At 52.6% G+C, this 70,388-nt stretch overlaps 1 protein-coding gene across 1 annotated transcript; it reads left to right on the top strand.

Moving 5' to 3' along the window:
* Nucleotides 1-45,091: 45,091 nt before the first annotated feature.
* On the top strand, nucleotides 45,092-70,086 carry SUSD4 (sushi domain containing 4). Its single transcript, XM_045537096.1, has 7 exons — nucleotides 45,092-45,308; nucleotides 47,080-47,253; nucleotides 51,126-51,314; nucleotides 64,896-65,087; nucleotides 66,245-66,389; nucleotides 68,466-68,848; nucleotides 69,841-70,086. Exons 1-7 carry the CDS (start codon nucleotides 45,245-45,247, stop codon nucleotides 69,867-69,869), a joined length of 1,176 nt encoding a protein of 391 aa, XP_045393052.1. The 5' UTR covers nucleotides 45,092-45,244; the 3' UTR covers nucleotides 69,870-70,086.
* The last annotated feature ends 302 nt before the right edge of the window (nucleotides 70,087-70,388 follow it).

Below are 70,388 nucleotides of genomic sequence, written 5' to 3'. Positions count from 1 at the left end.
AATAAATAACTTTATCACAAGGGTTTGTATTTCTGTGTCGCCGTTAAGGGACCCAGTAGCCCAGGGACTGCAGCTCGGTCCTGTCACCTCCCCGTAGAAATGAACTCACTTCCTACCCTGAACATCCCCCTGCGTGGAACGGGGCTCCTTGTTCAGTTCCCGGCCGCCCGGAGGTCACCAGCCACACGTGGCTGTACAACACATGAGATGTGGGTAGCGTGACTCAGGAAAAGGATTTTTGATTTTATTTACTTTCAACTAGTTAAAATTAAAATAGACACATGTGGATAGTTCCCTCCATATTGGACAGCAGAGCTCTGAAGTCACGTGACTTCAGTTAAAATAAATGACAGTTTCACCATCTCCTAACCATAAAATATAAGGACCTTGGGCGAGGTCCTTAAGTTCTTTAAGTGCTCAATGTTTTCATTTAAAATTGTGGCAGTAGGACTCAAGTGCAGGGTCGCTATTAATGAGATGACTCGTGGTGTTACACTTAGAAGCTGGTGCACGCTCGTATGTGCACACTCAGTATGTGTTTGCTGTTGTCCCCGTCATCATCATCGTCTTTGCTGTTCTTCAGTCCCATTCATATTGCTTTTTCAAACTTCAGGTCAAGACGCTTTAATGAGCAACAGAATCAGTTAAGTGGACTTTTGCATTTTTAAAAAATAAATACATGAGAATAAAACAAGGAACATGAGTGCCTTTCACATAGTAGAGGTAGATAGTAAGTCATGAAACGCTTGTTCTTTACATGGGTGAATGTGCGCCAAGTGTTGAGGTAAAATATATTTCTTACCGCGGATTGCATTAAAAAAAAGATTGTATTTCTCTAAAAATGTTCCTTTACAGTTTAGAAGGTCAAAACTAACATCCCAGAGGCCAAATCCAATGACTTCTCAATCTCATCTTGATTTCTTGGTCCTAGGTCACTGAAGTTCACGTTCTGTTTGACTGAATTTCTTTCCTGCCTTGACTTGCCCTGTTTATCTTCTCCTTCCCACCCAGTGATGCTCCAAAGACCCCGTGTGTCAAAATCACTCCAGGAGCATGTGGACACACGGTAGCCTCCAAGGTGGCCCCATGATTTTGTCTCCGGTCACCCCGTGTGAACAGGGCTCTTTGCTTTGTTCAGTTCTGTATTTCCAGTACCCAGAGCAGTGCCTTGAACATAGTAGGACTCGATGTGTATTTGTGGAATGAACAGGTGACAATAAAAAATTTGCACCTAAAAGCAATGTAGGCTTGGGTTTATGACGGTGAGCTTCTTGAAGGCTGAGGTGCTGTCTCTTTGCATTTTTATGGGTTTGCATTATGTTCGGCGTATCTTAGGCACTCAGTAAATGCTGGATGGATATCGAGGACGTGATTCCATAGCTGAGGCTTGTTTTCTTCTCACCCTTTCCCCTGGTGTCATTAATGCCATTAAGCATTAACCTTCCGGAAGAAAATGTTCATGCCAAGCTGACGGTGGTTTTAAAGGTAAGAGTCCTTAATAAATCAAGAAGAAAAGGCAAGGTGCTAGAAGACGAGGCCTAAGAAAAAGGTCATGAAAATAATATTTTTTTATGTAATTAACTACTGGAAGTGTTTCTGAAAGCACCAGTTTGTCTTTACTGGTGGTTAACTGAAATGGGAAATTTGACTACAGGTGGTGGCTATGTTAATTCATCTCAATAGAAACACTTGTTTGATTTAATCTAACAACCAAATTGTACCATATAGAGGCCAAGCCTTAAAGTTACTGAAAATATGTATATGACTCAGAATTAAATATAAACGCTAAAGGCCCAGAGAATATTTCTGCTGCTGTTCGTTTTCTCCCCAGTGATGTAAATTTAACAGGCTGAAATTACGTTCTAAGTGTCAGATATTTCTGCCAGAGTCTGAAGTGGCAGCTCTCTTTGCATATTGAAATTACTGGAGGCTCGTTTGAGTGAGAGCCTCATGCATTAAGAACCCCCCCAGGATGCAGAATTAATTGCTGGGGAAAGCATCAGAAGCACGAGAACATCATGGTCTTTGCCCTAAAGGAGGTTATTGTGTAAGCAGGTGAAACAAATATGAAGAAAGCAGGAAAAAAAAACAAAAAAAAAAAAAAACAAAGAAACACATGAGTGCAGATTAATTTACAGCCTTTTGGTGGAGTCTGCTAGTTGCCCATTGAAAGCTGAGCTTCCCTCTACCCTGGGAACAGCTGTCCTTGGGACTACATTTCCCAGCTGCCTTTGCGTGCATGTGAGACCATGTGACTAGTTGGCCATGTGACCTCATTATGGGCAATGGAATGTGGGCAGAATGGATGTGGGCCAATTTGGGGCCTGGTCCCTACATAGCGTATCCTCCCTCCCCTATGGGCTGATGGGAAAATATATGTATATTATTGTGCTGTGTTGACCCCATTTTGAGGCCCTGGCTTACAGCCGGCTAGTTCCCCTTCTTGAGCAGCCAGTTACATCCGTACCCCCAACCCCTTCCCAGTTGGGGCTCTCACATGGGGCCACTGCCCTCGTCATCCCAGGGTCACATATCGGATAACTAGTGTTAACCCCTATGCTCTACAGCCCTCTGAAATTATTCAAGGAGTCCATGAAACCTGCCACCCCCACCCACTTGCTGCACACAAGCTGCCCAAGCAGCTCTGCCTTGCTCTTACCCTGTCCCCAAGTACCACCCTTATGTGGCCCTGCCTGGCAGCCTTCTCTCACTAGCAGCTACACCAAGAATTCTGCCTTTCCTCTATCCAGATGTTACTGTGTGTGCCCCACTATCTTTAAATCTTATAAAACAGCTGACATGGCAGAGACAAGAGACTCTGGGGACCCATGTGTTGAAGACATGGCTGCCTTCAGTCTGGGCTCCTGAGTGGCTGCTGTCCCCCTACTCCACATGCCCTCAATTCCCTGATCTATGCCCACCACCAGCACCCTGTCCTGTCCTGCATGCGAGAAAGAAACTTATGTTGGCACCATTACATGTTTTGGCTGATCTGTTATGGCAATTTAACTGAACTTTATCATTACAGGAAAACAGCCAACCCACGGCTAGGGATATAGCATAGGACGAAGCAGCTTCTGGGGAGGGACAGGGCAAGCTTCTATCCCAACCTCTATGAGGAGGGAAGCTCAGGAGGGACGTCCAAGTTGACCTTTAACAAAATGACAAACTAGTCTAGCAGTTGACCATATTGGGCATCCCTCCCCCCCCCCACCCCCCCGCCTCACTCAAGGGAAAGCCTTCGGTCAAAAGACTGCTTAGGAGACAGATCTCTCTTATCTCTATTTTCAGAAATATACCATTGGTACATGGTATTCTCAAAGTTAACACCATGTCATTAAGCTCCAGGTTTATTCCCACCTTCTCCCCTTCTATATTTCATTTTTTTCCTCTCCTACCTCTTCTCATGCATTTCACATCAATTTTTAATGACCTAATAAGTATTGCATAACAATCTCCTCACCCCCGCCAAAAAATAATAAGATAAAATAAAAGTCATGGAAATGAAACGGAAGTATTTTTGACCACTCCCTCCTACATAATTCCATCTGTTCTCACTAACCTGGGTGCAACCCCACCGCTGCGAGTCATTTCACACCTTTTTCTTTTGTGTTGCTGTAAATCTATAGAAAAATCTATGGTATCGTCTTTCCATAAATCCTGCCTTGCTGTACATTTTGTTCCACAATTTGCTTCTTTCACTCGGCAACAATGTTTCATAGCGCTCTCCATGTTGCTACATGGAACTGTAATTTATTCCTAATGGCTACGTAGTGTTCCTTAGTATGACTAGACCACAATTTATTTACTCATTTCGTTGTTCAGGCTGTTTCCAGTTTTCCACTGTTACAAAAATATCTGCAGTGAGTGTCTTTGGACCTGCTTTCCTGAGCGCTTACTATGTGCTAGGTGCGTTTCAGATGCCTTCAGGGCACAATCCCACTGAATCCCCTGAACGCTTGGCTGAAGTGAGCACTGGCATCGTCTTTGTTTAGTGGACGAAGTGCTTGAGGAGAATGTGCTGGGTTTCTTTAGGGTTAGCTACCAAGCAGGGCAATGGCAGGGCCAATGTACCCTTCTCTGTAGGAGCAGCGTGTTTTAAGAGCACCTGGGATTTGCTTTAATGAGGCACCATAAGACACACGGACATAGAAACGCCCGCCATGACGGAAGGAGTTTCCCATACGCAGAGATCCCTAGATGGGGGGGCGTGGCACACCACGCGGGGCCACCAGAGGACCCCCTGGGGTGGGCCGAAAGGCAGAGCGAGTGAGGTGGGCTGGGGAATGGAGCAAGAGCCCTCCTTGTGGTTTCCATGGGAGGCAGCGGGGGAGGACTCCTGGCGTTCACAGAAATAGGTGTGGAATGGTGGAGAAGCTATTAGGGTGAAGCTGAATTCAAGTCTGAGGCCCTTATTGGCCGGGTGGTCCTGAGTGAAGGCACAGACCTCCTTTGTCGTCCCCAGCCTCCCCGAGGAGCCTAAGCCCAGCTCCGTTTCTGTTATGGGCTGGATTGCGTCCCCCACCCCAATTCCTACGTTGAGTACCTTAGAACATGACTATATTTGGACCCAGAGCCTTTGAGGGGGCAATTAATTTAAATGGGGCTTTAGGGGGGTCCCTAATGCAATATGACTGGTATTTTTAATGAAAAGAGGAGATTAGAGCACAGACACACAGAGGAAAGGCTGTGTGATCACACAGGGAGAAGGTGGCCCTCTGCAAACAAGGACAGAGGGCTCAGAAGGAACCACCCTGCCAACACCTTTACCTCGGACCTCCAGCCCCCAGGACTGTGAGAAAACAGATCTCTGTTGTTTGAGCCACCCAGGCTGTGGGATTCTGTTAGGCGGCCCTGCAAAAATAATACATGGGACAGTGCAGAAAACTTACAAAATGGAATGCTGTAGCTGCCCCCCAAATGCTTGTCTCCCTCACTTGCATTAATCAAAGCAAATTATTTAAAATACAGACGTGGCCAGTACTGCCCCGCACTGGTCAGAACCCACAGAATGAGGCCAGAGCCCCTTTCTGGAGACACACTTTGATTGCTGGGGGTGGGGGTCATCGAGATACCAGGACACGTTCTGAGAAAGACCACAGGCAGGTGAGGAGTCTGAGAAATGCCCCGCTGCAGGAAGTGGCTGTGTTTAACCCAGAAAAGAGAAGACTCAAGGGAACATGAAGCCACCTACAAACGGGTGAAACGCTCTCTTAAGAGAGAGGAATTCGACTTGGCTGTGTGGGCCTGGAGTGGAGACCAGAATCATCAGGGAGGTAGATTTCAGCTCAGTCTAAGGAAGGCTTTGCTGAGAGAGATGTTGGAAAACACAGCAGGCTTCCCCAAGAAGTAGGCGAGGAAGCTGGACGACCACTTGTGAGAAATGTCGGAGAGCGGGACTCAAGCACAGATCCCGTGCTTGGCCCACATAAACTTGGATGTCCCCTTGGGTCCTGCCATCCCTGTGTAAATGGCTTGTCCTCCAGCCGAAGGACAGATTTCAACAGCACTGGGACACATCTCCTATGATGGTAAAAACATGTGCATGGTCAACAAACATTTTTGATCTTTGTTGATTCGATGGGGATCAGAAAAGATTTAGAAAATTTACTGAGAAAAAAAACGGAATAAATATTAGAACTGTAGGACGGTCATAGGACCTTAGAAGCAGGGAAGATGTCCAACTGAGATTTTTGGAGCCCCAGAGTACAAGCTTTAGCAGGAACCGACTTGTGCTAGTCGAAATCTTAAACTTACTCTGTGCAAGGCTGCTGTCTCCATTTTACAAATCGGAAAAAAAAAAATACTGAGCTTGATTTATCTACTAAAAGCTGATCTATCCTGAAAGAATTTGTTAAAATCACTCCTAGTAAGAGTCTACTGTAAAAGCTGTAATTTCCTAACTACCGTCAGCGTGGGAGATGTGGGGAAAGTCGATAGAGGGAAGGGACGATTTGGTGGCTGTATTAGGAACATGGTTTTCACGTTCGCCAATTCCTACAGAATCATGGAGTGTCACTGGCTCTCAAGTGCTGCCTGCGGCCACCACCTCATAAGCTGACACCTCCTAATCCCCGTGGCTGGAACGTGGGTCCTCCGACTCCAGCCGGCCGCGGGAGGCCGAGCCGGTGCGGGCTGAGCCTGGACAGCAGAGACCGCGCAAGGACCGCACGGATCCGGGGAACTGTCTCCACTGGGGCTGGGGGGACAAACACCGCGACCCCCTGGGTTCCGATCCGCGGCCCCAGCTGCCTCCCCTCCCCCAGGTGCCCACCCTGCTGCGTGGCTCAGACCCCCTCCCTCCGCGACCCCCTCCTCGCCCAGGGGAGCATCTGCCCGGCCGAGGCTCGAAGGGGCTGTCCCCCCCAAGACTGGCCGAGAGCCCGCACTGAACGCCCGCGGCCGGCAATAGGGCAAGTACCGCGGGTGCAGGGGACGGGGACGGTGTCTCCCAACCGCCTCAGGTTGTCCTTCGGGCCCCCAGGGGACCCGCAGAGCCTTGGCGGGGGTTGGCGAGGGGCGTAGCGCGGGAAATTGAGAGACTTCGGCAGGTGGCGGCCCCCTGCTCAAGTTGGCCCTGTTGGTGGCGAGGGTCCTGGGGGGGGGTGACCGGCCGCCGCGCTCTCGGCCTCTCGGTTTGCAGCCACCGCGGCAGCCGCAGGCCGGGTCCCCCGCGCGCCCCGCGCCGCCCCGCGCGCCGGGAGCCCCGAAGGCCGCGCGGAGACCGCGGCGGGGCGGGGGCCGCCGTCCAGCGCCCGGGACCGGGCGACGCGGCTGTGCCGGGCGCCGGGCGTCGCGACAGGTGCAGGCGCGCGGGCTTCCCATTGGTCGCGGCGGCGGCCGCGTCCCCGTCCCCGTCCCCGCCCTCGCCGGTCCCCCGCTCGGTTGGCGGAGGCGCGTCCCCGCGCGCGCTCCCGGCCGCGCGCCCCTCGCCCCGTCCCCGCCCCCTCCCTCCGCCCGCGCGGCCGCGCGCTCGCCGGCCCAGGTAGCGGGCGCGCGCGGCTCCTCCTCGGGGGCGCGCGGCCGGGCCGGGCCTCCCCCCGCAGCCGCCGCCGGGGCTTCCGTCTCGCTCGCTCGCGCGGCGGCGGGGGTCGCGCACAGATGCGGGCTAGGCCGGCGGGGGGCGGAGGCGGAGGCGGGAGGCGAGCGGCACGCATGAGCCGCGCAGGTAAGCGGCCCGGGGGGCGCTCTCCCCCGCGGGGGGCGCGCAGGCCGGGGGGCACCTGGCGCGCGCCGCCGCTCCCCGAGGGAGGGATCGTTTGGCAGCGCGGAGACATCAATCTGGGGCCGGGGCGACGGGATCCATCCGGACCCCGGGAAAGCCGGGGAAGTAGCCGCCACGTTGCGCGACTCCCGAGGGCGAACGCGCCGGGCCCGGGGAGGAGTGCCCCTCGGCCCGCACACGCCGCGGGGCTGCCGGCTTTCCTGCCGCGGGCGCCGGCGCCGGAGCCCGGGGACCCGCGCGGAGCCCGCGTCGCCACCCCCGGCCCGCGCTCCCTCCTCCGCGCTCCCGCGGCCGCGGTCCCTCCGTGCGCCCCGCGCGGGGTCCGGGCGGCCTCGCCGCGGGAAAGGGGGCGGAGGCCGCGCGGGGAGGCCCGCGATGGAGCCTGCGAAGCCGCGCGCCGGGTCCCCGGGCGGAGGAGGGGCGGCGTGGCCCCCCGGCCCGACAGCCTGGGCTACGGTCGCGCTCCGCTCCGGGTTGCAGACTCCGGCGAGCTGGCTGCCCTCTGCGGATGAAAGATGCATCATGGAATGAACCCGAGCCGTGGAGATGGATTCCTAGAGCTGCAGCAGCCTCACTGTCCCCAGAGACTCCTGGCCGTGATCCTGTGGTTTCAGCTGTCGCTGTGCTTCGGCCCCGCGCAGCTCGCCGGCGGTGAGTGGCCCCGAGACGGGGGTTGGCCCGGGAGAGCGACCCGGGGCCGGGACAGCCCCGCGCCCCTCCCCCATGCACGCAGACTCCAGGGCTTCCTGAGACCCCGAGCGTCCCCGTGTCCCTGCCCAACGTCCTCCTGCTTCAACCCCCCTCCCTGGAGTTCCCAGAACATTCCTCTGTGGGGCCCGCACAGATTCACGCACCCACGTTCTGTCTGGAGCTTCCCACCGGGCGCCCAGCCCGGCTTCTCTGATGGAAACACAGTACAGCCTGGCGCGTTCTTCTCACTCGGGCCAAGAAAATGAGAGAAGGAAAAAAAACAAGTGGGGTATCTGTGGACATCTGACCCTTGTCCATGCCTTTGGGGGACAGAGGCCAGGTGTCAGCTTCCGGATTTAGGCAGGAATTTCGGGAACCACCTTGGAGAACGTGAAGGATCCGAGAACGTGGCCAGACTGGCTGAAGGGCAGGTTTTATCTAAAAGTTAACTTTCTCTTTCCTTGAGAGGCAGGAGAGGTGGTGTGTACCGGCGTGGCTGTGCGTGCCGGGGGCAGGAAGGGGCTGCAGGGGTTTTCCTTCAGGTGTGTTTCTGGAAGATTGCTTTAGCTACCGAGTCAGCTGCTGTTCTATGAAGCGGAAGTTAGCAGAAATACAATTGATGGGCCCGGTCTCTGTAGGTGGCTAATCTCTGACATATTTGGTTTTGGGGTGGGGAGTGCTATCTTTTGGCTGTGGTGCAGGAAGGCAGGTGGAGTTCCTGTCTGCATCTCCCAGCCTAGGTCTCTCTGCCCCCAGGGCGCCTTGCTGTCTGTCCATCATCCCTGTTCATTGCAAACTTCCTTTCGAGCTTGCTGATGTTAAAAGGAGCTGAAATGCTGTTAATATATAGATTATAATTGGTTAAAAAATAAGTATCAATTGGTATAAATAAACTATTTTAGTGTTTTTAAATATTGCTGTTTCAGAGAAATCGAAGGTGAAGATAGAAAAAAAACAGTGAAAGATTAGCAAAAGCGGAGGAGGGGGCACACCATGTTGGGCTGTAACACGGAGTAATCAATAACTCAGGCGTTCTGCGTGGGCATCTGGAAGATGCCCAGAGTGAGAAGGTGTTTATGGTGACGTACATCTGTCAGGATTAGTGAGAAGACCCTTGCCTGGGGTGGGGACTTGGATTTTGTTTTTAACAAGGGATGACTTTTTGGACGCTCGAATGTTTTATAGAGACATGTCTCTGAGGTAGGTTTCCTCTTCATAGAGGACAAGGTCAAATGTGAAGCCAAGCCAGCACCTGTGTGGCCGGCCAGGGGTGTAGTCATTACCTCTGTCCGTCCCTGGGCACCAGCTCTGCTTCTCGGGCAAGTGGAAATCAGTGGGCAGAGCAGCTTTGAGCACATCTGGGTCATTCCTCTCTTCCTCTTCTCTTGCCTCTTGGTTCTAGCTTTCATTCCCTCCAACCAGCTCCACGTGGCTTTTCTATCCTCTTGGTCCATATCTCCCATGTGGAGGACAGATTAGTTAATCAAGCTTCGTTTACATTCGTTTTGACTGTTACTGGACCAGTGAGGTCTGAGCACAGCTGGGATTTGAAGGCTGTGCTCTGGTTCTGCCCACTGGTGTTTAGGGAGGATCCTCCTCGAGCATCCAGACCCCCTCGGTCTCACGTCAGCCACCTGTGAGGCTCCCACGGCATTTGTTCCCTCTTTTCCCAGAGGGGAACCCACCAAGCAAAAACACCCAGGACCTTGGAGAAGAGGGTGGGAGCAAGGGTTGTCTGTTACCTCTCAGTTTCAGAGCTCTTTCTTTTTAGCTACCAGCCATGGACTTTGTTTCACCTTGAACTCCTCCGGGCTGAGAGTGTGATTTCTGGAAGAATATTTTTCATTTCGCGATTCACCTATGACTAAACAGTTTGGGTGCGGCAGGGTGGTGGGGGGCATCCTATGCAGTTACTACGCAGAGATTTTCGTTCTTAGGTTAGAAACTCACATGGCAGCTCCAATATGGCAATAAAAGCAAATTGACCTTAGCTCTAGACTCACCTGTGCTTCTGAAACTTTAATGTGCATACAGATCACCTGGGATCTTATTAAAAGGCAGATTCTGATTCAGCCGGTCTGGGGTGGGGCCTGATATTCTGCATTTCTAATAAGCTCCCAGGTGAAGCAGCTGCGGCTGATCCAAGGAACACACTTTGGTTAGTAATGCTTTAGACCGAGGCATTCCTTAAAATAAGTTGCTTCTGCCTCCGGACTTTCTGCCATTACTCTCAATTACCAAATGCAAATGGCCTGTGAGGAGCGGAAGTCTCACCCAATGTCTAATCTTTAGGTGATATACAGAGCTGAAAATCAGTCTTTTCTTCCATCAGCAAGAAAGGTGCATATTTAATAGACGCTGTTCTGAAATGTGGATTTTCATTTTTGATTGCTTTCAATGGAAAAGGAACGCCTCAATAGCAAGATATAATAGTCTCAGCTAGGAGGAAAAAAAAAAAAAAGCCTGTGCCCAATACAAGTATTAAAGAAAACGCCTGCGCTAGAAAGAGAGAAATTGAGAAAATGATGAGACAAAGAAAGGGGGAAAAAGAACTCCGTTAAAAATGAAATGCTTTGTTGTAGAAAGCCAGACATCCAGTTCAATTCTTTGAGCCCTAGGAGAGCTTTCGTGAGCCTGACTTGGCCTGAAGTGACGTTTAGGTGGCTTTCTCCAGGTTGTCTTTCGTAAATTAAGAAAAAGGGCCATCATCTGGGGCCACTAAAACCAAATACCTCGAGAAGACTGATACCAGGTTTACAGGGAGATCCGGGACCCCGCTGTTCAGAATCTGCGTGGAGTACAGCTCAGCAGCTTCTCTATTTCACCCCAGTACACCTTACCAGAGGGGGCTTTGAGGGGTGCCCAGAGTGGTGCCCCCAGGCTCAGAGGAAGAGAGCCACAAGTTTGTTCCACACATCGCTCCTTGGAGGTGAATTCATTAGCACATCCCTGGATTATAAACAACTCAGTCTGGGCCCTGCCACTTGACAGCTTGGGGTCCTTAGTTTCCTCATCTATAAAATGAGGATGATGATGCTTAACTTACAGGGCTGGTGGGAGGGATGGAAACTGTGTAGGCACTCAGTAAATGTAGGTAGTAGTGGGGGGGGCTAAGACAATGACCTAATTTTGGGGGGGCCCTTTGCTTTATTTTATTCAATAAAAATTGAGTGTCCTCCAACCTGAGGCAAGCATTGTCGCATATAATGTTCTTTTTACCTAGAAGAACCCTCCCCTACTCTCCATTTTTTGCCCAATGAACAAATTTCTCTTCAAGACCCTCCTTAAATACTATCTTCTCCTTCACATCTCCCTGGGCGGTAAGTTCTTCCCTTGCCTGGGCTTCCGTTGCCCGAGGTGTAAACCTCTATCTTAGATTAGTCACATTTACTAGAATATCAGCCTACAGAGGACAAGAACCTTGACTTTATTCATTTTTGGGTCCCAGGCACCCAACATGACACCCGACACACGGTAGGTCCTCGGCTACTGTGGGTGAGAGCAAGAAAAAAGATTCCCAAATTCCTGCCACACCAGTTAGAAAATAATTACCATGGGTGAGTTACAAAAAGTGCAAGAGTTTCATGGCCGTTGAGGCCACGTCGGATTAGAGGGAGTCCAGGAGGTTGGAGGAAAAACCAGGGAAGGTTCTAGAGAAGAGGGTGCACTTCGGGTGGGATGGGAGGCTGGTGCCTGTCACGGGGAGAGACACATTGTACAAAGGTGCGGAGCTGGGTACATGATTGGACTGTTCGGGGAGCAGAGAACAGCCTGGTTGATCTAGAACATTGTATACCCGCAAGGAACCAGTAGGGTAGAAGGACAAATAGGTTGGAACCTCATTCTAAGAGTCCTGGGAGCCCCAATGAGGATCCCAAATGTCATGCAGCAGGCAGTGGGGACCCACTGAAGGCTTTAGAGTAGAGCATAATGTCATCTGAGCTGGGCTCCTGTTCCTTGCTCTGTCTCTGTCTCTCAACCTCCCCATGGGCTGACCTTTCTGCACACCCGAGTTATGGTCCCAGCGCAGGTGAACTGAACTCCTTGGGGTCTCACTTGAGTCCTGTGGCCATAGCATTGGGCCGTGGGTCAGCAGGCAGGAACAGACGCTTTCTGACCGACTTACTGGTTTGCAGCTGTGAGTCTCTTGGTTGTATTGAGATTTTTTTTTCTTACATGGCAGAGTGGAAGCTTTTCCTGCGATGCTACATCTAAAATCCCCGATTTCAAACCGCCCTGAATCTGTTCGCAGAGCTTCAACTCCTCAGACTCTAAATGTTTCCTCGACAGTCGGTTACCTTAATATAAACAACAGAGAAACTCTTTTGAGTTATCACTGGGTGGAACCCGAAAGCTCTGGAGGCAGAAGGATTTCACAGAACAAGTAGCAAATCTCTCATCTTGGAGGCTGGAAGAGGCCAGCGGGAGAGGCCGTGGCTCTGAATCCCTGAGCGTCACACAGAGTGTAGGTGAAGGTCTCTCTCCAGTAAATGCTGATGACGTAGGTGGAGAAAAGCGCCTAAATTATTCTGTTCCAAATTTCCAAAGCTTGCACAGGGCCAAGGAGATGGGAAGCGCTGGTTAAAATATGGGCTGAGCATTGTTTATAGGATGGACAGAGCTGTACTTCAGCCTCTGCCCTTAAATAGCTACATGGCTTTGGGCAAATTTCGTAACTTCTCCTTGACTCAGTTTCTTTCATATCAGTAACACTCTTTGATTTTGTGATTAGAGGAATTTGATGGGTTCTAAAATCTGGGTAAAGTGAGCTGTTTTTTTCTATCCATTTCTCTCTCTCTCTCTTTCTCTCTCTCTCTTCTTTCTTTCTTAGATGGGGTCTCTGTTGCCCAGGCTTGGGGTGCAGTGGCATCATCCTAGCTCACTGCAACCTCAAACTCCTGGGCTCAAGCGATCCTCCCGCCTCAGCCTCAACATTACTTATATTAGCTCATTTAATTCCTCACAACAACTGTGTGAGGGAGATACTGTTATGTATTGCTACCTTATAGAAGTAGAAACTCAGGCATGGAAAAATTAAGCATCTTGTCCAGGGTCACCTGGTTAGTAAGTGTGGCATCGTGCCCAGATTATCCTTTTAATTGCAGTCTTTCCTTAGCATGCTAAGGCATGGAAATCCCAGTCCTTAAATACATTTGTTTTCCTTTTATTGTATTTGACTCCAACATTTTTCTTGGAGCTACGGTTACCAAATATTTTAGAACTTGGTGCCCCCTGCCCTGACATAAGGGAGCTCTCTTGTGTTGTGACCAAAAGGCAGAAAACGTATAAATAAATCAACAACAGTAAAATTCTGCAACCCAAGACACAGTGAAGGCCAGCGTGGCTGAACCTTGCGCTCTGAATGGAGAAAGGTAAGGGGCCAGAAGCCCGTGTCCCTGTCCCTTTGGGGCTGTTTGGGGAAGGTCATCAGAACGGGTCGTGCCTGACTCTTGCCTGCTCTGAGGGGTGAGGGGAGAGGAGACAAGCGGGGCTCCAGGTCCCTCTGCTAGTGGCTGTCACTGCCACCTCCATTCCTGCCAGTGACTCTCTGAGCTGCCCATTGCTCCCAGCGTGACATCCTGCCTCAGAGCGACTCTTTTCTGTGTCGTTTGGACAAGCACTAGTGATACCTTTATGGCTTAGAGTGTTACAGTTTGCAAGGTGTTTTTACGTATATCACCACCTTTAATTTTCTTAGCAATCCAGGAAAATAAGGAAGGGATTTTGATTATTTTGTTCTTCTTTTTTTTCCCCCCAAGTTTCAAGAGACATCCTCAGTGAGGCTGCTCTTCCCTGGTGCCGCAAATGGTCAGACAAAGCCAGATGAGGAGATGTAGGAGCCAGGCCTATTGGTCTCTGTCATTTTGGGCCCAGCTTTTAAACCTGTTTTCTCAGTTGTATGACGGGGAGGATAATCTAGTTAGTATATAGCAAAAGGTTAAAAGAAATGTGAGGATTGTTAACCTGAGTTAAAAGTCCTCCGGAAGGTTAAATTTGAAGTAAGAATAAGATCTGTTAGTTCGTGAGATGTGAGAGTTACTTTCTCAGAAAGGTATGTTTGATCATGTGAGCTTAAGCTGCTGCTATGTTTTAGGGAAGAATTTGGCCCAATGTTTCTTCTTCTCTAAGCAAAAGATTGCTGTACCACTCTAAGAGAGAAGAAATTATCCACTCAAGAAGAAAAACAAATAGAAATAATTAAGTGAGTTGCTCACGAGCTGGAATTAAAAGTACATTTTAAAATAGCTGCTTAATTGAGAGTATCGTAATTGCTTTATTAATCTCAAACAAGGTAAACCGGGAACATCAAAGAAGTCAAACAAAATAATTCTTGACATTATTCTGAAAGGGCGATAAACTCGGGATCGCCGTGGAGGGGGAGAGCTCCGTACCCCGCTGGGGTGCAGAGGCGGGTGCAGCCCCCGTGGGTCAGGGCCCACAGGGGGACAGGGCCGTGACCCCATCTGGGCACCCGGAGTGTGCACCCAGGTGCCAGCAACGGGTTTTGGTTCTTTGGAGAGAGGAATTACAGAGCCCAGCACACCTGATTGGTGATCATTTCATCTTTATCCCAACACACTGAGCTTTTCCAGAGAGATGATGAGTAAGGGTGAGGGTCTTTGGAAATGAAAGTTCGACCTGGTTATCTCATGAGTCTGTTTGAAACGGGCAGCTTTTATCTCCCGGAATTACCCGCGTGGAAGTAGAGATGAGCAAGGAGGGTCACTCCTGCGCTATACGCCTTTTATCCCAGAGTAACAAAATACAGAAAAACCTTATTTCGCAGGTCTGATTGCATTTATAAAAGATGTATGTGGTTGAATTGGGTGAGCCAGAAAGAGGGAGCTTCTTTTTAAGAAAGAAATAAAATGGCTTCTTACCGTGGATTCTTTAAGGTCCATGTGCCGGCAACATTGTTACTGTTCTAGCTAGTTTTCAAATTCAAATTCTCAGTATGTAGGAGAATCCTTTGGACTTCCCTGGACATTTAAACCCAGAAGATTCTGATTTTCTCCAGGCGAGAAACAACAGGATCTTCTTCTTTTGTAAAAATTTAATGGATTTAGAGAGTTAATCTTGTGAAAGGCTCTCAACTGTCCTTTGAAATGCTTCTATTAACTAACTCTGAGTCTCAATGTGATACTCTAATCCAAGGATGCATTTTAAATTAACAGTTTTTTGGGGGTGCTCACCTGCAAATTGAGGTTATAGTATGGCGGCATGTGCTCACTGGCTGGGGGAGGGCTGCCTCTATGTTTCAATTACACTTAAACAAAATGTAGAAATAATTCTTTAGAGACTGGCAGTTCATCTGATTTGGAACAATACAGCTCTGAATTGCCACGGGACCTTCTTCGAAAGGCTTGCATTGTAAATGGTGGGCCAGGCTTTTTCCTGTGGTCCTGCGATTTGCACCATTGTGTTGTAGGTGGGAGTGCTCGTTTGCTTTTCATGATGACCTGGTGGATATGTTTTCATTTCCTGATGCAAAGATCTGGAGAGGTGTAGGGTCTTGTGGAAGGTACACAGGGCCAGTTTCCTTGCCTTGTCCTGAAGGGATATAGCATAATGAATAGATAATGATGCCAATGGCACAGGCCGGGGTTGACATGAAGGACAGGCATTCACAAGGTAGCCACTGATCCCTGGCGCCAGGAGTCCCTTAGAAGTAGCTGCCGTGACGTGGTATAGTGGGTCCCAGAGTGGAGATTTATCCTGGAGACTCTGGGGATGGGAGAGGAGTGGAGGAAGGCTTACCAAAGAATAGGACATTTGAGCTAAGCCTTGAACAATAAAATGATTCTCCAGGCAGAGAAGGTGTTAGAGGTGATTTTTTTTCTCCCCGGGAGAGAGGATAGGGAAAGGAGAGACTTAGAATGAGAACGAGTATGTGCTGGAGACAGGGGCTAGCTCAGGGCAGCCTTAGCAAAGGGCAAATGGATCGAGGATTGACAAGAGATAAGAGGCTGGAAAGACAGGTTGGACTCCCACCCCCACCAACTGCAATGCTGAGGAATTTGATTGTTACCTTGTAGCAACTGGGAGCCTACAAAGTACGTCTTCAGGGGCATGGAGCGATCTGATGTTTGTTTTAGAAGAGAGCTTTCTAGCAATGTGGGGGATGGACGAGTGGTAGCCAGACCTTTGCTCACTGAGTATTGTGTGCACCTGTCAGTGACCAGGTGGAGGATACCTCAGGTAACAAGGCAAAGCCCACTAGATTCTAATGGAGGCTAATTAGGAAACTGTTGCATTGACCCAGCAGGGACGTGACGGGGGCTTCCACTAGAGAGCAAGAAATGGGGATCAAAGTTGCAGAGAGGGAGAATTAACTGAGGCCAGACGGCTGGCTGGACCTGGCGTGGAGGAAGAGGAAGAGCCGGCTTCGGGCAGGAGAGCTGGCGAGTTCAGTGGGGGTGAGGAGGCTGGCGTTGCCTGCAGGGCGTCCATGTGGGCGCCGTCTGCCCACCAGGCAGCCGAGAGCTCAGTCTGGTGCTCAGGAGAGAGGCTGGCGTGGGGAAGACGATCTGCTTGTCCTCCGCAGTGAGAGGGTGGCTTGTGCCCTGGGAGGGGCTGCGTTTTCCCAGGAAGCGAGCATAGAAAGAGCCAAGAAGAGGGTTGGAGGATGGAGCCCAGGGAACACGCATGTTTACATGTCAAGAGAAGCCAGCGAGGAGGCTGAGGTTTGTGCTGATCATCGGTATTAGTGGTCATAATAATTTTCTAGAAAAACTAGCTACACGATTCTGGCTATGATTGCCCCTCTGACGCGGGGTCAGGAGACTTATTTTTACGTTATTATTAGGATCATGTTTAAGTAATCTGAATTCTGGATGCCCGAACCCATTAGACAGAAAGTGGACAGGGCCAGGAGGGAGCAAGCCTGGGGTTAGGAGTGGAGATTCCACGTAGACACGTCCGAGGTTCGGCTGCAGAAGGGGACAGAGTGTCTTCTGGCTTCGCTGGGAGGACAAAGCTCAGAGGAGACCTGGAGTTCAGCAGGGTCAGCAGGTGGCCATGGGTGGCATTGGGCGTTTCCCCTCCTGGGGACGTTGAGCAGAGTGGACTGTTGCCGAGTGCAGTGACCGGGGCCGGGGACTTCATCCTTGCTGCCAACCCTTCCTCTGTCCTGGGTGCTGGCATTTTTTTTTAATATGTTCCAGAGACAGGTCCATCTTTTGGCAGAGCCGTCCCCGAGTTTGTTTCAGCGATTCGGTCTCCTCCACTGTCAGTTAATCTTCAAAGTGTGTGATTGTCCGAGAGCGATCTGTCCGTCACCCCACCCCCTGTGACCAGCTCTGTCACCTCGGAAGCGAGTCGCTTAACCTGCCACGGTCTGGTTTCTTCATCTATCTGTAACTCAGGGGCCGTGAGGCTTGTTCCTCTGCACCTCGCAGGGTCGCGGGTGTGCGGGTGCAGGACGCGGTGTCAGGGGCGTTTGATAAACACAAACAGAGTCATTACCGCCTGTCTGGAGGGACACATGTCTCCGCTGCGACCAGGGCCATTTCTGTCTTCTGCCTCCCTGAGTGGGAAGGGAGGGGCGGGAGGCTCCACGCCGTGTAAACGCCTCCCCATGTGCGGGTCCCGACCCGTGGGAGCCATCCTGTGTGGACGCGACGTCGGGCAGCTGGCGGTGGGAGCTTTCTGCAGCGAAGTGGGACGTGCCGATCTGTGCTCAGTCCCTGCTGCCCGCGTGTTCCCTGAATAGTCGCGCCTGAAGATGGAGAAGGTCCTTGTGCTGTCGAGAGGGACTTCTCAATGGCTGTTGGCCCAGGCCCAGCCGGCCCCTTTTGTGCGCTCACAGAAGCCTCGGGGGAAAGAGAAATGCAACGTGAGCCAGGCAGGTGATTCGGTACAGGCGCTGCACCCGCCACCCCCTCGGCCTCCCCGCATCCGCAGGCGGCTTCTGTGCTGGAGTCTGGGGGGCGCCGAGCCGGCCCCCGCGGGCTGGGGTAGGACCCATAGGCTCGGGTAGGACAGGGAGATGGGTTGGGAGTTGCAGCTGGATCCAGAGAAGCCCTGAGGGCTCGTCCTTGCCCACTGCCTCCTCGCACCTCCCGCTGCCCGTCTCTGACTCCCAGGCCCCTCTGCACAGCCCTGCAGATAGGATGCTGCTTCGGGTGTCTGTGGGCTGGAGATCTTGGGCCTCCCAGGCCTCTGCGGGAATGTCCGGAAATCCCCCGCGTTCCAGCCTCCGAGCCCTGCAGGAAGGCAGCCCGGTGGCCTGCCGAGGGTACCCTGCTGCAGCCTGCCCTCGGCCCCTGTCCTAGACTCTGCCGTGCGTGGGCCCTGCCGTGCCGGGCTCGGATGCGGGGAAGCGTTCCCGAAAGCGCGGTCTGTTCGGTGGGCTTTGAACTGAGGCAGGAGGGTCTTGTGGTTTAAGGAGGTAACAGGGCGTATTTATCCATCCCCTTGAGAGTCTGCCGAAAATCTGTGCTGCAGTTTTCATTTACACGGAGAGGAGCGCACAGAGCTCTCGCCCCTTGTCATCTGCAGGCGAAGGAAGACCCTGTTCGTTGGGAGCTCCCCAGACGCACGGAGTATCTGAAACCGAATCTGCCCTGTCTCTATAGCAGTCGCCTTCATGTTTTGCGTGGAAAACTGCACCCACACTCCAGGGTGGATTCCTGTCCGTCTGCTGCTGCTGCTGCTGTTGAAATTGCTCTTTCTCAGTTTCCTTCGTGCACTGTGGTTACGAGGGGCTTCATCAAGAGCAAAGCCGGCTACTGGTTTCTGCCTTCACTTTGCTGCTTAGTCTGTGTGCCTCCCGCCTCCTGCATGCCTTGGTCTTCTAGATACCCGGCACTTTCTTTAGCACCTGCTGTGTTGATGTCGTCACTAAACTGGGTCATGTTCTCGGTGATGTGGCCCAAGTTAACCTCCGTGGAAATGCGAAAGATTGTACCGAGCCCATTTCTTCTCGGGTCTTCAGTTTACTTTGAAACTGTCCTTTCAGGACTGTTACTGGATTAAAATGCACACGCTCTCGTAAGGTTGAAGAGCAAGATGGCTGCATATTCCCCAGAGTTCCAGGAGAAAGATCACACATTAGGGTGATCCCTTCACCTGGAAAAACAAAGGTGGAGCAAATTCGCATCAGCCGTGGGGACCCCACTCATTAGCTCTGCCCTAAGCCTCGGTGAAAAAGCGAAGGGGTCTTTCCAGCTTCTTAGCTTCATCCATTCTTACATTTGCTTGACGAGAATTTATTGAGCACTTACTATGTGCAAGGGCTGCGTTAAGTACTAAGACTAGGAAGATGAATAAGATACAGCCCCGGCCCGCAAGTTGCTCAGTCTATGTGGGATACTGCCTCAGCCAGCTAGGGCTGCCTTAATGAAATGCCATAGATATTGCTGCGGCTTAAACCACAGAAATTTATTTTCTCACAATTCTGGAGGCTGAATGTCCACGATCAAGGTGCCAGCAGGGTTGGGCTCCCTTCCTGGCTTGCAGACGGCCACCTTCTTGCAGTGTCCTCACGTGGGCTTTCCTTGGCATGTGCACAGGGGTGGGGGTGGGATAGTGCTTTCTGTGTCTCTCCTAATAAGGACACTAATGCTATCAGATTAGGGCCCCACCCTCATGGCTTGATTTAACCATAATTACCTTTTAAAGGCCTTGTCTCCAAATATCGTCACATTGGAGTTTAAAGCTTCAACATATGAATTTGGGTGGGGGACACAATTCGGTCCTCAGCAGATACCAAAGGAAGACACGTGTTAATTCTGAGAAAGTGTTACGAGGACTCGGAGCTCTTATTCCAGCCAGGGGAAATCTGGGAAGGCTTCCAGGAGGAGATGATGTCAGAGCTCGATTCTGCAAAAAGAGTGGCAGTCAGGTGAAGAAGGAGTCGTTGGCAGGGGGAGAGGGAGAAGCAACATGAGCAAGAGTGTAGCCACGTGAAACCGCCAGTGTGTGGATGTGGGGGGTGGGGGTGGGGGTGGGAGCTACCAGCCATTCACTTACCTATTCATGCATTTCGTTAAGTCACCACCAAACACTCCCTAAGGTTTTCCTTGCAGAGGTTACACACAGACCCCGACGGTGGGGCCCAGACATGGTCTGGAAGCTCAGATTTGCAGAGTTTCCCGAATTACAGGCCCTAACGTTTGCCGTAACCTAATCAGCCTCCTGTTAGACACGCACCTCACTCGATTACCACCGCTGGCCACCAAAAATCAATAGCAAGTGGCCCCCCAGGCGGCCACCCCTGGTTCAGGTCAGGCGGATATCGAACTATGGCGGGACGTGAGCCTGCAGGGAAGTGGCAGGTTGACATCTGCAGTAACAGGAGGGTGTCCCCAGTTGTATTTTTAAGTCATTTCGAATTTATCTTTTATGGGGCATTTTCTTCTCTCCTCCTCAGAACATTCCCTTTGTTCTTTTTTCCCTCTTCTGATATTTAGAGTTAAAGCAAATGGAGCGTTCAAGTGACTCCCGTGTGCGAGTTTGGTGACAGTGCCGTCCTAAGGGGCCCGTGTTCTGAACCCCGCAATCCTTGTTATTAAAGAAGGGGCATCCCGCGGACCGGCAGAGCATGGTGTCTGAGTCCGTGGGGCCCAGCTCCCCTGCCCAACCCCTCTCTGCTCAGTGCATCTCAGAGTTTCTCAGCCTCGAGCCCAGGGACCTGCTCCCTGAGGTTCCCGAGCCACCCCCGGCCCCACCTCTGAGGATGCGTGAAGACCCATGTGTGCGCATCTCTGGAGAGGAGCTGGGGCTCTCCACAGTCTCAGATGGGTCCATCAATCTGAAACAGGTTTAAAAACATCACAAGCTTAGAACAAACTGCTTGGAGTGAGTCTGTCGCTAAACTGCTGGCAGAGATCGTGCGGAGAAGGGAAGAGTTTTCAAGAGACTGGGAGATTATGTTTCCTGTTTCTGGTGGCCTTGGGGCCAGGGTCCCCGAAGGTGTAAGGAGGAAAGGCAGGTGCTACTGGCCGGCAAACCCGCCTGCGCCGGCAGCCTTTACTTTAACCCTTCCTCCACCCTGGAGCTGCAAACATCCTGTGGTTTAGAAACCCGCTCTGCTATTAAGCGGTTTCCGTGTACACGTAAAAGGCTAAATAGACGTAGAACAGGTGGAGCGACCGGCAGACGTCCGCGGGGCCCCGGCCGTGCACCAGGCTTCGTGCTGGGCAGGCGGGAGAACCAGACGTGCACGATACACGAGGCCCGAATGCCTGGGTTATTGTAGGAAATTATGAGTGGGAAATATTCATCTTTATTTTTTTCCCCCCAAAATGTGGGCAGCATGAGAAATATTCCAATAACCGGGCAAAAGCGATGCTTTTGTCTCAGTTATCTCTGTCATTCGGCATGCTGTGGTGACACATTGAAGCATTATAGACTTTATAACTGTGATTACGCTCCCGTTTCTAGGGTTATAAACAGATGGTTTAGGTTCACATGAAAAAAAGTTTATTTTCTCCACAGTGAATATTAGGAATGTAATGAATGTGCTTGTCGTCAGATCTGTGGTCCACCCTGTCCGGGCTCGGGGTTTGTAGCGCTGGAGCTGGAGGAGGCCGAGAGGTTGTCTTAGCTGCTCGTGAGGAGATGCAGCCCCACTGGTTAGCGGCAGAGCCGGGACGAGGACCCCAACATCTCCTCTTACGTGGGGCTTCTCCGTCACTCACCTTCCCTGGGACAGTGGGAGACCATGACAACAGGACCCAGCTCTCGAGGGTCGTGTGGATCAAACGAGATAATACAAGGAAACGTCCCCTGGCTCGGAGCACAAGCGCGTGGACGCCGGCCGTCATTGCTGTATCGTTCCCGGCTGCCTGTGCACTTTCTTCTCCATAAATCCATCGAAACCCTCCTCGAATAGGCACCTCCCCCAGCCCCCCTGGGGTCACCTCCCGGGTCACGTGTTTCCTGTGTGTGTGAGCTGCCGAGTACTCCTTTTAATTCCCCTCGAATGCTTGTGCCCCGCCTTCTGATTCAGAATGGTCCCCTAGTTGCAGAGGGCACTCGGGTACGCCTGGCACTGTTTTGTGGCATTTCAATACGCTGTTGTCCTTTGGACTTCAATTCCCTGGGAAGCTCACTCCCTGTTTGTCCCTGTGTCTTGTCCCCTCATTTTTCCCGTGTGACTTCGTCTCTCTGGGCTCCCTCTGTCCCCCTGGGGCTTGGCCGGGGGGCGCTGGCGGGCAGCTGCCCAGGCGTGCGGGCAGATCCCAGGCTGGTGCGACAGGTTCTTCTCTGACGTTGTCTAGAACATTGTTCACAGCGCGTTTCTGCCGCGCCCTGGGTGATGTTATTTCCAGGGGACAGAGCCCCAAACTCTCAGGCCCTTTTCCGGGGTGCATTGATGGCCAAGAGTCCCCCGTCTCACCAACACTGCGTAGTGTGGACTCTGTGTCCTGAGCTAGACTCGCTCACGCTGGAACACGGGTGCAGGCGGAGTGAGGAGGCCCCATGCCCGGAACCTCACGTTCCTGAGCGTAAATTGTGAGGTTTATGGTTCCTTGCTATGGTGACACCATCAAAGCCAGCCCAGAAGCAAGAGTAGGATGAAGCAGTTAATCATGTACGTGAGAATATTAATTCAACATTTAACATGCTGCAGGGAAAGTGGAGAAGTGGTGTTTGTCGTGTTTAAGACCTTGTCGCTAAGAAGTGTGAAAGTTTGAAAACTTTTCTCTTGCGTCTGCCGTGTTAGCAACAATAGCCATCGTCCTGCGGAGACTGAGTATTCTTGTGCCTTAAAAGTGCTTGTCTTGGCCGGGCGCGGTGGCTCACGCCTGTAATCCTAGCCCTCTGGGAGGCCGAGGCGGGTGGATCGCTCGAGGTCAGGAGTTCGAGACCATCCTGAGCGAGACCCCCGTCTCTACTAAAAATAGAAATAAATTATCTGGTCAACTAAAATATATATAGAAAAGATTAGCAGGGCATGGTGGCGCATGCCTGTAGTCCCAGCTACTCGGGAGGCTGAGGCAGGAGGATCACTTGAGCCCAGGAGTTTGAGGTTGCTGTGAGCTAGGCTGACGCCACGGCACTCACTCTAGCCTGGGCAACACAGCGAGACTCTGTCTCAAAAAAAAAAAAAAAAAACAGTGCTTGTCTCAGTAGGAAATCGCGGTGTTGTAGAACGGTGCCTTAATATTTCACGTATGCATTCAGGTGAGAATTACAAAGTGCCTACCATGTGAGGCGCAGCATGCAGGTTCTGTGGGGGTATAGCGGCCCCTAAGCTAGGACTTCTGCCCACGGGGGCTGAGATGTATTCAGCTGGGAAGTGATTCTGTCACCTACAGGAGTGACCGCAGATGTCAGGTGCAGGATCAGGGTGCTGTGGGCTTCTGACCCGTTTGGAGGGAGGAGGATCTGTGACAGACCCCGGCACGCGGTTTCACCGGGAGGAAGCGGAGGGTGTTAGCAGGGAGGGCAGGAACACAGGCCTGGCTGGAGCGAACGTATCGTGTGTGCGTGGCCGGGGAAGGACCGACGTCGGCCTGGACGGAGGGTGTGTTTGGGAGACGTTCACCTGGAGATGCAGTAATAGTATCGATAATATTGATGACGATGGCTGTGTCTATCAATGACCGGCTTCCTGGCAGGCACTTCTCCCGAGCTTACACGTACTAACTCATTTAGCCTCACGGCAACCCTATGAGTTAGGTGCTGTTCTTGTTTCCATTTTCAAATGAAGAAATGGGGCAGAGAGAAGCTAGCGGACAGGAACCAGAACTAGAAGGTGGTGGGGCTGGGGTCCTACTCCCCACCGTGTGGCCCTGAGCCTGCTTGGTGTCCGCCATTCCTCTCCTGGTGGCCTCCAGGGTGGTGGCCCTTGGCCGTGGGAGCCTCGGCGTCAGACCCAGGGGGTTTTGCCCGCCGCCCTGTCTGCTCTTCCTCTTTCTCCAGTTCACCTTGATCCTTCCTCGCTCAGAGGTGGTGAAGCCCAAAACCTCAAGGGAAAGCAAAGCATAAATGGGAAATGTAATCTCCTAATCACTTGGAAACTGTTTCCTTCTTACAAACTCATCGGGAGACCACTGGGGAGCCGTTGAGAGCTTCTGGAAGGAGGAGCGTGTCTGAGCCATGTTGTAGGGCTGTGGTTCTCAAATGGGGCGATTTTGCCACCCCCCCCCAAGGGAACACTTGGCAATGTCTGGAGACATTTTCGGTTGTCACCGTTGAGGTGAGGAGGGTGGGGTGCAGGGTGAGTGCTAGTGTTATCTAGAAAGTAGAGCCCAGGGCTGCTGCCAAACATAACGCACAGGACAGCTCCCTGCAGCAAAGAACTGCCCAGCCCCTGCTGTCCGTAGGGCCGGGGTTGAGTCACCTGCCCTGGGGTGATTGCTCTGCCCGCTGTGGAAGCAGGGGAGGGGACCGGGAGGAGGTGTTCCAGGCTCAGAGGAGGTTCTGGCTGCAGAGGATGCTGGGGTGCACATTTCAAAGGCCGAATTGTAGAGGATGGAGGGGAAGACCAGGGAAGGTGTTGCAGCCAGAGGTGTCTGGTGTAGGTATCAGAGGGACGAGTGGAATCATTAGCTGTGATGGAGATGTCAGGGAGAAAAGCTTATTTTAGAAAGATGATGAGTCTGGTCTTAAGATATTTAAATTCTAGCATGCAGGTGGAATTGCCCGGCAGGCATTGGAGAATGAGGGATCGAAAGCAAGGAGTTGGGTTATAAACGCGATTTAGGAGTCACCTCGTGGGAAGTGGTAATCACAGTCGGTGTTCGTGGTCCGGAGAGAAGACGGAGGGCCGGGGGCCGGGGGGAATCCCCCTAAAGGCTGTAGGACAGTGAGGGACAGGGGGCTGGTCTGAATCCTGGCTCCGTCTCTGAAGATGCCCATGATCTCGGACACGTCCGTGAACCTCTCTGTGCCTCAGTTTCCTCACAAGAGACCAAGGCAGTGTTCAGAGAGGTTGGTGGGGCACAAGGACATGGTGTTCCTAACACCAGGGACAGGAGGGTTTCCGGAAGAGGTGTTCAGCAGTGGGGAACTTGGCAGGGCTGCAGGGGATGCTGAGAACCACACGGCCTCATGTCCCCAGCTTATGGGTGACCGTGGGGACAGCATTTTCACTATTGGTTTGCGAGTACCACTTCCGCGTAAGTTGGGCTCGCTGGGATGAACGCGACATCCAATTGTTTATTTTATTTTTTTTTTACAGGGGGTGACAGAGTTGTGTGTGTGTAGACTCACTGACACATCACTCATATGAACTTTAGTTTTCCCTTAAGAGAAATCAACTATAGAGGAGGAGCGAGAAAGAGAAGAGTAGACAAGTTTTTAACAGAAGGGAGACAGCGGAGAGAAGACTGCGATTATTTTGCAGAATCTGTTTTTCTTTTCACTTTCAAACTCTGATCCCTGAACATAAGGAGGAGGGCTCAATGTTCTGAACTCAGGGAACCCCAGACAGAAGCGACAGAGCAACCTGCCTCCCCTCCACGAGCACACGCTGTCCTCTGGGACAGCAAGACAGGCCCGCTCTGTGTTGGGGACAGCACACCCAGCCCCCCGTGGGACATGTCCATCCCGACTAAACGAGGGCCGTGGGGCCTGGAGAACGTGGGTTGTGGTTGTGAGTTTTTCTGGGGTTGACGTTTGAGTCTCACTCTGGGCAGACTCAGCGCTGCTACCTGCCCACGCAGGTGAGGAAGGCGAACACGTCCTTGGCAGCTCCTCAAGGCTCGGGGACGGGCAGTCCTTGAGCAATTCCTTCAGTAATTCCTTCAGTGCATTAAATGCAAACCGGCTCTTCCCTCGGCTACAGATAAGCAAGCTGATTTTATTCTCAGGAGAGGAGAGTGCAATGTCAGCGCAGCCTCACGGTGCTGCCCAGGCTGGGCAGGTGTGGGTAACCGAACACCCACGGAATTTATTTTTGTACGAGACCCTCACCAGGGGAGCCGGGTCCCCTTTCCACCCACCTCTGGCAGGTGACACTTTTACCTCCCTGGGTCTTGCTTGTCTCACATGCCACACGTATGCCGAACACATGGAACACGCTGTCTCTCTGAAATATGGCAAGCGTGGTCTTCGCTGCACAGTATGAAAGCCCGCAACGCCCCTCCTCCCTTGTCTTGGGTGGCCAGCCTCTCCACGGAGATTTGTGGAGGAGACAGACTTCTACAAAACTGTGACTCACATTCCATTTGAACTGTTTTGGGAGTCTAGCTATGGAGTGGAAATCTCGGGCTTTCTTAAAGAGCAGTGTGTTCGTACGTTTAGTTTTTATTTTCTGAAGATGGGTGACTTGGGGCTGGGAGGTGGCTCAGCGGAGGTTGACATGTTGGCTTGGAGCTGGGCCGTGTTCTCTCTCTCTCTCTCTTTTTTTTTTTTTTTGCTGGAAATAAAGCTGGAAGGTAGAGACGAAGGATCGGGAGAATATGAGGAGAGGGAACTACTGTGGTCCCTTTAGCTCAATGACTCCACGGGCCAGTAGAGGAAAACCATGGCTTTCCCTCTTCTGCAGTTGTTAAAAACGCTGTATCTGTGCATGTGTCTATATATATTCATTGTTGGATTTCTTAGAAAACATGGATGAGAAAAGTCAACACAATAAATGCCACACTAACCCTCTTTTAAAAATGTGATGTATGTCTCTTTTTCATATATACGTTTTCCCCCCCCAAATAGTACATATATATTATCTTATAACCTGCTTTTGTGACTTAACAATGTGTCATGTTGTCTTTTATAATATTTTAAACATTAATCTTTTACCACATCACTCTAACTCACCGTGGGGTATTCCGTTTGGGGCGTGTGCCGTATGTATCTCACTGTCGCCCTGCACGAGCCCCGGTCACCAAAAACAGGCAGTTTGTCCAGTGGGGGAGACGGGCAGTTGGATAATCACAAACATAAATGTGTTATAAGGTGTAAAAAGTGCCACGGAAGAAAAGCTCCTGGTGTTGAAAGTGCTCAGAAGGGAGGAGAGGTTGGGATCGCGTTTGGTCCAGACCGGGGAAGTGTTCAAGGAAGGTTTTCCTGGAAAGTTGCCTCTGAGTGGAGGGATGATGGAGTCAAACCTGGTGAAGATCCGGGAACAGTGTGTGCCCGGCGCAGAGATCCTGTGTCAGGAAACAGCACAGAACGTTCAAGAACCTGAAAAATGGCCAGTGTGGCCAGAGCATAGAGAGTCTCTGCATTTTTATTGGCCATTTGTATTTCTTGTTTTGAATTGTCGGCTCATGTTCTCTGCCCGTTTTTCTATTGATGTTTTTAATCTTTCTTATTCCTTTGTAAAACCTTTTTTTTTTTACAAGTATTTACCTTTTCACATCTATTCTAATAATTGTTCTTGAAAATTTTCCTTTGCCTGTAATTGCATTTCAGATAACGCCATCAACCTTTTCCTCTGTAGTTTCTGCTGTTTGCTGTCATGCGTGGAAAGTTTTTTAGCCAACCCGAGGTTATTTGAATATCCTCCTATATTTTCTGTGTTCTATTTGTTTTATTTAAATATTTAGTCAATCTGGAAATTCATTTGTATATTGGGAGAAGTGAGGAGATTGTTAATTTTTACCCAAATGGTTAGCCAGTTGTAGCAACAGTGTTTATTGAATAGTCCATCCTTTCTCCACTGTTTTGAAATACCGCCTTCATCATATACTAACATTCTGCAGATATTTGGGTCTTTTCGGGGCCTTCTATTATGTTCCATTGATTTGGTGTCTCTTCCGGCGCAAGCACCACGCCGTTTTACTCCCTGTACCTTTCAAAATCTGATAGAGCAAATCCCCACTCATTCCTCTTCGTTTTCAAAACGTTCTCGGCTAGTCCCATGAAATCATTCTTCCAGATAAATTTTAGAATGATTTTGTTAATTTTGTAGATTAATCTGGGGACAAGTGGCATCTATTCAATACCAGGATCCTCAGGAAAAAAATGGCAAACTTCTCCATTATTTTTAAACCTCCCTTTGGGTTATTGGGGAGAAAGAACATTTTTAAAGACAACGTCAGCCCTGAGAACACTGGAGTTTCATCTAGAAAATATCACTGACCTGGAGAACATGACGGAAATGAAAACGAGACAAACACCAGGACACTGAGGGCCCTTTGAGGTTTTCTGTCCCGGGTGCCCAGCCCCCAGCTGTCCTCCCAGCCTCGGTCTCACCGTGGCTGCTGTCCCCCGGCTCGGACCTCAGCCGTGTCTATGCAAGAGCTATGGGAGGCGAGGGCGTTTCTTTATTGAGGCTCCTCTAGGCTGGGCACCGTCCTTAGTCTTTGCGTGTCACCCCCTGTACTCTCCACGTGACCAGCACGCGAGTGTCATCGGCTCTGTTTCACCCCAAACTCTGAGGCCCTGAGAAGTTGCTCACGGTGGCCGAGAAGGGGTGGGGATGGGAGAGCAGGGGGCACGGTGGTGTCTGCTGGCGACTGTTGAGATGGGTTTGTCCCCGGGCCTCTCCGAACACAAACTCTCCCCTCCTCCCACCCCCTCCTTCAGGTGGAGCAACGGGGAAGGGGGAGCTGGGAGAGCCCCCTGCCTGGACATGGGGGGAGCTAAGCTGGTTGTACCCCCATTCGCATATTTAAAACAAGGCCTGGACCTGTGAGCGCTTGGGTGCCCGTCAGGGGACCGGGGACACCGGCAGTTCCGCGTGGGGGGTTCTGCATGGGCGAGCTGGTTGGCAGCAGCCCCTCCTGCCCCCCACCGGCCTTCACAGCTGGAAGGCGGCTTCCATCGGGGAGGGCAGAGGCTGGGTGGGCGCTGGGACCCCCTCCAGGCTCCGCTGGCGGTGGCTGCCCGGCCTTGCCCGGAGCCCGGCTGGCGAGAGGCAGCCCGGCTATTTTTAAGCCGCCCGCTGCCCTGCGGGGAGGCTGCCGCGTCGGTGCCGAATCACGATCCAGCTCGCTAATTGCAGCAGCCCAGGGCCTGCCAAGCGCCCAGACGGGCATCTGCATCTGCAGTTTGGGCTCCCTGGTGACAGTGGGGGACAGACGGGGTGGGGGGCACTCCCCGAGATGGGGGTACCAGGCAGGCCCAGGACCTTTGGGTTCTATAAAAACCTTACATCAGCAGCAACGAAATGAAAAATGAAAACACTTCCCCGGAGAACAGCTGACATAACGGTATCGCTTCAAGAGGAGGCAGCCTGGCTTCTTCAGGGCTTTGCACATCAACCGTGCATATTTTAGCAACCCGAGTTGCTTTTATTTCCCCTCTTAGAGCAGCCGGCACCCACATGCAAACCGCACTGAGAGAGTATGTCACATGCAGGGGATTCACGGGTAGGTGGAATGACACCTGGAGAAGCCGTCATGAGATTCCGATGGGTGGCTGCTGGCTGGGCTTGGTGACCCTGTCCGGTGGCTCCCTCAATCTCCCACCGGATCTGGGAGGGACCCGGCTGTGGGAGGGGCTAGACCTGGGGCCTGTGGGGCCGTGGCTGGGAGTGTGGGTCCCTTTGTTCCGCCCACCCCTGCGGCCCCAGCCTCTCCCCTCGGGGCCCCTTTTCTTATTTCCAGCCCACTGGCCTTCTGTTTTCAGAGACCGGCTGCCTCGATGAAGCAATAGTTAATATATTTCTCCATTTTTGGTGAAAGATCTATGCACACGTAAATACCACCGGGTTCGACATGCGTTGAGTCTTTTCTCTGCACTGTCTTTCCAATCCGATCAAAGAAACCTGAACTTTTACCTTAGCCTGTGCAGCTCTGTCCTGGATAAATGTACTATTTCCGTTCGTCCTTTTAAAGAAATGAAAAGTAGTTCAAGCGTTCCCCAGGAGTGCAGGGACCTCGAGTGGAACAGAGCGCGTCCTGCCTGAGGGCGAGGCTGAGCCCAGGGGTGGCAGACTCTGGGGGCTCCTGGTGTCTTAAGGGATTTGCTGTGCTCTGGCCTCATTTTCTTACTCCGAGCCTCCCTTGTTTTTGCCCCTGTGTGTGCTAAAGCAACAGCCCTTCCTCTCGAGGACAGAAGCCACCCAGCGGGATGACTGTGTACACTGACCGTGGAGCAGGTGACAATGGCTGACGCAGACGGGTCGGGGGAGAGCGGGTCCCAATGGCTTCGTACGCAGCTCGCTGAGCCTCGCACGGGGCTCTGGCCTTCTGGGCTGCGCTGTCCTCGTTGCTGTCCCCGAGCAGATGGCTCTGTCCCCTGGCGCTGAGGTCACAGCGGAGCTTCTGCAGTGACACTCGGTTGCAGCAAGAGCATCGTCACCTCCCCACCCTACTGACCGTCGTTCATCACTCGGATCCTTAGGTTTTTCCCTCAAACCTCAGGCTAAATTTAGGCATTTGAGGTTTCATGCGCCCAACACGGCCTGTGGGTGGGCTCTGTAAAGTGTCATTCGTTCATGAATTCTAATATTTGAGCTGTATAAAGTGACATTTATTCATTGGTGCATTCTCCTAATATTTGAGCACTCGTATCTTTCATTTCAGGAACTTTTCTTATAATCTGTGATTATTTCCTCCTCTTCATTTTCTCTCTTCCTTTTGGATTTTTCTCTAAGTAGGGAACTGGAACTCCTAGCTTGATCCTTAAACGTTCTTATCTTTTCTCTCCGGTTTTCTAATCTCTTTGCCTTTTTGTTCTCTTTTCTGAGAAATACCCGTAACTTTTCTTCCAGATGTTTTTTTATTGACTTTTTTTTAGCTGCCGTACTTCAATTACAAAGAACTCTTTCTCTGTTTATTTTTCAAATAGCATTCTGTTCTTGTTTCGTAGATGCAATATATTCTCTTCTGTCTCTGAGCATATTAATTATAATATGTTCTTTCTGTGTCGTTTCATATTTATTCACGTTTTGCCTTTCACATCGGGGGCGTCCTTGGCCGTGCTCGGTTGAGACTGAGACAAGAAGGGGACTCAGCTCTTCCCAGGCACCGCTCAGGGCTGATTCTGCCATTTTACTGCAGGGGGAGGAGTGTGGGAGGTGTCCCCTCCTGTCCCCTCCTGTAGGGCTCTTCTCTGAGGCTGTTCACTGTCCCCAAGTCTGGGACTCTGTCCCCGACCGCTGCCGTGGGGGAGGGGTGGTACCTGGAGGCCCGGCCAGGAGAGGGGACCTGGGGTCCGAGTGCCCCTTTCCACGTCTCAGCCCCATGCCCGGCACGGGCCCCTGCCGACCCCTTCTTGGTTCTGCTCACCCGTGTTTCCACTTCTCATTTCCTAAAAAAGCAGAGAGACATGTCTTGCACTGACGCCTCCCCTGTCTTCTGTGTTGCTGGAGGTTTGTGCCGTTTCTAAGTTCTTCTCCTGTCAGTGGAGTTGGGGGAAGGAGAGAAATGATGGCGCGTTTGATCCCCCGCGTTCGACGGGAAGCCCTCATTTCGTGTGGACTCATCTCAGAGTAGTTTTCTTGATCAAGTGCCAAACGGGGCCGGGCGCCATTCCGAGGGGCTCGCGTGTGTCATCTCAGGGACTCCTCACGCTCGCTCTCCCAGGGGGCACCGGTAACCCCGGTTTCCCGGTGTGGAAGCTTAGAGAGAGGTTTGGTGACTCCCCCGTGGCGCGTGGTGGCGTCGAGGCTTCACGCCTGCTCCACGCGGCTCTCAGGCGGGAGGGCGTGTGCTGTGGGCGAGTGAGCCCCAGGGCACGTTTGCTGTGACAGGGAGGCCCCGTCAGCACCCGGGATGGACGGGCTCCTGTTGTGGGGACCAGGGAGAAAGGCCGTGCCGGGCTGTGGAGGGGGGAGGCCGGAGGAGCAGTCCTGCCCTGGCCCTGTCCCCGGGACGGCAGGGTGGGTGTGATGAGCAGCTGAGGCAGCGTCCTCTCGGGGTGTCAGGAGCACGTGGCCCTGGGGGGGGCACATGGTGCAGATGGCCGTTTTGAGGTGCTCCTAGGATGGCCCCCACCCTCCCCAACACCCCCGTAGCTGGAGGGAGGGATCCAGCTTCAGACCACCAAGCCCGGGAGGAAGTTTAACCCCTGGTTCTCTTTTCCTGTGACACACGTCCTGAACACGGGGGCCGGGGGGGCTTGTCCGTGGAGACCCCCGTCTTCCCCGACGACCCCCAGTCACCGAGGGTTGCAGCATTACTCTCTCCAGCGCGGTCAGGCCATGTTTCAGTGCCCGGGATGCGTATTTTAATGTCTCGAATCCAAATTACGGCACTAAAAATAACTAACGACTTCTAGTTTAAACGGACAGATCCTAAGAAACTTTATGTATCTCCGTGCAACGAACTAGGAAAGCCGGTGTTAGGTAATGCTGGCGCCTGAAAATGGTGGTGGATACCAGCAGCCGTAAATATCCAATGTTTGGGAGAGACCTCCCCGAAGCCGTTTAATCCCTTGGATGCTTGTTGGAATTCAGGAGCCGTGTCTGAATATAGATACGTCATTTATACACACGCTGTAATATTTTCCGTAGATGTGTGTGTACATGAGCATGTATAAAACAAGTTGCTTTGAGGTAGCCCAGCCATGCTTCCTAATAGCACCCTCCAAATATTTTATGAACCTCATCTTATGTATTTTATGGCCACATGCAGGGTTCCTTACACACCACCCGCTGCTGTTTCACTTAGCAATTGGCATTTGCCCAAGAGGACTAGAATTCTGCACCTGGAGCATGGGGGGGCTTGTGACCAGTGCCACACTGTCCCCCATCACTCAGCCCTCTCTGGACACGTTCAGGGAAAGGCACAAGACGTCCTGTGAGTTGAGGCCGTCGAAAAACGTGTGAGTTTGTCAGGCAAGTTGCTGTTGAAAAGACGCCCCAAGAACCTCATTTTCTTCCTGCTGCAGACAGCATCGAAGGCCTCCGAGACCAACCGAGGGCTTTTAAGCGGGCAGAGGGGCACGTCTGTGGCTGCCAGGCCGGGCTTGCCCGCGCGCCTTTTGGAGGCCCCTTTTGTCCTCCTCAACCCCAGCCACACGGGGACACAGATTCAGCTGTGCTCTTGCTGGAAGTGACAGAGCTCGGTTGGCACGCGAGGTTTCACAGCTGGCTTGGAACAGAAAGAAGAAAGGAGGAAGGAACAGCCTGGCTTTGTGACCTCAGGTGGCACAGGGTGAGGGTTCTGTGCTAAGGAGCTGGTCTGCCTGTGACGCTGGGATGTGAAAGCGCCACCGTGTCCATTCTCAGTCACCGTCATCGTCGTTGCTCTTTTGATCACTGGCGGTCATCGCCACTCTGAGCAGTTATAACGGCCAGTGGCGTCTGAGAAAACAGCAGGAGTCTAAGCAGACAGGTTTAGTAGGTGACCTCTGAGTGGTGCATCGAAGGGCTTGGATGGGCCGTTCCTGGAGAGACACCCTCACCTGCGGCCCACCGGCGCGACCGCTGGCGTACCTGCGGCAGCGATTGCACGGTGGGGGCTGGGGTGGGCGGGGCGCAGCAAGGGTGGCAGGTGGGTACCAGGCATCTCTGTCAGGACCGAGGTCCCAAGTCACCATCTGGCAGGACTCCTCGTTCCATCCCTTTCTCCCTGCCATCCTCCCCTCCTTTATGTCTGATGTGTAAATACTTCCGTGACATGGTGGCCCTCGCTGGCTGCATGGGGCTGTCCCCCCATAGGACTCCCCTGTGTTTACATGAAACCCACCAGCTATGGCAACTAAATGCTGTGATCCGTAGTGTCTACAATCTGTTTACTTGAACGCGTCTCTGCTGTGCTTGACTCCACGGCTCCTGCTGCCCGGGCTGCTAACTGTGCCTTAGGTGTGTGAGGCCGCAGACCTGCCGTTTTATTTCTATTAACGCCAGGAGAGGGAGAAAGTTAAAAGCAGTAACTAAGACAAATGGTGGTGTTATGGGCAGATATTCCTTTTGCTGTCGACCAGCCTATTTTATTTTTCTTGGTGTGGACTTTATGTTCTCGTTTGTAGTTTTTTTGAACCTCCTTGTTTAAGACTTAAAACTGGATAAAAATAGGCAATGAGGGTTTTGGGAAAGAATGAAGATCTTCCGGCGGAACTTGGAAGGCATATTAAGCAGGTGAGAGAAGGAAGGCCTGGGGAATTTTCCAAACAGAAAACTTTGGTTTCTTAAATATGAGTGAGAACAGTGATGTGTGGATTGTGGTTTAGGTGGAAATGCAGCCCTTCGAGTTCTGGGCCTTTTATGGCTTCCCTGGCTACTGTGTGCCAGCGTGCTTTTCATTTAGCGGCGGCAGTAGAGGAATTGCAAAACCTCCCAGCTGAGAACGTGCTTGGGAATCAAATGAGTGTGATAATGAGGATGGATGTGAGCGGCTTTTCCACAGAAATGCAAGAAGAGAGAAGGTGGTAGTAGCGTGCACGAAGGGAGAGAGTGCCTCTCCTTTCTCCCTCCTCCCATCTATCCATCCATCTGTATTGCCATTCATCCATGCATCTGTCTATCCGCCCATCTGTCCATCCTTCCATCATCTGTCCATCCTTCCATCTGTCCATCCCTCCATCCATCTTTCCATCCATTATCCATCTGTCTGTATTGCCATTCATTCATCCACTCATCCATCCATCCATCCACCCATCCATCCATCCTTCCATCTGTCCATCCATCCATCTGTCCGTCCGTCTGTCCATCCATCCATCCATCTGTCCGTCCATCCATCCATCCATCCATCCTTCCATCTGTCCATCCACCCATCCATCTGTCCGTCTGTCTGTCCATCCATCCATCCATCTGTCCGTCCATCCATCCATCCATCCATCCTTCCATCTGTCCATCCATCCATCCATCTGTCCGTCCGTCTGTCCATCCATCCATCCATCTGTCCGTCCATCCATCCATCCATCCATCCATCTGTCCATCCACCCATCCATTCACTAAATCATCTTTCACTGAATTCCACCCCGTGAAAGGCCCAGCAATAAGAACCTTCGGGATGCAAAGCTAAATTAGGAGTGTGTATCTTCCAGGAGCTTAGAGTAAGGGTTGAGCACAGAACACAAAAAAGTGTAAAACAGAGAGAAAAAAGGACTGTGGACGTAGAGTGCCAGGGGAAGTTAGAAGGGAAAGTTACAACCTTGGGGAAGGTGCCCTGGGCTTGCACCCAGACTGTGCCCGTGTGGGGGGAGGTAGGGCAGTTTCAGGCAAAGGTGTTCCCGGTGGTTTGGGATGAGATTGTAAATTATTAAGTCAGAACAGACAACCCACAGTCATATCTTTGTTCATTATTGATCAAGAACAGGATAACCTGGGTACAAATGAAGGCCATGGATAACCCCTAAATTTTATCTGCATGTGAGTTTCATCCTTCTCTCTGATTTCAGATACAAAACTAGACCTCAAACCCCCCTTTCTCTCACTCTTTTTAATGCTCATTGATAAAGCTGCTGAATTCAAGTAGAAACCGCCCTGGAGGGTACTGTGAGCTGGAGGGGCAGGGGAGAGGGCTCACCAAGCCCTCGGACAGGGTCATCAGCTTGGGGCAACAGAGAGCCGGTGGCCGGGGCTGAACACAGTGGCTGGATTTTGTTCCTCAGGACTAAGCTGTCCAGTGACAGATTCAGAAGCCTGTGGACGGAACACGGTGCTAATGGCCGACAAGATCCAGGCCAGAAGAAAAGTCTGGAGTCAGAACAGGGCAGATACCTCCATAGCCAGGGCTGGCCTCCACCAGGGACCCGAGTCTGACCCCGAGTGGCAGGGTCCCCGATGGATTCGGAGGGGGCAGCTGGTCTGCCAGCCACAGAGCCACCCTGGAAGTGCAGCTGCTGACTCGTGGGCCTGGCACACACTCCTGCAGCCGGGACTTGGGGGACAAGGAGGGGCTGGGGACAGGGTTGACGGATGGCAGAGGAGGTGGCACTTGTCTCTCTTCACCCAGAGGGTATCCTGAGTCCCTGGATGGTGTGGACAAGTCTCACCGGAGGAATTGGGATCTTTTCAAGAACAGAATAGGTGGAATCTGTCTTCAGAGCAATTCAGACAAGCCCGCCCTGAGTACTGGACGGTCAGAGCAGGACGGGGCTGATGGGGCTTCGTCCTGGCTCTGCCACCTTCCGTGAGACCTTAAGCAAGTCACTCAACGTCTCAGAGCCCAGCTCCCTTCTCCCGAAAACAGAGGGTACAGGGACCCGAGAGGAAGGATTCAGTGGGACACCGTACCTGACAGCCCTTTACAGAACATGACTAAGACATTGTTATGAAAAGTCACACCTGGGCCTTTTGACATCGGGATTATCACGTCCAGTAGCAGAGGTGAAAAATGCCAATTTTCTTTTTAAAAACATATTTTATGTGACAGAACACTAATTACTAATGACAGATGACATTACCTCTGTAGTGTTCTGTCCCCCTCATTCTGGAGTGTGGAGGAGAAGGTGCCTTTGTGGGTGAAGAGCTTGGAGCCGGCTGCTGGTAACTCTCTTCCCTCTGCTACTCCCTTCTGCGGACCAGAGCCCAGCACGAAATTCGTCCCCAAAAGATACGGTCTCAGCAGACGAGCGCTTCCCGAATGATTAGAGGGTTTGCCCTGGGAAACTCTGTGTGTCAATGCAAGCTCTTGTTGAATCTCTGAGGCTGGGGACAGGTCCCTGGATGGGGTCCTGCAGAGGGCACTCGGCCCAAGGTGCCAGCCAAGGGGAGGTTCTGCCCACCGTGCCCACGGTGTGGCCGGGACCTGTCTGCCATTTTCTAAATGCATCAAGGCTCCCTGTGGCCTCGTGCCCCTTGCTGGGTTATGGGAACCGGGGAGTAAACAGGGTCTGGGCCATTCTCCGGGAGCTCCTGCAGCCCGGTGGCCCCAGGCATGCGTGCCTGGTCACACGGTTTTCAACCAGATAGCAGGAAAGGCATTTGCTCTTCTTCTCCGTGGTGAGCGGGTGAAACGCAGGATGAGTTAAACCCGGTTTACAGGAAGTTTTGCACATGGCTACACAAGCTTGGGTGTGAATCATGCATCATCTTTCCTTAGAACTCGGTAGAACCATCCTAACTCCCCAAAGGAATCTCCGTCACTCTCAATAGATGTCTGTTAGAGTCGTATCTGAGTTTTTTTTCTCATGGCTCAATTTGAACCAATGATGGTGTTATTTGGAGATTTTTATTTTTTAATTTGCTTGGGTTTTTTGTTTGTTTGTGTGTTTAAATAAAGACCTCAGCACATAGAAGAGTTTTTCATGCTTTCTGGGGAGGACAGGAGGGAAGGGTACCGATGCCAAGGCACATGGCGAGAGCTGGCTGTCATTCGAGTGCTGGTTGGGCACGACCTCACCACGTCAAAGCAATTTCCAACAGCTTTCACCCCCCTCCCCTGTTGGCAGAGTGGAGGCAGAGGCCCCTCTCGCCTGTACTATGGGTGGGCGTCCCAGGGACGCATGAGAAAAGCCCCCCCCTCCCCACACTGGGGGCATTGGTCTCTCGGTGGGGCTGGGGACGGAGCATGTGTTACGGAGAAGGGTCTGTGGGTGGGAGCGGCAGAAGCTGTCACACGGGCCACGCCTGCCGGCCCTACCGTGAGCGCCGTGGCCGCCCGACTCATTCACGCAGAGACCTCGCCCAGTCTCTGCTCTCCCGAGCATGGGTAGGGGTGGGGTCCCGTGGACCCAAAGGAAGCCTGCAGGCCACTCTACAGAAGTTTCGCTGCCCGACTGGAGCTGGGTATCCTGAAAGGGTCACATGGAGATGGGTCCTGGACAGGGACACAGCCGCATTGCTGGACGGACGTTGAGAGAGGAGAGGCAAAGTGCATTTTTGTTTTATTGATCCAGCATCTTCGGAGGAGTGGTAGGTTCATTGGAAATTAATTTTTTATTAGCTAAGTTTTAACCCTTCAAGATACATTTTAAAAATAACCATTTTGGATGAGAATCTAAAATATGTATTTTCCTACCTTCTTTATTGTTTTAAATTTTGATTTATTTACTTATTTGTTTTTAGAGATGGGGTCTTGCTCAGCTGGCCAGGCTGGAGTGCAGTGGAGCAATCATAGCTCACTGTAACCTCAAGCTCCTGGGCTCAAGCGATCCTCCCACCTCGGCCTCCAAAGTGTCGGCGTGAGCCACCTGGCCCAGCCTCTACCTTCTTAAATTGAGACATTTTGATGTCTGGGGTCTTTATCACGATCAGTCACTATTATGTAATTCTATAAGCCAAAGACAGCCTCTGTGGCCCCCCAAAGCTCTGCCTTTTTTTATAGCCCTCATGTCTTCGATTCTGTGCTTTGTTTTCTTTCTCTTAGTGGCCATCTGTTATCTGTCCCTTGTCACGGCCCCCTGTGTACCTGAGCTCGTCACTCTCGTAAGTGTTTACCGTGTGCCCGCTGTGTGCCAGGTGCTGCCCTGGACGCTGCGGTTACGCACGGGACTCGTGTGAACGGGGGAAGCCGGTGCTTACACATGGCACTTGGATGTGCCAAGAAATAAAAATAAAAATAGTCATGTCCTCAGGGTGGGGAGCCTGGGGTCTTGGGGCCACGTGTGACCATCTGGATCCTTGGGTGTGGCCTTTAGATTGAATCCAAATTTTACGGAACAAATCCCTTTAATAAGGATTTGGGGACCTGGAGGGTCACATGTGGCCTGCAGGTTCCCCACCCCCACGAGGGGCCTTTAATGTGGCAGTGAAGCTTTCCATGCGCAGACGGTGAAAGACCCCTTAAATATGTGCCCCTTAGGCTACGTCAGCTACTTCAGGTAAGCTCTGTCTCTTTCTCTTAAGTATTTGGGCAAATGAAGTCCAGGTTGAGGCTTCCTGTCTGGGTTCCTTCCACCTTCTCGGATGCCCCCCCTGCGTGGCGTGTGGGGTGGAGGAGCCCAGGCGTCCCCAGGCAGTGGGGAGGGACAGCCACCCTGGAGAGCGCCTCTCCAGGCCCCCTGCCCCCTGGGCTCCGGCTTCCTGCTGCACCCAGGGCTGGAGTCCACGGCCGGGGGGACTCTTGGTCTTGAGGTCTCTTGGCACAGCCACCTGCCGACTGGTCTCCATCCCCGAGTGTCACTGCACCCTCCATCCCGTCCCTGGCCTGAGCGAGCCACCCCGCAGCTTAGCTACGAAGCCCCCTTTCCTCTCCACGGCAGCCGTGGCAGGCCGGGCTCTCCCCTTACGTGTCTCCCGTTGGGTCCCTTCATGCCACGGGGAAGTCACGGGACCCCTGTGGGTGCTGCCTGGGGCCCCGCTGGTCAGGACTCCGTGCACCATTTCCTCGTGTGTGGACATGTCACGCTGGTGCTGGGGCATTTGCCAGGCGGTTTCCTGCACCCAGAGTCTCACAGGGAGACAGAAACCAGCTCTCAGCTTCTTCCCTTAGCTTCTCCTCTTCCTTCCTTTTTTCCTTTCCTCTCTCCTTCCCTCCCTTCTGTCCTTCCGCCTTCCTTTCCCTCCTCCTTCCTTTACTGCACGCTGCGTCCCTCCCTCCCCGCACCCTCCCTTTCTCTCTGCGTCCAGCCCCTCCTGCAGGGAAGGACAAGGCTTGTCTGCTTCCTCCGCCTGTTGGGGCCGGTGACAGCCTTGCTCCATCATTCCTTCCGTGGCCTTCCTTGGTGCCGGGCTCCTCTTCCTGGGGAGGGCTTGGCTGTAACTGTGTGAAGGCTGCAGGAACATGATATAAGGGGATGAAAAATATATTAGTTTAATATTTTCAAAGCACCATGCCTGTGGCCCAAACATAAATAAAACCTGGTTTCTGTCCATGAAAATCTTCTCCTAGTCAAGGAGATAGATTCATGACCAGTAATTTCAAAATAATTTGGTAAATGCACAGTTCTCATTGCAGTCCTCTGCTCCCGGCCTCACATGCACACATGCATGTGTGCACACACGTGCATACACACCCACACGTGCACCTACATGCACACACGCACGCACATGCACCCCCACACTACCTACCTCTCTGATCCCTACATTACGGCACTTGCCACCTCTTTTCTTGTGTCACAGTTATTTGTGTGCGTATTTTAGCTTCTAGAGGGCAGGAGTCTGATCTGTTTTACAGCACTTGGCACGATGTCCTAACTTCATTAATTAAAGAAACAATGTGTTAAATCTTTCCCGTGTAACAAGCTCTATGCTTGACACTGAGGTTAGATAAATAGAACAAGAGCTCTTAGAAATTCACAGGTTCTAAACAGAATTCAAGAGGTCTGTGAGCTTAGATGGGAAAAAAATTACCTCTTTATTTTCCCTAATCTCTAGCTAATGTTTAGTGTTTCCTTTACTTCCGGAGGTGGGAGTTGACTAGAGTAATCCTAGAAGCACCTGTGGCTGGAGTCGCCAATATTTGCATGTCACTCACAGTTGCAAATACCTCACCATCTCATTGATGTTCCTCAGTTACGGTTGTTGCAGGTTGAGCATCCACAATGCAAAAATCCAAAATCCAAAATGCTCTAAAATCCAAAACTTTCTGAGTGCCGACATGACTCTCAAAGGAACTCACACTGGAGCATGTGGGATTCGAATTTTCGGATTGGAGATGCTCAACCAGTAAGTATAAATGCAAATGTTCCAAAACCCCCCAAAATCCAAAGTCCAAAACATTTCTGATCCCAGACATTTCGGATAAGAGATGCTCCATCTGTATTAGACCCAGCGGTAAACCTTGTTATTTGATGTGTTTGTAAAGAAGCACATTTATTACCGTATCACAGATCTGTTTGGAAAAGATATTTTTATGACTGTATTTCAGTGTGATCAGTTTCCTGCCTTTATCCCCTGCTACGGGTGAACACCGGCCTGTCTCGTGCTGCGTGTATCTGTGTGTTCCGAGTGGACACAGGAATGTGACCCAGCAGTGGAGGGTGGGGTCTCGCGGGGGTTACAGGTGCTGGGCGGAGCCTGCGGGTCATTCGTCTCTCGAGGCAAAGGCTGAGTACGGAGCAGCTCCTGGGAAGGAGCCCTGGTCGGGCGCGGTGGCTCACGCCTGTAATCCCAGCACGCTGGGAGGCCGAGGCGGGAGGATCGCTCCAGGTCAGAAGTTCCAGACCAGCCTGAGCAAGAGCGAGACCCGGATTCGGGATCTTGCTCCTCTGCCAGCTCCTGTCCTCAGAGCTGTGGGAACGGCACAGCCATTTAGACTTTCCGGCCTCAAATTTTTCAGCTATAAAATAAGGGACATTATTTAGATGAGTTCTAAGATTCTTTCCAGCAGCGACATTCTGTATTCCTGAAAAGCTTCAGGTTATGCTTACCTATTATTTCGTAGTTTTCAGAATAGCTTTATAAAGACCCCGTTTGTCTTAAATAGTCTTGTACAGGAGATAGGCGATCAAACTTTGTATTTAAAATAAATTACTAATTCCCATGGTTACTAATTCTCCTATAATTTAATTAAATTATCCCACCACATTCCAATAAAGGATCTGCTGGCACAAAATCCCAATAGTTGATCAATGAGCCGTTGCTGTTGCTTTGACCAAAGACAGCTGATTGATAGGTGGATGGAAGAGGATTGGTGGTTACGGGAAGATCTAGACAAGTTTTTACGGTAGATTTATAAAGGGGATGCAAGCAAGATCTCCCTCGAGCTAATCATCTTAAAAACAAACGAGGAAACAAAAAACTCTGCACAGAGCTCTGATCTCTCTCTTATTTGACTAAGCGTGTGCTGAAGTTCACCTGTCAGTAGGACCACAGGGAAACCCGGTGGTGAGAGAGGACAGTCTTCTCGCACGTGCCGTCCTAGGCCAGCCTGAGGTTTACCTGTTCCCTGCAGCGTCTTCTATTCCACGCAGCACCATGCTCTTCCTCCCATCCCCACCCCCACCCCCGGAGTCCCAGTGGCCCTGAAGGATGGAAGTAGAGACTGAAAACCTCACATGGGATCTGGACTCTGTTTTATGAATGAGCTACGGAGAGGCGGGAGTAGTCAGTATCTCCAAAACAGAGCGTTTGAAAGTTGTTACTAGTAACAGTTGGATTTTCATGGAGTGACTGTGAGAACTAATCCTATCAAACTGTTGTATCGATCCCACGGGGTTGTTGTAGGGTTGGAATGAGACCGTGTATGTAAAGCGCTTTGTAAACTGTGAAGTGGTATCCATGCGGAAAACATATTTAGTGTTGCTCTAAAGCTGTTGCTCACAGAAAATAAAGGAAATCTGATTTTTAAAAAGACGACAAACAGTCGTAGGCGTTTGAAGATTGCATTCTAGGAAAACTCTTTTTTTTTTTTTTTTAACTACCCATGAATTGTTTTCTGGGGTGGTTTAGTGTAAGTGCTTGTGCTTTGGCAGGTTGTTACCAGTTTTTATCAAGAAGAGACTAGAAATTGTGGAATTTAGAAATGAAAGGGACCTGAGAAACCATCAATTGCCTCATTTATTGATAAGTTATTAAAACCCAGAAAGATCAAATGCTTGTCCAGGATCACAGAGTTGGCTGGACAGGCAACTTTATTATACTCGATGAGGATTTGGTTTGGCAAAGAGCCTCATCTCTAACCATGTCGATCAGGTTTTTTTTTTTAAAGTTTATCCATGCCTTATTCAAACATTTTGACAATTGATAATCCTAGAATTCCCTAAAATGTCAACTGCAAAATTTCTCTGCCACCATCTTCCTGATTTTTTCCGATGAATGGTTTTCTGCGCTTACTGTTTTTCTCAAATAGATAAAGGTTGATTCTGCTTTTCTGTGCTAAAATATCACAATCTGGAATAATTTTGCTATGTGCTGGGCATTCTTTTAGGGAGCAATATCGTGAGACTGGAGTGAAAATCACATTCTGAGTTAGCATTGTGATCAGTTTTATTGGCGCTGAAACCGAGTGAAAGGATTTAGGAATAATTGGGTAATCAAAGTGAATTAAATCAAGAGAGGGGAAAATATCAGTTCTGGCATCAAACGGGGACGGCTATGACTTCCACATCTGTGGTCTTTATCCATTTTAATCAAGTCTAAATTATGCTATTAAGACTTATTTTTGCGACGTTTACTTGCTCAGACATAGCAGACTTTATATTCATCCCTGGATGTTTCTTGAAACATTAAAACATTCTCAACATTTCCAGGGAAAAGTTACGTAACTTGATTAGCATCCAAATATTCAGAGCTGATATTATGTTTATAACCGTGGGCGCCGTGTTCAGTCGTTTCTGGGGGACAGAATCCAGAGACTGAGCCTTCAACCCACAGAGATGGTTTCTGCAGCCTTCAACTCATTGCTGTGTCTTCAAAAAGCCAGATTCAAATGATGTCTCATTAGTATGAATTTGCTATAATAGATAGTGTATCATGCTACTGGTGTGGCAGAAATATTACTATAGTAACTAGCCCAGTCTTGCTTTCTGGTTTTCCTTGGCTGTATTTCCCCGGGGATACTCCTTTTGCAGTGAAAACTCTGTTTAGCCTAATAAATGGTAACAGTAATCAGCTTCCCTTTTTGTTCCCCCAGATACCTTTTAAATATGTAACTGATAATACACGGAATTATGGAATGACGGAGCACTAAGTTCACAAACAAGAAAATTAATTTAGAAACCTTTGATTTCCTTTGTTGAATTTTTTTGTGTTGTCTCTTATTGGAAAATTTGTCTTAAACCTCTGCTTTTGCTCTGAGCTCTTTCCTGGTAAATCTTAGAATGCTTCATGTTTCTGTGTGCTGGTGGGTTTTGGTTTTGGTTTTGGTTTTGGTTTGACTCATGGGTGCCCCGGGACACACACACATCCCTGTGCCCAAATCGGGGGGTACTTTGGGACACGAAAGAGACCACTGGGGAGGCGGCTGCTGTCTCGTAGAGCAAAGGCCAGAGCTGTCTGTGCACTGAAGGCTGCTGGCCCTGGGATTTCCCTGCCAAGCTTGGCTCTTAAAGAAATCAGAGTTCAGTTCTCTGGAGGTTTGAGGGTTACTATTGACTGTTTCATAGCTTGACCTTGTGCCCAAGGGAAAGACTCTATTTGGAAGTATTTGTTCTTGTTCTTAAGTTCAGTTGTCCTTGTTAAAGACACTTGATTCTAGTGCAAATTAGGAGAAAGGACAGGCTTGAATATTTTCGGAAATTAACAGCGGTGAAGGGGTGTCAGGAGAGAGCGTGTCTGAGCTGCGGGAGGGCATTTCACACCTCCCTTGTCTGTGGGATCCATGAGCTTCCAGGACTGTTGGGGGCATAGGTGTCGCTGTGTTGTGGGTAGGGACAGCACCCGATGGGTCTAGAAGAATAGTTGGCATGCAGCTCCACCCACCCACCCATCCATCCACCCATCCACCCACCCATCCATCCATCCATCTATCTGTTCATCCCTCCATCCTTCTATCCATCCGTCCATCCATCCATGCACCCACCCATCCATCCATCCATCCATCCACCCACCCATCCATCCATCCACCCACCCACCCGTCCATCCATCCACCCACCCATCCATCCATCCATCCATCCACCCACCCATCCATCCATCCATCTATCCACCCACCCATCCATCCATCCATCCACCCACCCATCCATCCATCCACCCACCCATCCATCCATCCATCCACCCACCCATCCATCCATCCACCCACCCATCCATCCATCCACCCACCCATCCATCCATCCTTCATTAGCGGCACTTGTAGAGCATGTTCTATGCCGGACACTGTGGCAGATTCTGGGGATGCCAAGACAGAAAAGCCACAGACCCTGTCCTGGAAGGGCTCACAGCCAGGGGTGAGAGGTGGCCATTCTGCAGACGACTCAGCACAGAGCTGTGCTCGTGCTACAGTAGCGGGACACAGTGGGGTGAGGGGGTGGTCAAGGAGGGCAGCTGGGAGGAGGAGAGACGGGAGCTGGGCCTTGAGCAGTGGGTGCTGCCCTGGCACACGGGGTGGGGGCGCACGCAGGGGAGGGGGACATTCCCAGCCCCCCTCTGCCCCACACCCGGGCTTACAACTGTCACGTCCACTTGCTGCTCCTAAACATGCCCCGCGGCTCCCGGTCCCCACCATTGCTCATGCCACCCCCCCCCCGTTAGAAACCCCCCGTATGCCCCCCCACAGAGGTCTGTCTTGACATTGTACCCATCCTTTAAGACTCCATCTCCTCCTGGAACCTTCCCTGGCCACCTCTCCCTCCTCGACTGTCTGCAGCATTGTGTGCTTCTGTTGCTGCCCTGGCCACTGTATATTCCTTTGGTTCGTTTGCATTTCCTCTTCCCCCTCCTGTTACAACTTCCTCGAAAGCTAGCTTGGCCGTGGCACCGCAAACGCTAACGAGCGCTTTTCTCAGCAAAGCGCAAAGAGCGGGATGAAGCATGCGCTCGCGTGTTCGTGTTCTTGGCTTTGTTGGTAGTGTAGCTGGGGTGGTCCCAGGCGTGTGACGCGATACGGTGTCTGCTATTTATGCGGGAAAACGCTTGGCGTTAGAAGAACATTTTCAGAGGCACCTTTTCCTCTCTCTGTCAATGCAGGGTTTGATGACCTTCACGTGTGTGCGGACCCCGGCGTCCCCGAGAATGGCTTCAGGACCCCCAGTGGTGGAGGGGTTTTCTTCGAAAGCTCTGTAACCCGATTTCACTGCCAAGACGGATTCAAGCTGAAGGGCTCTCCAAAGAGACTGTGCATGAAGTACTTCAATGGAACCCTGGGCTGGGTCCCAAGTGACAAACCCGTCTGCGTGCCAGAAGGTAAAGTGCTCACCTCGCAGCTTGCAGGGATTCTGGGGGTGCAGGGCTGTGAGTGACTGAGAGCCCAAGGCCCTGGGTCCTTCTCTCCGGTTCGGGGCCGACCCGCAGGCTCGCTGGAAAGCAGGAGTGTGTCATGAGGCCTGGGGTAGCGGATCGATGAATCTCTGCATCAGAAGTAATCGTCTTTTCTCTCTATCTCAATTACAATCCAATCTATCACCGTTTTCGTCAATGCAGGAGAGCAGCTCGGGTAACGTCAGGGCTATTTATGACCAGGCTGCCACGTCAGCACTTATTTCCGTGTGGCTCAATAAAAACTATAGTACATAACTTGTGCAAAAACAGTAGTTAGTGATAACGGAAGATATATGTGACTCAGAGGATTAAATCAATTACTACTTATCAGTTCTGTGTTAGACGTGACTCATTTAAGAAGAGAAAGAAGTGTGACAAGTGGTGACAGATTGACAAGGTAGACATTTATTTCTAGCAGTTATTCCTAAATGTATTGGTGGTGACAAGATCTTCATTTACTTCCAGCAATTACCCTACATCTGTTGGTTGAAACAACTTTACATCCTTTTTTTTTGCTTCTGCTCTATGTGGATACATTTAGAGTTGTAAAAAATGCATTGAGTTTAACTAATTGGAATGCCAAATTATTGATGACATATCTTAGAGGATCAGCCAGGCTGAGGCTGGAGGAGGCGCGAATCAAGAATTCAATCTAGCCCCGGATTTCCATTAGGCGAAGAACTTATATTTCGTTGAGTTCGTTAGAAATCGGGTTCAGTTTCTCTTAATACTGTTATTGATTTTATTTTGGGATGGAGCTTTTACAATAATGTTATGTAAGTAAGCTATTATGGCGATTTAATGTGTATTTTCTTTGTGAGACTTTTTAAAGAATTTAATCCAACAAACACTCTTCCAGCATCTATCATGTTCTTCCCCGTGGACATTGTAAGGAATGGGTGAGATGGTGTCTTGCCCTTAAAGAAGTTGCTACCTTAGCTTGTATTTTCAAGGTATTTTAAAAAAAAGCCAAAATTAGTATAATAAAGATTTAAGGTTTTTAAAACTGAATTCATCTTTTTTTTTTTGTCTTGCATGCTGCTCACCCGGGCTGTGATTTCCCTAAGATTCCATTTAACGTTCCCTGGGTTCATATATAGATTTAGCTGCCGAAGTCTATGGCCTGTGTTACCCAGGGCTTAGAAACCAGTCAAGCGGAGGAACATCAGAGAACAAAGAAAACCAAAACAGCCTTCCTGAATATTGCCCAGAGAGGAGGGCTTCTTTTATCATCCTAGGACAAAAAAAAAGTTTATCAATTTCTAGATGAGCTTCTTTCCAACTCTGCACAAAACTGCGTGCTATGTAGTAATCCCAAGAAAGGGAGTGAGAAATCACCTTGGAGTAGGAAGAGTCTACCGTCCAGGTATGAGGGCATCATTCTTAACGCCTGGCCCCAGGTGTGCCCAGTCGGGATGTTGTGCTCTAATCACCATTATGGAAAGTGGTAAAGTCCCTTTTGCGGTTGGATCACACACGCTGGCTCCTCCTCTCTGAGCCTCCCCTGCCTGTGAGTCCCCAAAGCAGGCTCTGCTGCTTGTCATTGGCACCTGAGCCCGGTGACAAACAAGGTACCATTTCTCAGATCACTGGGTAGGGTGGGACCAGGTCTGAGAGGAAGAGCTGGCTCGGGAAGCTGCTCACCACAACTGTTTTTAAATTCCAAAATAATGCGTACCTTCTCCAAAAATTGTAGATTGCCGCATCCCTCAAATTGAAGATGCCGAGATCCAAAACAAGACATACAGACGCGGAGATAAGTTGATCATCACTTGTCATGAAGGATATAAGATCCGTTACCCCGACCTGTACAACACGGTGTCGTCGTGTCGCGATGACGGGAAGTGGGACAATCTGCCCGTCTGTCAAGGTAGGGGACGGACGCTGTGGTTCTCAGCTGGGCTGTGCTGCTCTTGGGCTCGATTGTAGGCTCTGCATGTTTCTCTAACAGGGTGACAGAGATGGTGGGGAAGAAACAAAGCCATCCACCAGCCCACGTGGACCCAGCCGTGTCTTTCCTGTGATTGCCAAATTTCTGTTCCTAGAATCGCCATTGTCACCCCTGGTAGCTTGCTGAGCGCCTTACGCCCCGTCTGAAAATATACATGGGCAGGAGCTTCTCCTTTAGCGTGTTGGATGTCTCCTTTGCTCTAAGATATCAAAAGTACTTTAAGAATTAGGAGACTTGTAACTGGGCTGCGAACACCATGATGAACTATTGTATATTAAATGGAAATAACAGGGCATTTATACTTATTTCAGTCGTGGTGAGAATTTAGTTACAGCCAGTCTTACCAAGGCTATTTTTCTCTTAATAATGTTATCCTTTTTCATAATGCATGAAGAGCAGGAAAAAAATAATCAAATTCAAATTTCGTCCAAGCCACACAGTGCATATTTATCCTCTTGCCTTTTTTTATATTCGCCTGGGCCGGCTTAGAGGGCCCTGTCGGTGAAAATAAGCCCTCAAGTTCAGATTAATTCCGATTTTATTTTTTGACGTGTGACTTGGACCAAAGGACGGAGAAGCCAATGCATAATTCATCGTTCGAGGCAGGAGAAGAGCAATCTCATTTGCTCCAGAAGCATCGGCGTGTTGGGCTGGAGACGAACGTTAGCTTTGTGCTTGGAAATCACAACTGGCAGACCCTGATACTGCTGTGTGTGCCCCGTCCTTGCAAATAGACCGTTTCCCTCTGTGAGGGCTGCAGAGTCCTGACCCCTGGAAGGAACAAAGGCTTCAGAATCAGGAGGACGGGGCAGCCCAGCCTGTCGGTCTCTGTTGCATTTTCAAAAGGGACGTGATTTACCCACACGTTCGTAGACCGTCTACAACATATGCAGCTGGCTCTCAGGCTCTTGGGCTACTTATTCCAATAAACTTTTTTACCTGCTGATTCGTTCCAGTCCTCCGGCACAATCCCAGGAACGCTGAAGAAAGTCACCTCAGCCTGTAGCCACTTCTTGCCTTCTTACTTCCCACGCACGCTGTGGTTCTCCCACCTTTTCTGGGTCGGGGTGTGTGTGTCACTTAAATGCAGTGTGCTTCTTTAGGAGTTCTTTTTTCTCTGATGATTTTGATTTTTATTTCAGAGCATTACAGGGGGTGCAAACGCTTTGGTTACATATGTTGCCTTTGCACCTCCTGATTCAGAGCTACGAGCGTGCACATCCCCCGGGCGGCACGCACGGCATCTGTTAGGTGTGGATTTACCCGTCCCCTCCCCCCCGACCTGCCCGACACCCTGTGAATGTCACTTCCACACGTGCACGTTGCTGTTGATCCATTAGTACCAGTTGGATGGTGAGTACGTGGGGTGCTTGTTTTTCCATCCCTGTGATGCTTCGCTTAGAAGACTGGGCTCCAGCCCCAGCCAGGATGATACGACAGGTAGTTCACCATTTTTGTTTTTTTAGGGCTGAGTAGTGCTCACGTCCAATGATTTTTTCAGACCTCCTGCCCTGGCCTGCCTCTTGGGTGTCATTCTGCAGCACGCCGACCCAGGGTTTCCTGCTGCTCTGTCTGGATGCTTACAGTCCTCGCCCGTCACTCAAATCCTGGCCGAGACGCAGTTTTCTAGGTCTGCAACGGCAGAGCTGGCTCCTCCGGGGAGGCACGCCTCTTCCACCCGCAACGCAAACCCAGCCCGGCTGTCCTTCCCCCCAGCGCCCTTGGTCCCGTAGAGGAGGTGGCCCGGCCTGCCCCCTGCCCCCCATGCCACCCCGTGCCCCGCCACACTTAGCAAGGAGGGGTCCCGCCTGCTGGAGCTGCCACCGCTCCACCTTCCTCCTGGCCACCTGCCCGGCACACCACGGGGAATGAGGAATCGAAGTCACCTCAGACAGCCCGCCACCCCCCGGAGCCCCCAGGAGGAATATAATTGGCCCTTAGAGTGACAGTTCATTCTGTAACTTTTATTTGCACCTATAGATCCAGGGGCTGAAGCCTGAGGAGGCTTCGCTCCGTTCTCTAGAAGTGCAAATGGAAATCACATTGAACTTTTGAGTCGAAGCCGGTTTCTGCTGTTATATTTAGGCCAGGCTGTCTCCAACCAGGAGTGAGCGTATCTCTCCTCCTCCTCTGATTAACTGCAGGAATCACGAGCCCCCCTCTGAGTCTGAGTTAGTTTTTATTTGGGAGAAACCGGTTTATCTGTGTGAGTCGCTTAGAACCACAGCTCCTTCCTGGGAGGAGGAAGAGGAGACACAATCATTTGTGCTGGCTCATTTGAACCATGCAGGGCTCTCATGCACTTGCTTATTCCTGCTAATGTGCTTATCTACTTTGCTCAGTGATTGATTCTGTTTGTTCCCGGTTCCCGTTCCCCCGGCCCCCTGTATAAACACGCATGCACTTCGCTTTTACCGTGACGATTGTCAGTTTTCAGCTGGAAAAAAAAAAACAAAACCTAAGGGCACGGGACTATCTACAAAGATGGCTGAGCTCTACGCAGAGCCCTGTGGTCCCGGGACACGGCTGTGCAGTGTTGGCACCACACGGCCCCGGGCACGTCACCTGCCTCACCCTCGCCTGCCCTGATGCCCAGACGCCATAGTCAGGTGCCACCTGAAGCAGTTTGCTTGAAGTCCCCCCAAATCCTGACAGTATTTCACAAAGTCAGCTCAGGAGAAGGTTTCCGTCATCTGCCGTGGTGTGTTTGGTGACTGGGGGGAACGTGGGTATTTCCATTATCCGTTATTTACTTCACACACAGTTAGTTCTCCCCTGGAAGGACCCCAGCTCTGCAGTGTCATTCTTCCCTCCAGCGAAACTGCCGAAGCAGGAAGGCATTTCCGTGATCACAGTGGACGCCGTGCAGCAGGGCTCTGTGCCAGGGGCCACGTCCCAGGGGCTGCAAAGGCTGCAGGGCGCCGGCGGCTCCTGCTTTGCAGAAGCAGCGGTGTGGCACCAGGTCCCGACGCCGTGCTCCATGCAGGGACTCACGGCGGCTGCTCTGAGTGTGACCCCAGCCCGGCAGCAGGGGCTCCTGCAAGTAGCTGTGCAGCCCTCGGGCTCCACCCTGGACAAACCGACACGGAAGCTCTGCACATGGGCCCAGCAGTCTGCGTCCTACCGAGCCCTCCGGGTTGTTCTCCAGTTTGAGAACGGCTGCACTGCAGGGCTCCGCATCTGTTTCGCATAAAACACAACTGGATTTTCAAACGCTTAAGGGAATCACCTCCAGCCGGTTTCTGTCCCATAATCAGCTACAACGGAGTCGAGTTTGCGACAGAACCTTCCTGAGCCGCCCCCCCACCCCCACCGAAACCGCGGGCACCACTCTCCTCTTAGGGCACCTCAGGGGTTCTCAACCCTGCGGGCACACAAGGGTCACTTGGGGAGCTTTAAAAAAAAGTCATGGTTCCCAAGCTGTCCCCAGACCCAAGGCAGGGGGCCCGGGCATTGGTGGCTTTTAAAAGCTTCTCAGGGGATGCAATCAGGGCGGGAACCACCTGGCCGGGCGTGTGTCCATCCAGAGTCAGACAGTCCCCACGTCCCTTCCTCTTCCCTCTTCCTCTGACCTCTCGGTGCCATTTGCAAACAGAAAAGCAAACGTCTGCGTCATAAACAGACGGGCAAGTAGAACCCGAAGGCTGAGCGTTTGAGCCCAAGGTGCTCCGTCCTTCAGAGGTGGGGCCCTTTTCCCAGTGGGGGAATCCTACAGTCCCCGAGTCTCTTTGACTTTGAGCCGTGCAGAGGTGACCGAGTGAAGCCCTCCCCTGTTTCTTCTGCCTCCCCAGGCTGCCTGAGGCCGCTGGCCTCCTCCAACGGCTACGTGAACATCTCCGAGTTCCAGACCTCCTTCCCCGTGGGGACTGTCATCGCCTATCGCTGCTTCCCCGGGTTCAAACGCGACGGCTCTCAGTACATCGAGTGCTTGCACAACCTTGTCTGGTCGTCCGGCCCACCCCGGTGCCTGGCTCTGGAAGGTAACACATCTTATTCTTTCAGAAGTTGCGTTTTGGATAATGAAGGGGGTGTTTCGATAGGCGGTAAAGAGCTGCAAATCGGGGTCAGCCGTAGCTTCTGTTCCCTGGGTCTGTTTTTCTTACCTCTGTCCGGAGCAGAGATCGTCTGCCGTGAAGCCACAGTTACAACTAGATGGGAAACTTGCTTCTCCCCCCCCACCCTCGGGCTTAAGGAGGATGAGAACAGATAAGAGAAAAAGTTGCAGGCATCAAAGGTTAAACTGCAAAATATTGCAAAGTTAAATGAAATGTCTTCAAAAATTAATTTTCTCTGCACCAAATGAAAACAGATCGCATTACGGCGTCATTAATCTCCCCCCTCGTTTTATTGTTGTGTCAATGTTTCTTCCATATTTCCATGCGTTTTATAGCTGAGCTGTAAATGTTTTGCTGCAAGCACAGCCTTGGAAGCCTGAGAGCAAGAGCTCTTTGCTCCCTATTTTTATCAAATCTATATGATTATAGATTGTGGCCCACTGAAGACCGCTCGTCTGCAGTATGAGGTAGGGGGACACAGGGCGTCCATGGCAGCGTCTACAGGGGCGGAGTCCATAAAAACCCCTGTGAGGCACGTGGGCCAGGCCGGTGCAGCTGTTGCTTTAACTCGGGGCTTGAAATTATCCTCAACAAGAATAAACACTGATGCGCTTCTTGGCATCTGAGTCTAGTGGGCAGGAGAGGGTCTATATGGGGAAGGAAAAAAGGAAAAGGAAACCTCCAAGCCAGAGCCCCTCCAAAGCCTATTGGCAGCCTTGCTGGGGAAACAACATAACAGACAGCGCAACGTGGAATCACCCGGATCCCGCACGCTTGTGGCATCTCTGCAGCATGAAGCTCGGCGTGGGGGGAAGCCGGGCGGGGAGTGTGCCGTGGAGGATGACCACTGGCCGGAGGAACCAGAGAAGGTGTTTCTGGAGGCCAAGACGGGGCTTGGAGTGGGGTTGGCTGGAACCAGGGCATGTCCTTGGAGAAGAGCGGGGAGGAGGGGGAGGGGAGGGGATGTGCCATGCTGCTGGGCTCGTCCTTGGAGCCCACTGGTCCCAATTCCCACCCATCCCAGATCTTCCGGGGAATGGGAGCCCAGACTGGAGATGTCAGATGAAATACAAGACACTCTGTTAAATACGAATTTTAGATAAACAGCAAATCATTTTTGAACATGAGCATGCCCTAAACATTGTGTGGGACTTATAGTAAAAAAACTATTCTTTGCTTATCTGAAATTCACATAGCCCTGAGTGTCTTCTATTTCTACTTGCTGAATCTGGCCACCCTTGCCTCGAAGGACAAGATAACCCCCTTTGTTTCGAGTGGGAACGGCCTCCCTGTGGTCTGGATGCTGCTCCAGGCCGAGGCGAGACTGGGGGCCACCGAGGAAGGGGGGCTCTTCCCTCGCTCCTTGGCGGCTTCTCCCTGCTCCGATGGCCGGGCAGAGAGGGTCATTTCAGGCTCACATCGTTACGATTTTATCAATTTGAAATGCCTATGTTAAAGTCCTTTCAAATTTGGTTTAAATGTGTTTCAAGCGGCCCGGTTCTGATAAGCTTCATTTGGGGACTTGAAAAGCGGTTTTTATGGAGCCTAGAGAATACGGATGGGCATAAAACAAAATCTAAGGTTATAAACAGGGGGGCTGTGAGTGGGTTCTGGATAAAAACGACTCTCCGGGTGTAACGCACGTCCCTCTGCCTCCGCCGTGGCCAAGGATGGAAGTGACAACCTCAGCTGACAGCTGCCTGTGCCGGGAAGGCCACTCAATGCCTTTTTTTCCCTCGGGTTTTTGTTTTCTAATAATACTTACGTCTGCATTTTAAACACACACACCGTTACATTTTCTGATGTGATAGTTACTGAGCCCTTGAAAGGAGACACTGCTTAAAGGCACGAAAGCTGTGACTCTCAGCTGACAGGTGAAGACTGAACTCAGGGACTGGTTTTCTCCAGGCACAGCCGAAGCTGGGTGGGGTGAAGCCGTGGGTAAAACACGAGGTAGGAGTCAGGGACAAGTCACCCAGAGGTGCCTCAGTAGTGCCATTTCTTTAACTCTTGCTTTAATCGTCTATCATCTTTTAAAAAGCGGATGCTTTATTTAATACGTAGTATCGACGTAGGGCATTCAGCGCAGAACTGGGCCCAGGGAGTTGGCCCCTTCAATAGCTCACCCACACCGTTTCTTCCCCATTTTTTCTGCCTTCCTAAGCACACAGTTCGATTTTTCTTGATGACACGGTGAAAATGATTGCGCTGTGCTGCAGACTCATGATGCTCTAAGGAGACTTTATATTAGGACATTCTGTCCCGTGCGATGCCTGGGTGTGGACCGCTCGCTGTGGGAGTCTTTCTCCGTGAGCGTCTGGTCCCATCCGCCTTCCTGTCTCTCTGCTAATCCAGCAGCTGTCAGTCTGCCTGTCACTCCCAGGGTACCTGTCACCGCAGCTCCCCAGAAACCCAGCCTTCCTTCTTGCCCTGCTATGAGCCGGGGGTCGGGATCGCAGGGGCCGCGTGTGGCTTCGGGCAGCTGCTGTCAGGCCAGCCGGCTCTGGTCCTGGCTGTCCTGCCCCGTCACCCTCACCTGGGCCAGTCACTCAGCCTCGCACAGTCTCCATTCTTCCTCTGTAAAATGGGGGTGACGGTTCTACTCACCTCGTGGGCCCGTGCGGATTCCGTGTGATGACAAGTAGCAAAATAGGTGCCAGGAAGGCTGCGGCCCACATGGGGTGGTCTGGGAAGAGGAGGTACTTACCCCACAGAATCTTCCAGACACCGTGTTGTTGGGGCTACGGGTGATGCTGGCTGTGATCGGGTCCAGGAAAGGGCTCCTCCCTACAAGGGGAGGAACCCCCCAAAAGCCTTGAGTGTCCGGAACATTCTTTTCACATTCAGGTTTTCAAATGACCTGGAAGTAGCACGGAGGTGCTGGGAGTCTCGTCGCGGAAATTCCTGGGGCAGCAGCTCCCTCGGGTGGCGGGTGAACAGCATCCGAGACCACCAGGCAGGCGGGAAGGGTCGGAGAACAGATGGTGGAAGCAAAACCTTGGAGTTTGGAGTCCTAGGTCATAACCTCCACCCACTCACAGGTTCCTGTTTCCCTGACTGTGAAATTGGGGGACTTACATCCTCTAACTAGAAGGTCCTTCTTTCAGTTTCAATAGCTCTCTGGACAAAAAGAGGGGATCCGATCTTGGAAGCACCAAACATTTAGTGAAATCAGAGTTTGAAAAGAAAGAAACCGAAATCAGCGGTGTGTGCTATTTTACATAAATGCCCGTGAGACTGATGTGTTCATTCGGTAAACACTTTTTAGGCCAACGCTGAGTATTTTGCAAGGTCCGGCGCACACAGTGGCAAACGAGTTCTGCAAGGTCTCTGCCCCCCCTGGGGCTCACGGAGCTCTGGTCGCTGTTCCTGAAACCTCATGCTCCAGGCAGGTGGACAATGTTCCAAATATTCCATTTGTAAGCTGTCCGGGGGCTCCAGAGGTGGAGAACATTGTCACCTACTCTGAGGCCACCTGGAAGGGGCTCCAAAGCGAGGTCTCCATGGTTCTGAAAGAGCTGGGAGGGTCACTTTGCCGCGTGGGGTTGGCTTTGAGATGTGGTCTCCTTCCAGAAGGCCCCAGGAACGCAGGTTTCCAGGGAAGCGGTGAGCAGGGTCCCAGGAGCCTGGGGGAGTTTGACGCTTGCTTGTTTGCTTTTCCTAAATCGGGGCACAAATCACTCCGGGAGCTGCAGGCACCTGTGGTCTCATATGTCATGACTTGGACAGTGGCTTCCCGCATGGTGACATTTTCAAAAGCCTTTTGCAGCCTCGTGACTGGCATTTCTCCCAGGAATAAGCAAACCTGACCCCGTTAGAAGCTGAACATCTGACACTTTTGGTTTTTAAATCTGGCCAATCCCCAAACTCAGAATGCCCAAGGCGACCCCCCCAGCCCCAGCCCATTCATCTCAGAGTCCCGGGGACGAGATGGAGGTGGAAGGAGACGGTGTCGGGTCCAGTCACAGGGAAGGCAGCACCGTGATTTCCTGAGAACCTGCGTGCCCAGGGGTCCTTTCAGCTCTGCATCCTTTTACAAGAAAAGGAAGAAAAATAAGAAACTGAAGAACCCTGTTTGGCCAAATGTGAAATCACTTGAAAGGTTCCAATTTGGGATCAAAACTCAAAAGCAAGCTTGGATGTGCAGAGCTCCCAGCTCCGGGCTGCGGTCGCAGGGCACTTTGTTCCGGAGTCCAAGCACGTCCGGGTACGAGAGGCACCTGGTGTAAGAGGCGCCTGAAGTGATTTCTCCCTCCAGGAATCCCGCCTTCCTCAGAAGAGCCTCGGAACTTCAAAGCGGACCCCGTGTCGGGAACAGGAAGGACCCAGCGGAGAATCTGGCCCCGTCAGACGAGAGCCCGCCCTGCCCGGGAGCCCCGGGAGGCAGCCTGCAGGGGACACTCGCAGGGTGTGACAGTGGCCACTCGGGGACAGGCTGCTCCCATTTTACACACGGAAAACCCAAACACGAAAAGGAGTCCTGTTCCCAAGGTTGTAAACTGCTGTCTGTTTTGAGGTCCGGCGCCACCAGGTCACTGCCCCAGACCAGAGTCACAGAAACTCCCCGGGGAGATCGTGTCTTCTTCCTGCCACCTGTCCCCAGGCACGCGGGGGAGACTCCGGTCTCTCACCCCTCTGCCTGGTGACCCACAGCGAGGAAGCCTTGGCCAGGAGCCATCTCTCGATGAACTAGAAACGACTCCGAGTTGGGTTTGAAGTAGCACAAGGGAAATGACAGAAGGAAAGTCACATCAGGGACTTCATGCTGCTGATTTAGAGTCATTGGTCATAGAATACAGAGCTGAGAAAGCCACAGACATCACCGGTTTGCCTTTCTCCTGCCCCCCCACTGCACCCAGCACGGCCTTGCAGAGGTGAGTCGGCAGCCCCTCCCGCACCTGGAGCAGGGAGGGACGATGTTCCGAACTCCCTCTTTCTATGAGAAACTAACTCTGCGACAGAAAGCGCCTTGTTCCTCCTGCAGTCCTGGCCCTGGCAGGTGCTGTACGCCAGCACAGTGTCGCTGCTGTAACCAAAACTTCCCCTGACTCATTCGCCGTAGTCTGGATGCCTGCTCTGCGCCAAGCACGGGGCAGGTGTGTTTATCACACGACCTCCCCTCCCAGCAACAGCCGCGAGAAGCAGGTGTGGTGCCACCTGCAGATGGCTGAGGTCACCTGGCTCACCTGCCCTTCCGGCCCTGCCAGGACCCCGGGCACCTGCTGGAAATTAGGGCCTGGGCTCTCACCCCAGCTCTGGGCATTTCCCCGGACGGAAAGGGAAGGAGTTGGAGGAGTCGACCTCAGAGGCTCCTTCCTGGGGGTCCCATTCTTTTCTCCCCTCCCAACCACAGCACGCTGTTCCCCGAGAGGCTGCCCCGTCCTCGGCTGGCCCTGGCACGCAGGCGGCAAAGCGACAGGAGAGTTTCTGTCCTTGATGTTGGCTGACAGAGGATTCCGGAGACTCGTGTTTGTGCAGTCCACCCACGAGCCTCCTGTCCGCAGGAGGGATGGCGGGGAGGGAAGGGATGTTTGCTGAGGGTCGTCTTGTTATCTTTAGCCGCCTCAGGGACAGCTCCCGGGTTATTATCTAACAGCCTTTGGCCTCGGGCAGCAAATTGCAGAGCCCGGATTCCAAACCGGCCCTGACCCGGCTCCCAGGCTGGGCTCTTTCTGCACCTGGGCTGCCTTCCGGGGAGCGGCTGGGCCCGGCCACCTGGGCATCTGCTCGGTCACCCAGTGGTGGCTTCTTTTTCCATAATGTCCCCGTAGCCTGGGTGTTTGTCATGTACTAGGTTTTGAAGGAAGGAGAGGGATACACTATATGATTTGCCGTGGGCTGCACTGCGTCCAGTAGTAGACAACGTGGGGCTTTTCATTCCTTCCTTCCCTCCCTCCTTCTGTCCCAGGTAGGGCTCTGGGGACAACCAGAGACGTACAAGGCGTTGTGCAGCCGTTGCTATTAGGAATTCAGGTCTTGCTCACCTCAGCTGTGACAATGATGGCAGGGACACTGAACACCCTCCCAGACAGACCAGCCGCCCCAGGGCACGGTCTCCGCTGGCCTCTCTGGGACCCTTGAGCTCCCTGCAGACTTAGCCGTGAGCCTGCGGCAGCCGAGTGCAGTGTAAAGCTGAATCCGCAGAAAATGCAGAAAAGAGAAGTGAATGCCTCTTTCCTCCTCCCTTGACCCCAGAGAGCAGCGGGGCCTTCCCGCAGGGGTCAGTGGAGGGTCATCTGCTTGCCCCAGGCTCCGCCCCTCCCCCCACCTTATGTGAGAGGTTCATGAAGGTCGAAGGCCGGGTGATGCTTGCTCAGGTGGTTCTGAACGGCTGTCCTCAAGGCCCCAAGGCCCGGAGAGATCCCCGGGAAGCAAAGAGGGCCCAGGTGGCTTTGCTCCAGGCTGTCCCAGCCCTAATGGCTCTGTCTGACACATTTACACCCATGTTCCCACTCAAGAGTTATTGGAAGGAAGAGTTTGGCCGTGTAGAGTATGAAAATCATTCGTCTAGTTCTGCCCCCTTAGAAACTTGAGAAATGAGCCGATTTTCCTGAGTCACACAAAAATCCTCTTCTCTGTAGACTCCCAGCCTGCAAGTGTGTAAGTAGACGGCTCGTTTATAACTCTGATAAGAAACCCAGCTTACATCAGTCAAAGTCTTACGGGATTTTCAGATCTGATTCTAGGAAACAAAAGAACCTTCAGTTCCGTTTGATGACAACTGTGTGTTCCCTAAGCCTGGGAAAGCGGAAATTTTGGGCTCTCCCCCTCCTTGTGACATTGTGACATTGGCTAGCAAAGTCCGGTCTGAAACAAGCGGAGGTCACTTTGTGAGCTGAAAGTGCATTCCCTGTCCTGGACACACGGGTGGGCACGTGACACCACCTTTTGCTGTTTTGTCCCCTGGCAGTGAAAATCCAGGTATCTGGCGCTGTTTGTACTGCAGCCACCTTGCCCGTGACCCTGGCGGGGTGTTTTATTAGAAGGAAATGCAAAATAGCAAGCAATCCTGTTAATTTATTGTTCACAAGCAATAGTAAATTATTCTAATACCGTTTCCGTGCGCTGTTCGTGCATCACCGCAGAGTGATTACAGGAAAATAGCTGTTTCCCTGCCACACCGGCGTTCTCAGGGATCACTGTGCTTGATTTTTCCTTCTTCTTCTACAATAAGTAATTGCCACTGTAGCTTCTTCCTCTTCTCGGTCACACGTCTCTCTTGTCCTCAAGAGTAGATTGTGCCGTGGCAACAAGAAGTTTCATTATTCTTATTCTTTTCCGCCCCCATATTGAATCTGGAAACACTGATCTTTTTGTCCTTAAAAGAAAACCAAGAGACCTTGTTTCTACTTTTCAAGTAGAACCTGGTTCTCAGGCTTCCCTGCTGGATTCCTCGATGGGCTCTTTTTCTCTGAATTTTATGACCTCTGACATGACGGGCCGCCCTGAGCTCTCCCTCGTCCTCACTCCCCGGATCCGCCGTCCACCGGCGTCTGCCCTGGGCAGCCGCGTGCGCTGGCGTCTTGCCTTCCCTCCCGCCACGGTGGAAACATGACTGTCAACCCTCCGTCTCTCCCGGACTCCTACAATCATCTTTTTCTTTTTCAACCTCCTCTAAGTACAGAGATTTAGTTAGACTGAGGTTGGAAGAAAAAGAGGGGTGATTCTTCTCCCTACAGAAAGGGAACATAGCTCACAGCTTCATTGAACAATGTCTCCCACAAATCAAGAAATGAAGACAACCCCAGAGGAGGACTCAAAGAACCCCTTCTTCCCGCTGCACACTCCCATTTAGAGGTGGGGTCCCACCGGCCTGGAGCCCAGCCCCAGCCCCAGCCTGGCCTCCCGTCCCCCGGCTCTCCCCTGCACAGACCCCCGACCCAGCCTGGGAGGCTGCCTGCTTGGGGCAGGAGGGGGCTGCACGTCCCTTTCTTTCCTGGGTTCACAGTTCCCCTCAAAATATATTCACCATTTCCTCCATAGTCCTTTCCTATTTTTGAAAAATCCACAGATCTGCAAGCCGAGGTCTTTATTTTGAGATGCTTAAATGTCAGGTTACTGCAAGAAGTGCAGAGCTCAACAACAGAAAACCTGTGACCGGTGGTGTGAGCCCCCGGCTTGTGCCGAGAGGGTGACTTCATTATGCCCAGAAAATAGATGACCCGGACAAATGGGAAATTCTCTGTGTTTGTCCTTAAACTCTAGAATATCTTCTCCATCCCTGCTCCGGGCAGGATTTATTTCCTTCTTTGCTCTCTGGGAAGTGAGATGACTTGTATTTCATAGTCATAAAACCTCTTGCAATCAGGTGCAACATACAAGGTAATAAATCCCTTCTGTCACCGCGGGGGCCGTGTTCGGGCTGGGAGTCACTCGGCAATATTCGGCAGGGTGGTTTGGGGTCATTCCTCTCTGTCGTTCCTTTCCCATTCTCCTCCCCAGCTCCCACCCCCATCTCCACTTTCCTTCATAAACCGTTGCCAGAATTCCCTGCCTTTTCTCCCAAAGCGATTAGGCAGTTGGGGCGGCCGGCAGGTAAGGAGTCATGGCTTTCCGTGCCCGTCTTTGTGTCTTATGTCATTTTTCCATAGAACGTGTGTCTTTGTTCGCAGTCATTTTCCCTTTTTGTACAGGAGGAGGGTTTTTTTGTTGGTTTTGGTTTTGTTTTTGCTTAAAGATGATGCCTGACTCTACACTGTGCCCAGATTCCTCCAAAGTCAGAGCAGAGGAGAGACAAGACACCCACGGCTTGTCTTTCCACGAGTGGCCGTGGCTTAGGAAAAGCCTAGGACTTTGTTCCCATTCTGGCCAGTTTCTTCTGCATTGGATGAGAACCTCATGCATTTTCTAACCTCACCTCTTCCACCCATATGGAAGGTATTTCATAGGTCCAGGCAGTAAGAAGGGGAAGAATGGTTGGAGTAAAAAAAAAAAAAAGACGATTGTATTGAAATTCAGATTTCAAAACTAGTCCTTAGCTCAAGCTGTCACAAGTGAACCCCTGTGCCTATGTCACTTGTGTTTTCCTACCCTAAGTCTCTTATTCTGATGGAAATTTTTTTGAACTGGGAAGAACAGTAAATTCTAGGCACCTGGGAAGCCAGGGATGCCGTGGCTACCCATGGCTAGAGCGGCAGGTGAGAGGACCCGTAGCCTACGTACTGCTTGACATTTTTAAAGATGCTGTGGCCCTTTTAGTTAACTCTGGGGCACTCTCTGTTGTCCCCAGAGCACAGGGATCCCCAGCCTGTTTTCTGCGGGCACTGCCCAGAGGGAAGGATGACCGATCTGTCCCCAAGGGGTACTTGGGTTTCGGGCCTGGACAACAGTGTCCTTGTGTTCTTTGACACCCGCTCCCCCCGCCCCCTTCCTGGCCAAGCATCTCGTCAGTTAACCTCTTTAATGGACACGGCTGTTTGACGTCCACCCGAGGAAACCTCAGCATCTAGATATTTCTGACATGAGCCAGGAAACCCACCTGCTCCAGCGGCTGCTCCCTGTGGACCAGGCCCCCCATCCCCGCCCGAGGGTGAGTTCACACCATGTGAATTTGCTAGGGCTGCTCTGACAAAGCACCACAAATAGGGAGGCTTAAAGCAACAGAAATTTATTCTCTCGTGGTTCTAGATGCTGGAAGTCCAAAGTCAGCAGGGCCACGCCCCCTCTGAGACTCGGTACGATCCTTCCTCACCCCTTCCTGTCTCCTGGTGGTGGTCGCAATCCTTGGTGTCCCTTGGCTTGTAGCCGCGTCACCCCTTTCTCTGCATCTGTGACCACATCTGTCTCCCTTGGTGTTTGTGTCTTCACGTGGCCGCCTCCCCTGGGTGTCTCTGCTCCTCCTCTTAGAAGGACACGAGTCATGCTGGATCAAGTGCCCACCCTACTACAATGGGAACTCATTGTAACTTGATTACATCCGCAATCTGCCACGTAAACCCTATTTCCAAATGAGGCCACATTTACAAGAACCAGGGGTTAGGACCTCAACATGAGGATTTGAGGGAGACCCAATTCAATCTGTGACACACGCTCTCCCGGCCTTGGCTGGGAAAGATGCAGACTTCCCTTCCATCCTTCCTCTGCCTCTTGCTTCCAGGTTTAAGGGGCCGTCTTCAGATGCTCCCAAAGCCCAGGTGGCCAGCATCCTCTGGCCTGTCCACAGCCCTAATCCAAGCCAGCCTCCAGCACACAGCACCCTGCTCATGCCCTGCTCGTGGCCTGCTCATGCCCGCTGGGCCAAGCAGGGGTACACCTGTATCTCTCAGGCTTCCTCAGCTCACCTTTTCTCATCTTTAGAGCCTCAGGGATTTTCCACATGCTAATCCCACGTGCACAGTACGTGTCTAAGCAGGTAAAGAAATCATTGTTCTCACACCTGGCCCTTGGGAGGCCCTACGGCCGCTTTCCCCTGTGCACACGTGAACCCCCACGGCATGACTCGGTGCTAGATCACAGCTTCAGAGTCTGCCACACGTACGGTCGAATCCCAGCTCTGCTGTTGGTTTGCTAGATGACCTTGGGCAAATGACTGCACCTTTCTGAGCCTCAATTCCTTTCTCTGTACACATGAGGCAATAACAACACCCGCTCTGCAGAATTGCTGTTAGGATTAAGTGAACTAGTGTGTGGGCGCTTGTGAACTGTTACTGTTGCCGCTTGCATTTCGTCTCACTGGCTCACAATGTAGCCAGTAATAGTAACTGTCTCTTTCTGTTGGGCTCTACTTCTGCGCCAGGCACTTTGTGCTTGTGGATTTGCAGATATTATTTCTAATTCTTATAAAAGCCTCCCAACGTAGGTATTACTATTCCTGTTTTACAGACGATTGAAACTAAAGCCCAGAAAGAAAATGAACATAAAATGAATGAAAGGAAAATAAAGAGAAGGTAAAATGCCCAAGGTCACATAGCTACGAAGTGTTTGAACCGGGATTTGAACCTGGGACTTTGCACTATCTATGCAGCTGCCTCTGGGGTCTCTCATTCATCCACTGATTTATGTCTTCTCGGTCTTTCGTTTATCGTATTCCCACTCTCACACTTTCTCCTCTTCTGTTCTGCTAGGTGACTTTTCTCTTTTTTCCTCACTTTTCACCGTTCACGTCTTCCAAGCCAGCGCTTCTCAGATTTGTTCAGATGTCAGAAAACCATGGTGCTTTTCACAGAATAGCATGCTTTGTTTTGCAGAACACTAAGAAATACTGGTAAAATGAATTCGAACATACAAACCCGAGAAATAATTTTGCCAGCAGACATTGCGGCTATTTTCCCTGTGTGATGTGGAGCCACACCTCTCAGCATGTGCACACGCTCACGCACACCTCGAGCACGGCTGGGAACGGAACAGGACCAGTTGCTGCCCAGTTGCCAACTGACTACCCGATTATGTCTGTCCTCATCTGCTAGCGCCTGCATAGATAAGAACGAGTAGGCACCAAAAATTTAAGAAAACATGGATGGGAGGAAAACTTGAGGTTCGGAAAATTCAGCACATTAATTTACGTTTATCCGTGTGGCGCCTCGGTGCACTTTGTGGAGGGAGAGTTTGAGAACTGCCAGGACACGCTGGCGACATTTAACTCCAGCGTCATCCTGATGGGGGGACAGTGTGCTGGTGGCAGAGGGGGGAGCAGGAACGACCAGCTCTGAGCGCTCCCCTCCCCTGGGTCACACTGCGGGGCACACGTGCCTCTTTAATCCTGGGCCCCTGATTTGCTTCCCTTTTAAAAACTCAGGATACCGGGATCACCCCGGGAATGCCAACTGCAGTGCGGTCGTGCATTGGAAAAGGTTCGGACGTCAGAACGCTCTGATGCCACAGATGTCTTGCGGTTTATTTTCACCTTGTGGTGATGAAGACTGTGCTCGACGTAGCCACCGGTGCTTCCGGCTCTGGGCTCTGCGGAGGGAGCAGAGCGGCCGGGGTGACACAGAGACACCTGTCGGCTCTGGGTTTCAGCGCCCGCCTCCCCTGCCCCCGCCCGAGTCAACCACGCGGTCACACCTGGTCCCTCACCTGTCACTTCCTCTGTGGCTCCCTCGTGGCTCCCCAACTAGGCGCACTTCAGATTTCTTACGGGAAGCTGTGGTTTTTTTGCACTGAAGTTTCACAGCTGTTGTCAGATGCATCATGTATTTCTTCAGGGACATTGTACAGTGGTGACTCGGAATGAGAAAGGGATCAGAGCCCCCTCCCTCAGGGTGGCTGGGAAATATTGATCTTAAATTTGATCGGCCCCCTCCACCCGCTCAGGACGCCTGTCCGGGAGGGCCCGTCTCGTCCTCCGGCCCCAGTGGGTCCCCGCTCCCGCCGGGGGCCAGTGGGGAGTGGGGGGCTCTCCCTGCAGGCACAGCCTGTGTGTGGTGGGGACAGCTGGTGGCCCTGCACTGGCCGGGGCCGTCGGTCACCCCTTGGAAGAGGCTCAAAAGTTAACTGTCTTTTGGTTGGTTTGGTTTTTTTTTTTTTTAGTCAAAGTTCTTAGTGGTTTCCACAGTGTGGGTTCGAAGCTGGCGTTGGTAGAATCTGTGGCCGGGTTGTTTCCGGAAGAGGGTCTGAGTGGCAGGGCTGTTTCCTTCTGAGTCCTTCTGCAGGAAAGAGCTCTTTGTGGCATGAGATGAGCCAGCACCAGACTCCTCTGAAGCCGTCTTTCTGGAACCATCCTCACTTCTCCACCCAGAATACAGTCTCCAGATAGGAGACTCAAAACTACTTTTTTTCTTCCTCTAACATGATGGAATATTAGAGTCAGAAAAACCTCAAAACATCATCGGCAGTAGAATAGGCTTCCATGTTACAGAGGGCAAAACCGAGGCTTTAAGAGGTTAAGGACCTGCTTGAGGTCACACTGTGTGTGGGTGGGTGACAGAACCAACCCTAGAACCCACGGCTCCTAACTCATGGTCCCCGCCGGGCCGTGGACCGTGGGCTGGGTGTGTGCACAGAGCGAGAAGGACTAGCTGCTCCATAGTTCCCGCCGGCCAAACCCCAGCAGGGCGCTGGGGGCTCAGGTCAGGGACAGTGCCCCACGGTGTGAACTGTCCCAAATGACCATGATGGCCACAGACACAGGCTTGGGATAGCTACGCCTTTCAGTAAAGATTTTGTCCATAAGTATCTTAATTTTGTTTACTAGATTGTCTGGCCCATAATGGCGTGCATTATTAATAGGGTCACTTAATACCATCTACTGAATGGGCATATTCTTTGCCTTGTAAAACGAACCTGTCTTGTACGATGTCCTTAGGATGCCATGTCATAGCGGGACATGCTCAGAACAGAATGACAGGCTTGCGTTTGACCTCACGCAGAGACACAAAAGAAGGGACCATCTCTAGCACAGCTCAATAGTCTGCTGATTAATTTCTAAAATTTATTTTCCACGTGCATTTTCAGAAGGCGCGCCGGTCCTAGCACGTCTTTAGTCACCGAGTCCCCCCCAGGTCGGTCTGGGTGCCCAGCCAGGGGGGCGCTCGGTACTGAAACTCTTATTCCCCCCCACTGCCCAAGTCTGCCCGCTGCCTCCGACGGTGAGTCACGGGGACTTCATCTGCCACCCGCGGCCCTGCGAGCGCTACAGCCACGGCACCGTGGTGGAGTTCTACTGCAACCCGGGCTACGGCCTCACCAGCGACTACAAGTACATCACCTGCCAGTACGGGGAGTGGTTCCCCTCCTACCAAGTGTACTGCATCAAATCAGGTGAGAGCCGAGGCCTCGAGATTGGGGGAGCCCGGCCGCCCTCGGGTGGTCCCACACATGGCTGCCCGGTGGTCTGGGCGGCAGCTCTGTCCCGAGCTTCGTGTCTCCTCCGCCACACGGTGCCAGGAATAAGACACCAACACGTGTCCCTGGGTGAGCCGGGCTGACGTCAAACTCTAAGCCCCGTTCAGAGGGTCAGGAGTACGAACCTGCTCTGAGTAGGGTCCCGAGACCCCTGGCGTCCTTGGAAGGACCTCCAGCCTCTCTGCCCTCTACTTCCTCCCAGGCTTGTCCCTTTCCAGTGGCAAGGACACAGCCCGGGGGTGTGACCAGAATTATGCGCATTATGCACATGCGTAACTCCGCCTTTCTCTTCCAAGCAAGGATGCATCTCGGACTACAGATGATACTGGGGTGACACCTGCCGCCGCTCCTAAAAGCGCAGGCCATTTGCAGGCTCAGTGCGTGTTCATGGTTAATGACAAATGACCCGCACCCTGGCTTCCCCGCTGGCCCTGGCACACCGGCCAGTGTCCCGAGGAGGGACACCAGGTGCTGGCACGTGCCCCACTGTCACCTGCCCGCTCTCTTCCGCACTTGCCACGCGGCGGCTGCTGCCCGGAGCGGTGGCGATGGCGCATGCGTCTCCCCTGGACATGGCACTCGAGGGACGTCCTCGTTCACTCTGGTCTCGGGGGACCTCGAGCGCCCCGGCAGCCGGCAGGGGGAGGGGCGCAGGGCCCGTGGGAGGGGGCGGCCGCTGAGCGTGACGGTGGCGCCAGGGCAGGTCCCAGGCAGGGTGGCCCGTGTCAAAAGGGTAAGAATCTCTTCTGGGAGGGTCTGTTCCTGCTGCCCCCACCTGGCAGACGGCTGGGGGCAGAGGTGGGGGGGTGAGGGCCGTGGATGGGGGTGTCCCCTTGTCCTGCGTCGGGTCCCAGAACACGCACAGAGGGTGTTATCCGGCTTCTCGCGCCCCAGCCCCAGGTCCGTCTCAGGACAACGTCTCCAGGGCAGAGAGCCCCCCGCCCCCCGGTTCTCAGGCCTGTGCCGGGGCCTCGCCCGGGGCGGGTACGAACCCAGCAGGTGAGCCCGCCGGGGACCTCGGCGCCCGCCCCGGTCCCGGAGCCTCACGCCCGGCTTTGTTCTTTCTCACGCAGAGCAAACGTGGCCCGGCACCCACGAGACCCTCCTGACCACGTGGAAGATCGTGGCCTTCACGGCCACCAGCGTGCTGCTGGTGCTGCTGCTCGTCATCCTGGCCAGGATGTTCCAGACCAAGTTCAAGGCCCACTTCCCGCCCAGGTCAGTGCTGCCCCTCGGCCCCCAGGGCACCCCGGGGCGGGCTCAGGGCGGCCGCCTTGGGCAGCAGAGAGAGCGTGTGCCGAGTGCAGGGTTGGGGTTCTCAGGGGACACGGGGCAGAGCCAAAGCCACTTTCCTGGATGTGTTGGGGTTCGGGGTCGGAGCCCCAGGCTGGAGACGGACCGTCTCTCCCTCCTTCCCGAGGTAGGTCGTGCTCGGCGGGCATCGTGGGGTGGCACCGGGAGCAGAGGCAGGGCTGCCAGCTGTGCCCCGCCCACCGGGGTGCCATTCCCATCGTGACCCACCGCACGTGGCCCTGGCATTGGTCACCACGGAGCTCACCGGCCGTAGGACACACACACAGCTGGTCAGGCACAAGGTCAAAGGTGTGTGACACGAAGGTGTGTGTGTGTCGGGAGGTGTCAGGAGACGTCTCAGGCTGGTGAGACTAGTGAGTGTGGCCCCGTGGAGTGGGACACACAGAGAGTGACCCTCCGTCCCTCTCGGCTGCCCCGGTTAGCTTGGGTTGGTGTCTTCACCGTCTAGTCATCATTGTCCCCAAGGAGGACTCCACCAGCACCCTTAGGAACAAAGAAGAGCCACCCGGCACCACCGCTGGCCGGTCACTGTTCCCGGGGGAAGAATAGTTCAGAAAGCAAAGGGAGCAGGTCGTGAGCGTTCAGAGGAGGAGGTGAGGGCAGTGAACCGTCACCCAGCTCCAGCTGGGGCCACCGAGCAAGCTGTGTCCCCCGCATTCGTTCTGTGACAATGGCACAATCTTCTCCTTTTGGAACCTGACGCTTCAGGAAGTGGCATTTGCTTTTGCCCACAGGGACAGCCTAGCTGTCCAGGGTCATGTCACCACCCCTGAAAAAGGGAAGATTGCTCGGTGGAAGAGGAGGCTCCGGAATTAACCCCTTCTCTCTCTTCCCCCCGGGAAATCCAGGGTGTCTCTCACATGCCCGGCCGTGTGAGGAGGGAGGGAAGCAGGCAGGGTCTGGGGACGTATCCGCCCACCTCTCTCCTTTAGGTCACATTGCAGGGCAGCCTCACCCCACGTAGTAATTCTGCCCCCTGGCAGCAGGGCCCTGTGGTCACCACCCCACGGGCACCCGGTCTCCCCAGCCATAAAGAGTGGGCCAGGTGTGGGGTCACCTGCACCCCTCCCCGGGCCCAGAAGTGCATCAGAGCCAGGCCCGTGCTAAGGTGCCGGAACCTTCCTTCCTCTCAAACCTGCCATGCGGTCTCTGTCTTCGGCGTTATTATTTATTAATCGGGGGACCGTGTGCCCTCTTTGGGCCATTACAGTATCTAAAGAAGGCTTAAGGATTACAAAGAGAAAGCTAAACTACACGGCTGTGATTTATGGTACATCAGAGTCCTTTAAAATGGCCCACAGAGCTATTTTTCTACATACGCCTGGAAGACAAGTTTCCAGGATATCGACTCAATATTAAGATGCTTTTGAAAACGTTCTCAAAACTCTTTTGCTCGATGTTCCTCAGCCCGTGCATATTTCCATCTGATGCCATTCTCGAGTCGTGTGGGGGAAGCCGGTCTCATCTCTCCGCGTAGATAACTGGAGTCTCAAGGGCAAGCCGAGGACGGGTTTCCCTCTAGCCCCGCAGGGGTGTTGGTGCCTGGGCGTGGCCGGGACCCGCGGGCACTCAGGGTCCTCTGCTCCCTGCGCTCTGATGGCTCCAGTCCACGCTCCGCGGCCGTCCCCTGGGCCACTGCAGAGCCCTGGGATGCGCCTTCGGAACGGGCCTCATGGCCTCCTGCCCCAGGAGTTCACGGCCCCCAGGCCACAGGCGGGAGGAAGGAGGCGTGAGGAGGTGGCAGGGCCCAGGGGCGGGGGGCACTAGCGCATGAGGAGGAGGAAACTGGGGTGTGGCGTGACGGGCAGCGCCGTGTGCCCCCAGGGACCCGGCAAGGCGGCTGGATCTCCTGCACGACCGACCCTGCTGGGCTCTGCTGCCCACGTGGGCCCCGGGGCCCCCGCTGCGGTGGGGGGTGCCGGTGACCTTGCTCGTGGCTGGCGTGGCTCTGACGTGTGGGCTCCGCTTCCCTTTGCACAGGGGGCCTCCCCGGAGCTCCAGCAGCGACCCCGACTTCGTGGTGGTGGACGGCGTGCCGGTCATGCTCCCGTCCTACGACGAGGCTGTGAGCGGCGGCTTGAGTGCCTTAGGCCCCGGCTACCTGGGCTCGGGGGGCCAGGGCTGCCCCTTACCCGCGGACGACCAGAGCCCCCCGGCGTACCCCGGCTCGGGGGACACGGACACAGGCCCCGGGGAGTCAGGAACCTGTGACAGTGTCTCCGGCTCATCGGAGCTGATGCGGAGTCTGTATTCCCCTCCCACGTGCCAGGAGGACGCCCACCCCGGGCCCGACCACCCTGACGCCATCGCGAGCACGGCCGGGGAGGCGGCGTCCACCAGCCCGGGCATCGACATCGCAGACGGTGAGTGTCTGCCCCGAGGCCCGAGCTGCCCTGCACACACCTGGCGCCCGCTCCGCCACGCCGGCCCCCTGCCGCGCTCGGCCCCCTGCTCCCGGCACGGAGCTGATCGGTCTGTTTACCTCTCGCTCGGCTTGAGTTGCTCCTTGCTGTCTCTGCGAGCAGAGACTGTGGGCAAGGCCAGTCACTGTAAGGAGTGATCGTCATCCGCAAGGAACGAGCCCGTGGCCAGGAATCTCAGGAGGCACAAAAGGCACCGCGGCGGCCAGAGCAGGAAGGCGACGTGGCCGGCACTTTGTTTCCGTAGCGTTCGCGTGATCCGGGATGTGTCTCCTCTTTATCCCCTGATTAATTAGGCGGGACTGCTGCAAGCGGGGCTTAGGAGCGGGCTGACACGTGCATGCCAGGAAGAAGGATCCGGATGCATGCGCTAGGGCCCGGCAGCGCTCCGGCCCCGGAGAAGTTGCGTGTACACACAAGTTATTTCTACCGGACGAGCAGTGAAGGATGCATGTGTACCCGTCCCGAGGACGGGCAGCTTGCAGCTCACGGTGAAGTAGGAACCCGTGTCGGGTTGCCTGCGGCTGTGCTTCCCACGGGAGGGGACACCACGCAGCTTTGCAGACGAGAGCACTGATTCTCGCTTGTATCGATGGCACATGGCAGTGACAACATGGAAGCAGAGGTCCCGTGGGTCCCCCGAGGGTTCCTGTTCTGCAAATCACGCTGCCTCTCTGTACTTGAATTTGTAACGTTTTGGCTTGTCTGAGTGTTAGGGTCTGGGGTTAAAATCTAACATTTTATTTTTTATGAACTGGAAATCAGATCATAGTTGTTTTCTGGCAACTAGATGTTGTACGCGGGAGTTGGTGTGTTTGATTATTAACCGATATGTGGAACTTAACGTTTTCTTCCTCTCCACGCTGATTTCACGATTCCGGATTGTCGTGGTGTTTTCCGGGGTCCTAAGCTAAATGCCATGTATTCTTTCGCAGAGATCCCCTTAATGGAAGAAGGTCCCTAACGGGGCAAAATCATGGTGATTCTGCGGCTCCTGTGGGAAAAGAGACCCTGTGGCTCGAGGGCGGCCACGGAAGGACTGAGCGTGGGGCAGAGTTTCTAGTTTACCTGCACGGGGACAGTGATTCTCATCCCACGTCTCGGGCCCAAGAGCGAGGCTCACACCCCGCGGTGGCAGTGCTGTTAAACGAGACTCGAGGATTCGCCAAGGACACGGGGAGCCAAGGACAGAGGGGGACCCCCTGCAGCCCTGGCAGTTCCACGATCATCCCGCTGACTTACCAGTGCTCCCTGTCCCCTCTGACAGCACGTCACCTCATGTAAATTCGCTTCTCACATCCGCTTCAAACTGTCTCTGGATTCCAAGTCCGGATGGGTCGGCCTCTGCGGGAAGTCCGCGCTGGGAGGCGGGGAGGGTGGCAGAGCCCCCCGCGCCCCCAGCCCAGGGCAGCTCCCAAAGGAAAGGTTCTCGTGCGGCATTTGGAAAATCTTCCTTCGCCGGGTCTGCTCCACTCAAAGCGGC

Source organism: Lemur catta, chromosome 25 (genome assembly GCF_020740605.2).
Source record: "Lemur catta isolate mLemCat1 chromosome 25, mLemCat1.pri, whole genome shotgun sequence".
NCBI lineage: Eukaryota > Metazoa > Chordata > Mammalia > Primates > Lemuridae > Lemur > Lemur catta.
Note: the sequence above shows the minus strand (reverse complement) of the source record. Positions and strands in the feature narration are given on the sequence as shown.

Excerpts from the sequence above, each read along its gene's own strand:
- SUSD4 (XM_045537096.1), top strand. The coding sequence starts at position 45,245 with ATGAAGTACTTCAATGGAACCCTGGGCTGGGTCCCAAGTGACAAACCC. Across the intron at positions 47,254-51,125 it reads CAATCTGCCCGTCTGTCAAG|GCTGCCTGAGGCCGCTGGCC; the intron begins GTAGGGGACGGA and ends CTGCCTCCCCAG. Across the intron at positions 66,390-68,465 it reads AAGGCCCACTTCCCGCCCAG|GGGGCCTCCCCGGAGCTCCA; the intron begins GTCAGTGCTGCC and ends CCCTTTGCACAG.